The sequence below is a fragment of the Triturus cristatus genome, chromosome 2_1 (assembly GCF_964204655.1).
Source record: "Triturus cristatus chromosome 2_1, aTriCri1.1, whole genome shotgun sequence".
In the NCBI taxonomy this organism is placed as follows: domain Eukaryota; kingdom Metazoa; phylum Chordata; class Amphibia; order Caudata; family Salamandridae; genus Triturus; species Triturus cristatus.
The window spans coordinates 82,502,179-82,574,267 of NC_140581.1; the positions used below are offsets into that span (position 1 = coordinate 82,502,179).

Sequence of the window (72,089 nt, forward strand, 5' to 3'; positions counted from 1 at the left end):
TATAGTGTTAGGAGGATCTGGATTTTATTAAAGACACAGGGCTAGCATTATGTGTGCAGCCTTTTATTTGCCTCTGCCTGCAGAACTTAGACATTTATATGACATCATCAAACACTAGAAACAGAACATCAAGCCAGCATACGTCATCTTTCCAACCCTTTGTCTTTTGGGAGTGATCCAAGACATCCATCTTCATCCCCTTCTTTACTTCTTCGTACAGTTAAAATCTTCCTCTAAGTACTAATTAGATCTATCTGGAAAAAATAATACTGCTTTAAAAGATTCACAAAGTCACAAAAAATGCAAAGTAACCAGCCCCTCCAAATGTGGCTTGGGAGAGATAATGCAATAACCCAGATTCGTTTAAAATTATCCCTTGGAGAATCTACATTTTAATGCAAAACCTGAGGCGATCATTGGGAATTTTTAAATCTTTGTAAATACTGTACATGCAACATATTCAAATGGTCTCAAATAGAATTTCCCAAATGCACCTGCAGCCGACCAATTTGTCGCTCTCAAAATGTCTTCCAAACACGCTCCTAAGTTCGCTTGCCAAAGATCATCTAGTGGAAAACACCACAAGTCACCTAGGTACACACCTGTTCATTCACAGCCCAAAATATCCATCTAGCAATTGCAGCTGGAACTAACCGGCCTATGAGAATACACGCTCGACTAGAGTAATTGTTGGACACCAACTGCCCAAAATGCAATCATTTTCCTTTCAGACTTTCAACACTCAACCACACAAAACTTAGGCCTCACTTCAAAGCAGGGATACAAGATAGAGGAACCCATAGTCTTAGTACTGAATGAAAGAGAAAAAATACATTTATCATTTATATCCAAAACACAACTATCTGAAGCTGAAAAAGAGATGACGCTCAACCATGCAGCACACGCCTTCTCCCCTGCTTTTAAAACGCGCTCCTGGCCCCTACCTTGCACCATAATCTGGAATCACCACCGCTGTTTGGCGGGTCCGGGTTACCGGGAGGTTGTGGGTTTCACTGGGTTCAGCGCCATCTTGCATTGGGGAGGAAGCGCGAGCGCCATCTTTGAGCGTCCAGGTCACCTGGGACGCCGAGACGACGCTATTTAATGCTCGCTGGTCTCGCGCAGCGGTAACGCGCAGCGGAGCGCCTTCCCTGCGCCTGAGTCGTGCCAGAGTCCTGCCCGTCTGCGCTCGTCAGCGTCTCGGAGGCGGACGAGGTCGGACTCTGGCTTACGGCTCCTGCTGTCTGCTGGATCAGAGGTGACTACTTGCAGCCACGGGATGATTACGTACAGCGCTGCTTCCATGTGTGCTTTGCGCCCCACTCGCTCGGCCTGTTTGTCTCTTTTCCCCGGCGGTCGCCGTTTGGGTAAGGGCTGCCCCGTGTGTAATTGGCTCCCCACATCATCATCATCATCTACTCATAGTCCATCTACCCCTCCTCAATACTGTCATTGCGCGTTGCTTAACACTAGGTCCCTGCCTCGTCATACTTCGGATATTTGGGATCTTCTCGCGCACTCCAAGATCTCTTGCTTATTTTTAACTGAGACTTGGCTGGGAGTGGGTTCTGAACCCGACATTGCCTGTGCTGTCCCGCCTAACTATTCCATCTTACGGAGGGATAGAACTGAGGGAAGAGGCGGTGGGGTGGCTCTGATAGTGGACAAGGTCTTTGACTGCTCCTCCTTTGTGGTGGACAACATTGCCGGATGTGAAGCATTAGGTTTCACACTCCATCTATCGGCGTCCCAGACCTGTACTGGAATTCTCCTCTATAGACCCCCTGGACCCATTGGGTCCTTTTTTGAGGACCTACAGTCGGCCCTATCAGTACCCTGTATGCGTTCGGCGCACTGCTTGTTATTAGGCGACTTGAATTTGCACATGGACTGCCTTACCGATGTTGAGGCTACCAAACTCCGTGAGATTACAGAGATGTTAGGGCTAGCCCCTTTTATCCATAGCCCCACTCACGAGAAAGGCCACACATTAGATGTGATCTTTTCCTCCAAGCCTATTGAGGTGTCCCCTCCACTCCCGGTCCTCTGGTCAGATCATTATCTGATAAACTTTGTCTTAGTGCTTGAATATAAGCTTAGTCAAAGGGCTCGGGAGGAAGGCCCCCGGCAATTTAGAGCCTACCACCTAGTGACAGCAGATATGCTTTCCGAGGCTCTCTGCCAATATCCGTGTCTATTGACAGGGGTTCTGGAAACCGACCTCATCCTGGTCCAGAACTGGATGCAGGCAAGATTCGAGGAGCTGGCCCCTTTGAAGCCTGCTAGAACAGCACCTCATCTCAATTCTGCTCCTTGGTTCTCTTCCACTTTACGTACAATGCGACAAGACTGCAAAAAGTTGGAAAGGCGGTGGCGGCGCAAGTACGATCTTGTGGAGCGAATGAACTACCGAGACGCGATAAAATCTTATTATAAGCAGATTGCCGCAGCCAAAAAGAATTATCTGGAGCAGAGAATTGATAAAGCCGATAATACGAGCCGGGAACTCTTTAGGATTGTGAAGGAGTTTGTCAACCCGGTAGCAGGGACCCCGGTCCATTCTCATTCGGAAGAATGGATCAAACAGCTCGCCGACTTTTTTGTGACTAAAATCTCAAAGATTCAGGCCACTTTTCCAACGGTGGATTCCCAAACGGCTGACGTTGTGTTAGGGGACAAGTTGACCTATTTAGCTCCCTTTCAGGCTGAATCTGGGCCCTCACTATCTGTTTTTCCCCAGTTGTCCTGTGAGACTTCGCTTGAGCTGTTATCCAGGCTGCAATCTGGTTCGCCTTTGGATGTTTGTCCGGCGAAATGCTTGGGCAAGGTGGCCTCGGCGTTGAACAGTTTGCTGAACCCCCTGCTTAATCTTTCATTGAGTTCAGGGGTGGTTCCACGCCAATGGAAACACGCACTCATTCTGCCGCTGATTAAGAAGCCTCTGCTCGACCCCCTGCAATGCGCTAACTATAGACCAATCTCCCTCCTCCCTGCTCTGGCGAAGGTGTTGGAGAAACATGTTCAGCATACTCTGACCACCTTTATTGAGAACAACAAACTGCTGCATGATTCCCAGTCCGGCTTTCGTGCGAATTACAGCACGGAGACGGCTCTGGTAGAGGTTACCGACGCCATCAGGGAGACGCTCGACCATGGGGGAAAGGCTATGTTAGTTATGTTGGACCTATCGGCGGCATTCGACACCGTCCCACACGCAGGTCTTCTCTCAAGACTTAGGGAGATCGGTCTGCGAGGGACGGTGCTGGATTGGTTTCAATCCTTTCTTGCCGACCGCCGACAGGTGATCTGGGCTCCGCCGTTCTCGGCCGAAATGCTTTCGCTGGAGGTGGGGGTGCCTCAGGGTTCTATCCTGAGCCCCACCATTTTCAACATATATAGGGCCCCTCTTGCGGAGGTAGCAGAGGCGTTTGGGGCCCGGGTCATCTCATACGCTGATGACACCCAGCTCTTGTTCACCTGCAGGAAGGGAGAGGCTTTCAGCGGCGGCAGAATCAAGGACTGTCTGAGTGCAGTCTTTGCGTGGTTTCAGCGGCACAGCCTGAAATGCAACTCAGACAAATCTGAGCTGCTCTTTTTCGGCTGTGCCCCTGATCCGGGCTGGAAGACATGGTGGCCCCAGGACATGTCCCCCCCAGAGAAGCCATCTTCTCAGGTAAAAAATCTCGGAGTGGTGTTTGACGATGATCTATCTTTTCGTCCACACATTCTGGGATTAGCAGGGAAATGTTTCAGCATCCTCAAGATGCTCAGGAAATTTCTTCCTCTACTCTCGCGGCAGTACCGTAGGAAGGTAGTCCAGGCGCTTGTGGGCTCCCACCTGGACTATGCGAATGCACTCTTTGCAGGCCTACCTAAGTATCTGTTATCCAGACTGCAGAGTGTTCAGAATTCGGCGGCCAGAGCTATCTATGGGCTGCCCAGGAGAGCTAGTGCCTCTGCGCTTTTGGCTAGGCTGCACTGGCTCCCAATTTCGGGGAGAATTAGATTTAAGCTCCTCACTCTGGCATTTAAAGCCCTTCATGCAATTGGCCCTAACTATTTGAGGAAGCGTATTGTTTTCTATGTGCCGCGGAGGCTGCTGAGGTCGGCGGACCGGGCTAAAATGGAGGTGCCTGTGGTCAAACGTGTTCGGATGGGAGGTCGTTCCTTCCAATACGTGACAGCCTGCTTGTGGAACGAGCTCCCACTCTCCCTGCGGAAAGCGAACAACCTCCTGGCTTTCAGGAAGGAGTTGAAAACTCTGTTTTTTACTAAGTAACCCGCTGTGACGGTAGTAGGTTTTTTTGCCTTTGGTTTCTTGTTTCTCTGGGCCTCTTTGCCAAAGCGCCGGGACACCCTTCTGGGGTAGCCGTGCGCTCAAAAAGTGCGGCTTAACATAACATAACACCTAACATAACACGTGCAACTCAACTGATGTGGAGACAACAACAAATTCTCCACCCACCTTCCAAACAGCATAAAAATGCAGTTTACAACTCAGAGTTTTACTTCACAAGAGAAGATCTCCTTAACCTTGTAGGAGAAGAACCGTACCCCAATATTTAGGCTACCCCAAGAGTACCCAAATGTTTACCTTGGACAGTTCTCCTCCAGGTTGATCTTGCAGGAAAAGAAACAGTCCCCAACATCAATTTAGCAGACAAGTACTCATAAGTAACTTGGACTACTAAATCATTGCATTCTAGAGCAGAGAAAAGTTAAAGTGTTCTATTACAAATGCCTCAGTAGTAAAGCGATACAGAATGAATGCCATGAAGCTCAAATGTGGAATCCTACAGAATAGTAAAAAATCAGACATTGCTCTCAGTCCCAAATGAGCAGCAAATTCATGAAGGAATTGGACAGTGTCTCTATTAGAACAGGAAAATCTCCTAAAAACCTGGCTCACCCCCCAGAATCAAGGGGTTTCTAGTCACAATTCTTGCATAACAAATTAGAGAAAAAGCTGAATTATAGTGGCATGATCACAAGTAGCCATTCTTTTGGCAAATCAGGAGCTTATACTTCACTATCTAAGAATATAGGCAGTTCCCTATTTTAAGAAAGCGTCCGGCATCTCCCATGTTATTGCTATCCGGAGGTGCCTAGGCCCAGCTCCACTTACCTGGGACTGACCAGTCAAGGCCCTTTTGGGCCCAGCTCTCTCGGCTGCATCTCTCCTCTCACACTCTCCCAAGTGCTTCTCCCTGCTCCTCTGCCCTCTCTAGTTAGGGCCTCTCTCTCTCTTCACCTCTTTTTCACCCATGGGCGGGCGTCTCTTAGGTCTCTTGTGGGCTTTACCTATTTTCACACTTTTCAGCCTCTTTCTGTTTGCCCTCTCTGCCTGTGAGGTAGCCGGAATCCACACGATTGAGCTTCTCCACCTCCTATTCACTTGAAAGTAGAGCAGCCTCACTAAACGCGGCCACCAAATCTATTGACATTACCAGTTCCAGTGGTCCATCCTCGCTTTCAGCCCTCCCACAACGGGTGATTTCAGAAACCTCCTAAAGGCACCTTATAGTGGCACAACCTCCCGCACGCACTACATCGACCGCCATGGCACCAGGGCTTAGCGTGCACCGCTTCTGACAACACAAACTAATATAGCAACATGAGCTACTACAGTTTCTTGAGTGGTGCATGGGCGTCTCGATTAGAGAAACTACTTTAGAAAAGTATAATGAGCATATTCAGTGGCCTTACCAGCAAACTCAAGTAAGCTGTCTCTAATATGAAACAACAGACTATGTGACTATGTGTTCCTCCAAACATGAAACCCTAGTGGTACTCTTTCCTTTTTGTTTCTAAACCACAGCAAAACAAAATTAAGGGACAAATTTATGAAGGTTTTGCGTCACCCTTGTGCCATGCTAGGGGGTCAAGGGCGAGGGCAAACCCTAGGTCAGATTTGTCAAGCCCCGCAGGGCCACCTTGCGTGGTGCTTGGCTTGAAAAATCCAGAGTAACGCAATGCAGCGTGTTGCATTTCTCTGCCCCAGAGAAGTGTTCCATAGGTCGAGCTTTGGTATTCCCACGCATCCACCTATGGATTTGGCGCATTCCCAGATTTACCAACACTGGTAAATCTAGGAATGCATCACAATGTTACGGCTCCCCAAGGGAGGCGTAATAAGGAGAAATATCTTTAATTCTTTATTTCTCCTCGTTTTTCCCTCTTTCAATGTGAGCTGCATTCTGCAGACACACCGAAAAAGAAAAAAGCCTCAGAGGATTATTTCTGTGCAGGAAGTTGTCCCAAGGCGCCAGTGCAAGGAAAGGAGAGGAATGCGTTGTAATATGTTAAATACGGCACATTCCTATCCTTTCTCTGTCACGCAGTGCAGCAAGGTGACCTGCTGTGCTGCGTGAAAGTTTCATAAAGTTACCCCTAAACCTTTAGGGGAAAAAAACAAACTGACCATCACAAACCTTAACCCTCAATCCAGCACTTGAAACTTTAAAGAGTGAAATGGTGAAGTGTACTGAGCTGTCAGAAACAGCATACAAAAGAGGAAAGTGTAGAATATTGGAAGAGGTGATAGATGCTGGTTTGAGGCTCTGGTGCTAGGTTTTGATGATGCCGTGTAGGCTTCTAAGCGCTGCAGGGAGTGACACATATAATATTGCATGAGTCATGCCGGCCTCCGGTCTGCCCCAGTCGGGTTCAGTTTATGTAGGTGCTGGACATTCAGTTAGGAATGAGCTTGAAGCTGGTTCTAGGTTGTTTTACATTCTGATAAAAGTTTGCGTTGTGTTGTGTGTAATCAACATAACAGTTCTGCAGCACAGCTGTGTTTCCGGTACCACCTGGCCATATTCCTTCACTGGCACCAGATGTATAGTTTACCATAAGACATGAGGCAGGAAACACCACCTCCCCAGGGCTCCTTCCTTCATCTCCCCCTATGTGCATCTCAGGTCCAGGGAGCTCCACACTAAAAACTCCACACTACAAACCATATGGCCGCACACCACACAGAGCTGCCAGTTTACAGCATTCTGTTCGTCATTGCTTCTATGAGGTTTCCCTTTAATTTGGAATTGCTCCCTGAGGTCTACCCTCCTTTCTGAGTAACCTACACTTTACTTATTGCCTCCTGAGGTTTCCTTTCCACTTTCTGTTTGCCTATTGCTCCTCTCCATCACAGCACCCCCCTCTCATCTTTTTTTTTTTGCACAAAAAGTTCTTGATTTTATGTGGGTGTACAAAGCTTTGAATAGCAGATTGTCATCCAATAGGTGCATGACCTACAGACACACCTCTCTTCCCCCTACCGCTCAGGTGCAGTGTCTTTTCAAGCCTGAGCAAAACATACAGAAGTCCACCCGATTGCTGGAGGGGGAACAGACACACATGCAAACTACCCAATGGTACTTCATTCTGGAGAAGGCAGGTGGCACAGTGTGTCCACCTGATTCCCACCCGCTCTGTTGAGACAAACAGAAGTCCAGCCCAATGCTGGAGGGGGAGGGGGAACAGACAAACGTGCTAACTACCCAATGTTACTTCATAATGGAGAAGGCAGGTGGCACAGTGTGTCCACCTGATTCCCACCCGCTCTGTTGAGATAACCAGAAGTCCATCCCAATGCTGGAGGGGGAGGGGAACAGACAAACGTGCTAACTACCCAATGGTACTTCATTCTGGAGAAGGAAGGTGGCACAGTGTGTCCACCTGATTCCCACCCGCTCTGTTGAGACAAACAGAAGTCCATCCCAATGCTGGAGGGGGAGGGGAACAGACAAACGTGCTAACTACCCAATGGTACTTCATTCTGGAGAAGGAAGGTGGCACAGTGTGTCCACCTGATTCCCACCCGCTCTGTTGAGACAAACAGAAGTCCAGCCCAATGCTGGAGGGGGAGGGGGAACAGACAAACGTGCTAACTACCCAATGGTACTTCATAATGGAGAAGGCAGGTGGCACAGTGTGTCCACCTGATTCCCACCCGCTCTGTTGAGACAACCAGAAGTCCATCCCAATGCTGGAGGGGGAGGGGAACAGACAAACGTGCTAACTACCCAATGGTACTTCATTCTGGAGAAGGAAGGTGGCACAGTGTGTCCACCTGATTCCCACCCGCTCTGTTGAGACAAACAGAAGTCCATCCCAATGCTGGAGGGGGAGGGGGAACAGACAAACGTGCTAACCACCCAATGGTACTTCATAATGGAGAAGGCAGGTGGCACAGTGTGTCCACCTGATTCCCACCCGCTCTGTTGAGACAAACAGAAGTCCATCCCAATGCTGGAGGGGGAGGGGAACAGACAAACGTGCTAACTACCCAATGGTACTTCATTCTGGAGAAGGAAGGTGGCACAGTGTGTCCACCTGATTCCCACCCGCTCTGTTGAGACAAACAGAAGTCCATCCCAATGCTGGAGGGGGAGGGGGAACAGACAAACGTGCTAACTACCCAATGGTACTTCATAATGGAGAAGGCAGGTGGCACAGTGTGTCCACCTGATTCCAACCACCCTGTCGAGACAAATCAACCTTGGAAAGCGCAGACCTATGTATATGAGCAGCACAAACGTACAATAAGAAATGTACTGCCGTGGCGTAGGAACTCCTTGCCCCAGAGATGCTTTCCACATTTAGGTCTGGCTACTGAGAGGTTTAGCTTTGTCGCTGAGTTATCGCATCGTTCCATGCAACATTTTGACACAAGCTGTCGTTAGCCAATTTTTAACTGCAAGAATCATGCATGATGTTTGGACTTTTGATGGTGTACTACTGCCCCAGCTTTGGTCCCAGCCTCTCACGCTAAACCCAGCTCAGTGCTACCCACAAAGATTTTAACAAACGTGTCAATTTATAGCTTAATTCCCCGGACACTGCTGTCCCTTGTTCTACAGTCTCCCCATAAACATGTGGCCGGCCAGCGGTGCTTGTTCTTTTGTATTGTATTGTAATTGCATTTATATAGCACTAACTACCCCTAACGAGGCGTCAAACCACTTTTTCGGAGAGTAGCATGCTACTCTGGAACCAATAAAGGATTAGTGATGAATTACTATAGTGAAAATATGAAAGTAATTTCAGTGGTGGATATGTTAGTCAGTTATTTGGATTGAGAAGGATAGTGGAGGGATAGAGAAGGGAAAAAAGGTTTGCCTTCATATAGCGCTTGCTACACCTGATGGGGTGTTGAAGTGCTTTTTCGGCGAGTAGCACACTACTCTGGAACCCATACAGTGTTAGTGGTGAATTAGTATTGTGAAATATGAAAGTAATTTGAGAGGTGGATATGTTAGTCAGTTATTTGGATTGAGAAGGATAGCGAAGGGGTTGAAGAGGTAAAAGGTTTTGCATTAACATAGCGCTTGCTACACCTGATGAGGTGTTGAAGTGCTTTTTCGTTGTGTAGCATAAAGGATTAGTGGTGAATTAGTATAGTGAAATATGAAATTTATTTGAGTGGTGGACATGTTAGTCTGCTATTTGAATGGAAAAGGATAATGGGGTGACAGAAGAGGGAAGGATTTAGAAATTTCTTTGTTTTGGAGCTCATTGCAGTAAGAGGAGGCTTGGGATGAGTAAAATGGAGGTGAAGGGGTAAGAAGCAGAGGGAGGGTTTAAAAAGTCTTGTTTTGGGGTATTGGAATAGTAAAAGGTATGAATGAGATGATGCAGGGAGGGGTGGAGTAGGAAAAAGTATTGAAAGGGTTATTTTGGGGATCATAGTAGTCGTATGGGGTTTGGGATGAATGAGAGAGTGGAGGTAGAAAATATATTGATAGAGGTATAGGGAGAGAAATAGGGTAGTGCATTGGAAAGAGTGGTAGAAAGAGGTTTCAGATGAGTACGAGAGTTGAGCTAGAGGATATATTGAGAGGAGTTTGGGGTGAAAATAGGGTAGTGCATTGGATATGCTGAGTTAGAAGAAAAGTAATAAATAATTCAAAGTAATAAATATACAGATCCAAAAGTAATAAATATAAAAAGCCATAAGTACATGGAAGGTAGTGTATGCAGATTAAAGATGCATTAAATTAAGTTTGGCTTTCAACTATTGTTGAACCTTAAATTAATTATATATATATATATATATATATATATATATATATATATATATATATATATATATATATATATATATATATATATATATCGTCCAAAGAGTTTGCCACACATTGAGGACGCACACAATAGAAGGCAAATCCAGCCTCATAGCAGAATCCTTTTATTCAGCAGAACTGGCAACATCGCTGAAAATTTGTGTGGCCTTGCCCTACGTGTTTCGGAGCTCCTGCTCCTTGATCACGTGCCAGCGCGTTGATGGGCAGATGCAAAAAGACACAGTCCCGCAATTAGCTGTTTTATCGCCCTCTGGTGGGCTGTGTATAGCGAATAGCTACCTGGGACTTGTAGTCCTGTTGCTAAAATATTATCCATAATGAATTCTGCCTTACAACAGTATACTTCAGATTCACTCTAAATAGAGCCTTCGGTTCCGTCGTCAGTTCAAATCCATGCTGCCTTTCATTCCGCCATACGATTGCAGTACATTTGTAACCAGCGGTCCACATTACATACTCGTGGCGGTGCTGTCCACCCGACCTGGGCTGGCCGGTACATTTCGTCCAAAGAGTTTGCCACACATTGAGGACGCACACACTAATAGGCGAATCCAGCCTCATCGCAGAATCCTTTTATTCAGCAGAACTGGCAACATCGCTGAAAATTTGTGTGGCCTTGCCCTACGTGTTTCGGAGCTCCTGCTCCTTGATCACGGGCCAGCGCGTTGATGGACAGATGTAAAAAGACACAGTCCCGCAATTAGCTGTTTTATCGCCCTCTGGTGGGCTGTGTATATCGAATAGCTACCTGGGACTTGTGGTATTGTAGATCAATAGTGATGCAATTGTAAATAAATAGTTATGATAAAAAGATTTACTTATTTATGCAGTCACTTATATACATGTTAAAAACACAGAATAATGTAGCTAGCAGTCATATGTACATTTGTTAAGCAGAACTAATGAATATCTATATATGTTATGTTATTGCAATTTATGTAGTGCGCTTATACCCTTGGGTGTCTTGGTGCTTACCGGCTCAACATACTATGCCAGGAAGCTAGTTTCTAAAAAGCCACGTCTCGAGTTGTTTTCTAAAGTCGAGAAGGGTGGGAGACATCCTGCGATGTGATGGAAGGAAGTTCCACTGCTTGATGGTGATGTAGCTGAAACTCCTACCAGCCCAGTTCGACTTCTTGTGGTGGTCATCAGGCTGGCTTTAGCTGATCGCAGAGGTCTATTTGGAGAATACCAGCTAAAACTGTTCCAGAGACATTTCTGACCTTCTCTATGCAGTGCCTTGAATGCAATGCAGAGAGCTTTAAATTTGACACGTTGGCAGACAGGAAGCCAATGCAGGTCCTAGATACCTGTCCTGATTGACTGATGTTTAGGAATATCCAGGATTAATCTAGCTGCAGCATTTTGTATCGCCTGCAGCCTCCTGAGTAGGCTGGCTTGAAGGTTGATATCTAGACCATTGCAATAGTCTAATTTAGATAACACTAACAAAATCACAACCGTCTTTCTGATATTTCTTTTTTGGTATTTTTATAATTTTTATATTATAATTGTATATTTTTTTTTAAACAAATATTCTACACATTTATACAAAGCAATACACATTTATAGGTACATATTTATAGTACAAATAAATGCGTATATACAGAGATATATGCTGTATATTTCTATCTGTTTGGTTATGTTGGTTATGTGGGGAAGAGCCAATTCTTGAGTAGTTTTCTAAAGATAAGGTGGTTATTCGTGGATCTTATGTTGGGGGTAAAGAGTTCCATAGTTTGGCTGCTTGATCAGAGAAGCATGTGCCATTGTTTTTTTTCATCTATCGTGGTATTTTGAGGCGAGGTGCCAATCTAGAGTGTATGTTCCTTTGTTGAATGTGTTTGCTGATTTTTTTCCTGATGAGGAGCGGTCCCGTTCCATGTATCACTTTGTGGGTGATACAAAGCAGCTTGAACTTGGATCTTCTGGCAACCGGTAACCAATGCAGGGTTTTCAAGGCAGAGGAGATGTGGTCTTGCGGTTTTATATGTAAGATTAGTCTGGCAGCCGAGTTCTGAATCCACAGTAGTCTTTTCATGGTCATTAAAGGTGATCCGTGGTAGAGGCTATTGGTGTAATCGACTTTTGACAAAACAAGGGAGAAGGTAGGCTGGACCTTGTGTGGCAATCCCAAATGGGGAAAGATTTGTCGCAGAGTTTTTATAGTAACAAATCTTGATCTTGCTAATTTTTCCACTTGCACGTTCATAGATAGATTGGATTCCATAGTCATTCTGCGGTTTCTTACTTCCTTCGATATTTTAGGCAGTGTTCCTAGATCATCAGGCCATGTGGCGTGCGGGTCATAATGTTTCCAATTGCCACACATGAGTATTTTCGTTTTGGAAGCATTCAGTTTGAGATGGCTCCACGACATCCATTGCTCCACGGCTCTGAGACAACTGAAAATTGACTGGTTTCCAATGTCTTTATAGCATTGTAGCTGAAGGAGCATTTGCGTGTCATCTGCATAGTTATAGCATGTGAGGTGAAATTGATTGATAAGTGCCGGTAATGACTTCATGTAGATGTTGAAAAGCATGGGCGAGATAATAGAGCCTTGAGGGACTCCTGCTTTTGTGAAGTATGGGTTGGACGAGAAAGGTGGGGTATGTTGTGAAGGTAGGATGCAATCCAGTCTAGAGCAGTCCCCTCTATGCAGGCTTCGTAGAGTCTTTGTATCAGAGTGTCATGGTCAACCCTGTCAAAGGCAACCGAGAGGTCCAAGAGAAGTAGCGCAGCAACCCAGTTGCAGTTATCTGTGTTCCTCAGGCCATCACAGATGGCAAGGAGAGCAGATTCTGTGCCTCTTCCTGGACGGAATCCCGTTTGGAAGTCTGAAAGTATGGCATTCTCTTCAATGAATTGTGACATCTGGGCGAAAGCTGCTCTTTCTATCAGTTTGCCCAGGAAAGGTCCATTTGAAACCAGTCTGTAGTTGTCAGGGTTCAGCTGGTCCAAGTTTGTTTTCTTCAGTAAAGAGTGTATACATCACGTTTTGAGGAGTTGTTGATGATTCTTCTTACCGGAGTGGCAGAAGAGTTTGTTAGAAGAATTGTCTGCAAGGTTTGCGGTGGACACGGGTCAGACGGGCTGCCGGCAGGCCAGCTTGCTTTGACCAGGTCCATAAATTCATTGTGTGAAATGTGTTGGAAGGAAGGAAGAGACTGGAGTAGAGTATTCTTGGATTGTAGCTTTGTAAAAGAGTTAGTGCTGATGCTTTGTCTTTGTTGTAAATATAAGTCCAACGCATCTGCTTTGTCTGTGTAATGATTTGCCAGTTTGTCTTTTAACTCTTGAGTAACAGGATGAGCTGCCTCTAGGCAATTTGGTTTACAAAATTCATTGAGAATTTTATAGAAATCTTCATTTGAACATTTAGCAATTTTTCTTTGCTTTTTTGATAGCTGACTTGTATAATCTGTTAATTTTCAGTAGTCGAAGTTTGCCTTGGTTGGTGTTTGTTTTGAGCCAGGCACATTGCAGCTTTCTAATTTGTTGTTTTATCTCTTTTATCTCCTTTTCTCCACACTGCTTGTTTTCTTTTGTACTGTTGTGTGGTTTTTAGTGGTATCAGGATATCAAAAGCTTCCTGTAGCCACTCATATAGTTTTTTAACAGAATTTATTGTTTCTAAGATCCCTACTGGATGTTAGTTGTGTTTATATGTGTTCCAAATTGAGTTTGTTCCACAGCCGATAGGTGGATGCATTTAAGGTGTTTTTAGGTGCGTAGCTTAGTGTTGTTTTATGTTGGAAGGCAAGCAAATGGTGGTCCGACCATATGACCAGAGTCATCGTTTGAAAGGTAACTAGTTCTGTATTAGTTAGAATGACATCTAGGATGTGTCCAGTGAGGTGTGTGGGGGTTTGTGGACGATCTAATGCAGGTTCATTACTTCTAGGCTAGAGATGATTGTTTTTGGATAGGGCATATTGGGTTTGTCAAACCAAATTTTGAGGTCGACCAGAACGCATAGGTTAGAGTGTAGTGTTATCAGGTTTGAAACCGTGTCTAGAAGTATGTCTGGGAATGTTGCCTTGCTAGGTGGAGGTCTATAAAGGAGCAGGAAGTTACAGGAGGAAGATGGTGTAGGATTGCATCTGGTGAAAAGGGCCTCACAATTTGTTATGGAGATGTCTTCAATTTTAGTGATATCTAATGTTTGTCTGAACACAACAGCTAGATCACCTCCTTTTTTGCCTATACGATTTGGGGTGATTGTTTGATAGCCTAGAGGAACGGCTTCATGCACGACTGGAGCCATATCATCTACCAACCATGATTCAGTTATGAATACTTTGTCTGGATTTGCGTCAGTGAGAACGTTGTGGATGCGATGTTTGCTTTTAGGGAGCGATCAAGCATTTATTAGTAGACAGTTTAGAGAATGTGCGTTGTAGATAATGTTACTTTGTTTTGTAGAGGAGTGAGCAGCATTTTGTGGGCTTGCAGCTAGTGTGTCCTTAGTGTTGGTATAAGAAATATGAGGATAGCAATCTGTAGCACTGAAGCAAAGGTGCAAGCAAAACAATACAGTGAAACTGAGAAGTTTTCTTTTCTTTAAGCTTTCTTTTATTATTCTGAAAACAATAGTATACGTGGAGTAAAGATTCTCTTCTCCATTCTTTGAGGGTCTCCAGTGCCGTCTCTCGTATGTCTGGTCACCACCACCGCCCCTCGAAAGAAGAAGAGATGCCTCAGGAAAGTTCCTTTCTATCCTTCCTCTTTCTTTAATGACCTGAAGGACTGGGAGTGAGGGGGAAGACTCTAGACACCCAACCGTCACCAGTGACTCCCCAGTCCTTGTTACGTTTGCCCCAATAACCCATCCAAGCCCCCCTCCACTCTCCCACATTGTCAGACTTTTTTTAGCGTCTGGGTTTACTTTATTTACTAAGCCCTGAAAACTGCGATGCACCTGAGAGAGCCACGTCCCTCCGGGAATGTGGCGGGGCACTTCTCGATGTTACTGACTTCTTTGGTCCTCATTGTCCTCTGAGGTCATCATAAAAGACTGCTGGCACTCGATCCGTCCCATAGTCTCCCTCGTTTCCTCTTTCCTCTCAGTCTTCTGAGTTCCACCCTGCTCTGGCGTTTGGAAAGCGCGTCGCCACTTCCACCTCCGGCTGTGTTCTTAAAGAGCCTCCATCCAATGAAGTGTGTTCCCGCAAAGTCTTCCCGTCAGCAGGTCTGGCTCCTAACAAATCGGCTTCGTTAAGGGGCCGTTATTTTTTTCAATCGCGTTAGCGCCGGCGGTGTTGGTAATTGTTGTGGGCTGCAAGGAGAGGAAAGGAGAAATGTAAAGGGTAAGCGTGTCAGTTTCCTCTTCCCTCTCTTCTGTCGTTTCACTGCATATGGGTACTTCGTGACACAATTATGTAGCTTTTTGGTATTGTGCTCTTCATCCAGCAGGCTAAGAAGGCATTTTGATTGGTCTGCATGCTTAGGTGATGGAAAAGGTGTTTGAGAGTGAGTTGGTGTGCTGTGTTGTTTTTGTAGTGTAACTTTGTTGTGCAGTCAAAATGGAGAAGTGAAGTTGTGAGGTGTGGCACGTTGCTTATTTTGTTTGTGTCTGTTCATGGCGGAAGGTGTATGAGCAGTGGTGGCTCCTCCACTAAGGCGGAGGAGCATCTCCCCACTGAACAAAAGGAAAAATAGCATGATAATAACAATAGTTATTATCATGTTATTTTTCTCATATCTGTCAGTGGCTCTCGGGCGGGGCAAGAAAGGGCTGGCCAGAGCAGAGGAGGAGTGCACAGCACTTCCAAAGTGTGCCTGAAGTCTTTAGCCGGCCCTCTTGGGCCGACCAGACAGCCCATGCGCACTTTGCATGTTCCTACCAGGCTGCATTATATAGCCTGGTCAGGAACCTGCACAGGCTCCCTTTTGCAGTCTGAGCACCGATCCACAGTACTCAGACCACTCCCAACACTGCAATGCACAGGGAAGCCTGTCTGCCGGGTGCTTCCTGTTGCCGTGAGTTTGCAGGAAGTTGACTTGGAGGACGCAGGAGAAGCGGCAGGCGGCAGGCCGGCGGGTCGGCGGTTCAACGTAAGTGTTTATTTTTTGTTCCGTCCTTCGTCCCCCCCGTCCCTAGCCTCACTACCCGGGACAGGTCACAGCCGCTACTGCATATGAGTTAGAAGTGGCGGTGCAGCATATGGGTCATGTGGTAAGGTTCTAAATTGTCCAATGGATGAGACACGGTTAAAAGAGAGTTGCTGTGATGCTGTATATGTGTTGGGTGTGGTGGAAGAGAGAAAGCTTGGTATTCGAGTTTGTTCATTTGAAAGGTGGGTATATGTTTGTATGTTGTGATGGTAGGTATTATGAGGTGTTGTGCTTGAGAGATTTTGTTGTGCTGGTGTGTGTGATCTATTTTGTTTTTGAGGAGTAGTGAAAGAATATGCTGATTTATTTGTTTTATGAGATGGATTTGTTAGTATAGTATTGTTTATGAGTGAAAGTTGTAAGGTAAAGGGGGTGGTGATGTGTTTGTGAGTAGTGTGTATGTTGTGTGTAAGAGGGGATGAACTAGAGTTGTGAGTGTTTGTCTTAGATTTGTTTACTGCAAGAGGTAATATGTGTGCTACAGTGGGGTATAAGTGTTGTATAGTTGTCTCATTGTGGTCAAAAGAAGAGGAGGGTGTTGTTTGGAGAAATGATGGAAAGCTGAGTATAGGTTTGTCAGTGACAAAAAGGGGTCTGTTAGGTATAATTAGAGCGGGGATTGTGTGTCTGGTTGGGATATAGTTCAGTGAGGTGTGGAATAGGGTTGTGTTAGTCATGAGTGGATTGAGTAGTGGTATAGGATAGAGTTGTGTACAGTTTGTAGATAATGGTGCAAATGTGTGGTTTTGTAGTGGGTGCTAACACATAGAATTTCGTATAAGTTTTTTTGTAGTAATTGAGTAGAGTACATGTGCTGTGAGTATGTTACTCTGGTTGTGGATGTGGGTGGTGTAAGATGTGTGCTGATGCCTGTATATGTGGGCACCATTTCTGGCCTAGTTCTGACCAGTCTTGAACAGGCTCAAACAGGCACTCACCCTTGTCTTCTGCACTCTTAGCCTCGACGTCCGGGCTGAGATGCCCTAAGCCCTGGCCTTATATAGCCCAGGTAACCAGGTGACCCCTTCAGCCAATGGGAACCCTAACCAATTACAACACTAGCCCTAAATGATCAATAACTATTTGTCCGTATTAGAAACCTTTTGGTGACCAGATCATTCGCAGAGTTCTCAGATTACTTTTGACAAGATGTTTATGTGTTGTATCGAGCATCAGTATTTTCTATGCAAAGTGTTAATCATAAAAACGGAGAACATGTACCAATATATTTATATATAAAAACTATAATGATATTTAAACACTTTGAGTATTTATAATTTTTATTTCATATCAAGTCTCTTAACTAAATATTGTATGGGACATTGTGTGTTACAGAGGGCTTGGTTTGTCTTGTATAAAGTAAAAACAGAGCGAATTGTGGTCAACTGAAACATGCTTCATAATAACAAGTGCCTCTGACAACCAAGGGGCCCTGACAAGTCAACATCCTGTGTCTTTCTAAGTACTTTTACCATAAATAAAAACCCACTAACTTCTCTCTTTCACTTGCTGTCACAGAAGTTTTCTAATTGCCATCCTTCCTGTTGAGAAGCAGGGTTTGGTTACTGATTGAACCCTGATAAGCAGCAGGAACTAGAGGTGTATAAGTACCACGGACGGTGCCAATGCAAAGGTTGTATGCGAATTTCTGCCCTTGAGAAGAGGTCGGAGGCTGCACAAGGTTTGGGTGAGTATCACTCTCTGTGTTACAAGAAGGAGATTACTAGTGCCTAGTGATGTGACCTGTGATGCATGCTATCTATGTTTAACACTCCTTTCCTGACTCGCTTACTCACTCACTCACTCACTCACTCATTCCCTGACTCACTCACACACACACACATTCACTCACTCACTCACTTTAGAAACACACAGAAGGGTTATAATTCCATTCATTGTGTAGAGAAACAGGGCTGGGTTACTCATTGAACCCAATAATCATCAGGAACTAGAGATGCAAAAGTGTCGTGGATAGTGCCATGGCAAATGTTGTATGTGAATTTTTGTTCTTGAGAAGAGGTCGGAGTCTGCACAAGGTTTGGGTGAGTATCACTCTATGTAATACGAGAACTATATAACTAGTCCCTAGTGATCTTTGACCTGTGATTTTTCCTATTTAATTTTAAGACTTACTTGGACACGCGTTCACTCACTCACTCACTGATAAAACTAGGAGGAGAATCTTGATTTGAAAGTCACACCATAGTACAGCAATATCTCTTAACCTTTCACCAATGCTATATTGTGATATCCATCACAATCCCAGGGTGCATTGAATTTAAGGATTTAATGCTGCTGTGTAATTTCAAATGTATGCTTTTGACTGCCCACTACCAATACAATTGTGGAATAGTTGATTAACACACGTTTGATAGAGGTTGGGAAAATGGGCCCTAACTTTATCTTTGCAAAAAACTTTGCAAAGTGGTATTTCCATAAAAACATTCATAATTCTAATTGTCAAAACATATTTGGACCTTGAGGCGGTTGTTTATTAGCTCCCTCCCACCTTTATTATCAAGGTGGATAAGAAAAACTAGGGGCAGATTTATCATGCCTGCTGCGCTGCGTCAAATGGAGAGGACAGGAGTGCGCCGTATTTGCCATAATATGGCTCATTCCTGCTCTCATAAATAAGCCCCTATGTGCTGCCTACCATCAATGCAGCCTCCCCTGCAGCTTAGTGTAAGGGTGGTTGTGTTGCATATCGGATTGTTTAGGTGTATGAAGGGACACCTTCTTGCACAAAAACAAACCTTGAAAGCTCTTTCCTCTTTCCAAGTGCCTGCAGAATGCAGAACACTTAGAAGAAACAACTAGGAGAAATAAAGATATTTCTCCTTCTTGAACGTTCCCTGAGAAGACATGGCTTTTTGATGCATTCCAAAGTTTGCCAGTCTTGGCACATCTGGTAATGCACCAAAATCCATGGGCGAATGTGTGGTAACGCCCACGTTCCACCCATGGAACACCTTCCAAGGGAAGAGTAATATAAGGCAGCGACTCACACTGCCTTGCGTTACTCCTGATTTACCAAGCAACACAGGGCCATGCTAGGTGACCTTGTGTTGCTGGGTGAATCTGACTTAAGGATTGCGTTGTCCTTGCAACACACGACGTGAGGAAAGGGCAACGCAATACTATGATAACTCTAGTCCTAGGTATTCTGACACACAGCCATCCTGTGGTATATCCCTTGTCTCATGGCTTCCTGCTATCTCTTTCTGATTGCCTCTGTTTGTTGAATTACGTCCTGTATCTGTTATCTGCCTTCTGTGCTTGTCTTTCTAATTTCCTTATTTAGTCCCAATGGCGTCCGGGTCTCTTTGTTTTATTGCCTCTCTTACCCACTTTCTGACTATCTGAATCTGTCCTCTCTTTTGATTATCTCCCACTTTCTTTTTTTAACTTCTGCCCCGCTCTCCTTTCTACCTGCATCCCTTTTCCGGATTGGATTCTGTATCCACAGGCTCTTGATAATTGCCTCTGTCTCTTACTCTTTGCCTTGCCTCTTGCCCCTGTCTTCATTTATGTGCTGTTTCCTGACACTCACTTTCACTACTGGTCTGTCCACCTGATGGCCTCCTGAATTCTCACCCTCTTTGCCTAATTGCCTTACTTTCTTACTGACTCGGTCTGTGTGCATCACAGTCCTGATATCCTCTTTCCGAGTAACTATTGGCTTATCGATCAGTTTCTCTCCTGAGTTCCCGCCCTCTGAGTGCCTTCTCCTTCCCCTTTTATGAAAGAACCCCAAGACAGGCCTTCTATAGCTCTGCCTCTAGAATCTTGGGTAATGCTCCCATCAGGTCTCCCGACCCACTTGGTAGTGGAAAGGCTTCTGAGACTCGCCCCTTCAGAAACATGATGCCTATACATGGTACGATCCATGATCCTTGAACTCTCCAACTCCAGGAAACCTTCCCACCTCCCTGAGCTAGAGCCCAGCGCAGAGCTCCAGGGCTCTCTAGGGAGGTTCACGCTCTACAAATACCACATACACTTGCACACATGCGCAACTGCCTCCTGAGTCCCGCCACTTCTTTTCTGATTATCTCCTCTTGTCTCTCAAGATTCCCTCTGGAGTCCTCTCTCTCTCGGTCCACCTCCTCTCCTTGACTCTGATGGCCTCCTGACCCTCTATTCCCTCATGAGGGTTGTTCCTCTCTTTATGATTGCCTCTTGCTGTCTCTTTACTGACTTTCTCTTGAGTAATGTGTGTCTGTTACATTTTCTCTCTCTCTATTTGTTACATTTACTCACTTTGTTTATTACATTGTATCTCTCTGTTACATTGTCTCTTTCTGTTTGTTACATTGTCTCTATCTCTATTTGTTACATTTACTCTCTCTAGTTTTTTACATTGTCTCTCTCTCTCTCTCTCTCCCTCTCTCGCTCTCTCTGTTACATTGCTTCTTTCTGTTTGTTACATTGTCTCTGTCTGTGACCTTGTCTCTCTCTGGTTCTTGCATTGCCTCTCCCTCTTTGCTCCCTGAGTCCTCTCACTCTTTGTCTGATTGTCTTCTTCTGATGAACTTTGTTCCCTCTGTTCATGATTATCCCCCAATTTTTGTTTCTTTTCTTTCAACTGGCTCTTGACATCATGTTTATTCTATTTGCATTTTGATACACTCCTTAGTAGCTGTGTATTTAATTGAATCTCTTTCTCCCCCTTGGCAATTCTGAGTGATCAGGAGGGGAAGAGAAGCTCCTGGATTTGCTCTTAAGTCCAAATAACCAGAGATAAAAGAATCCGTGTTGATGAGGGACAGAGGATCTGATCTGAAGGAGTCTCTCGGCACAAATATGATTAAAGAAAAGATGCTCGAGGCTGCAGGTTATCCGATAAGCGACCAGTCACCGCACTAACTGAGGAGAATGTTGTTGCATCCCTGGTGGTTCTTGAATCATTGAGGGCATACTTCGCATCTACAGGGGTGTCCGTACATCATGAGGGTGGTATTGTACTGAATGATGTGTTTTCCTGCAGTTGTTCTCTGTGGCAGGGGTCAGAGGGGGGCATTTTTACCTGCAGGCCAAACCTAGATGAGGGTTAGGTGTTTTTAGGGTTGTCCCTGCTAATGAATCACTGATCGCAGTGTGTGTCTGTGGGTTCTTTGATTCCTTGCCTAGCCCGTGTTCATTGTGTAAGTTAGTCTATCTGCTTGGGGTCTTGGTAGTTCTTATGCTGTATGGGACACACCTGCTCTATCCTAGGTGTTAGTGGAGAGACCTTGTGTGGGTCAGTGTGTAGGGTGGGTGGTATTGACTGGATTGTTAGGAGTGCTTACAAGTGTTCGAATGACTGCTGCTGGGCTGGTGATCTGTGTTATTCTAGATTAAGTGTTGAAATGTGTGTCGAGCTCCCGCAGTGGTTGTGATGTATTCAGGGCGGCATCATCCTGGTAATCTAACTCACCCATACCTCCTGTTCCCTTGTACATGTGTCATTATCTTGTTATCCTGAGTCTTCCTTCTCAATGACATGTGGGTGTCCCAACATTTATTTATGAATGAAGAAGAAGGTGTTGGGGTGCTTTGCAGTGAAACAGCGCTGAGCTCCACAGTTATAGTTTGAGTCATTCAGGCCATCACTAGTTTGGGAATTGCTGGAAGAGATGGTCTTTGAACTGTTCCTTGAAAGCAGGGTTCATTTTCTTAGAATAGAGGGAAGAGAGTTCCAAGTGTGGCAATGACCCTGAGAAAGATTTGATTGAGTGTGATAGAGATTTTGAACTTGGGGGCTTCTAGGAGCAATGTGTCTCTGCCTCTCAGTACTCTCCATCCTCTAGAGTAAGGAGGTCTGCTTTGTATGGTGGTTTCATTATATGTGAACTTGTGAACTAGACAATATATCTCAAAATCAGTTCTTGCTGGGGTTGGGGTCCAGAGTAGGTCAGAAATTATGAGGGTGATATGATAATACTTGCTGGCACTGTGTACAAGCCTGACCTCCAAATGGGAGACAGCTTTGATTGGGGTTAGGGCCAAAGGGGTGCACAATAACATTGACCCTGTGCAGCGCTCCTCTGCCTTCTGGCCAGGTTTGCACTATGGAAACACCACATACATACATCTATACTCACATAATGAGTGCTGTTTGCAAAGTCCAGTTTACATAGGACTAGTAAGTGTACAGCTGTTTTGAGATGGTCAGGAGGAACCTGGCAGCACATTTTTTTCAGAGCATGTCTATGAAAGCCACTTTGATGATGTGCGAGAGAAGTGTGAAAGCTTAATCTAGAGATAACCCCAGGATTTAGCAGATCTAGTGGGTGGGGAGAAGAAGCCCTTATGATAAGGCAATTCCAGTACTGATTAGACAAGCTTTCTCTTGAGGGATGCTGATATGAAGAGAAATGCAGTTTTCTCTGGATTTAGGTATAGGATGTGGACCCCCATCCATGATCACAGTTGGGAAAGACAGTTTCTTAGGTTTACGATGTCTTCTATTTCTGAGGGGTTTGTAGGTACTGTTGGGTGTTGTGAACATATTGATGCATGGTGAAGTCAGAAGTTTCAAGAATTAAATCTAATCACTCCAGGGACAATTCACAGAACTAACTTAAGACAAAATCCTAAACTTACTACATTTGGTATTCACAGAAGTTAGGATTTCGTCTTAAGTTTGTCATAAGAAAAACTTGACAAAATCCTAACTTCTGTGAATCGGGCCCTCCATGTTGGTTAGCAGGCCTTCCTTGATGATTAAGGCACACCGTTAGTTGGTCATGGTGTTTCCAATTAGTTTTTCCCAGTTAAGGCAGGGAGGAGACTGGCCAGAAGATAACTTGTTGGGCGTTGTCTATAACGGCATTTTGAATACTAGTTATTAGCGAGCCTGGATTCAATCCTCGGTTTAGGGAGCTTTGGTAGAGATACTAGGGTGTCCATCGCAGAGTGAAGCACATTATGAAGGAAATTGTGGTGAACACCTGCAAAGTCGTTACTTTGCGACTTTTCCAAACCCTTTAACATAACGTCTCCACTCTAGCTGCCCTCCCAAATTTACATCTAGGAATCATAAGTGTAACTGGTGCAAGTGCTCTGGTCTGGTCCAGATACCCAAACACCACTTTCGGTTGGTGTAGGGCGACAAATTTAGGCCGGTGCATGGCGAGCGATCGAACTAATATCTTAAAAGCTGCAGAAGTTGCATATCCTGACATACATCTGACACTTAACTCTATTTAGGAAAATGAACTCTGCACAAATTGTCGTCTCCTTCAGGAATTTAAATAATTTTATCTGAAACTGAATCAGGCGCTGTATACTTTGAATGCTTGCAGCACTTTATAAAACAGCCAATCACAATGCATGGGTGGAACAAACCTGGGTACCAACTAATGAGCAGATGCAGGATAGGTGTTACAAAGCGTGTGTTTCTAGTCCTGTAATTCTGTAGAAAACATATGTTTAGCAGACTGTGATGGATGCGGGGCATTGTGCCAGTAACGTCTGAGTACACTGGACACAAATGCGACCCAAAGGTAACGGTGCGCTTTGTATGAGCAGTAGATACCTTAAACAGGAACACATTCATTCACTTGGCACTACTGACTTTAATGGTTTACTTAAAAGCTTTTATTTCGCAACTTTGTATCTGTACCTTATAGCATATATGTATATGGTTCAATTAATTGAGGACATCTGAAGCAGCCTGCTGGGGCCTCACTGCTTACACTACAGCTGACAGGTTTCCCAAAGGCTCATATCCACATTTTTTTAGAGGTCCATCCTTTTGTGCTATGCTATATGGCTGTGTACAATACCCGCTGCCTCCTCTTGGACGTGATCAACACGTCAATGGTTTGACCTGAAAACAGGTTGAACAATGTGTGCTGTGAAGCAAAGGAGACAGTAGCTTGACTTTAGATACTTGGCCAATGAAGGCATGCTCTGAGCAAGTGAGGGGGACGACCAGAGGATGAAGAGTGTGATTAGTGGTGAATAAAGCAAATTAATAAACCAAAAGGTAACCATTTCTGTAGGTGGTCTCTGTAATTAATTGATCAACGCCACATGCTTCAAGGTTTACAATAAAATCCTCAATAAAATCTCTAAAAAATGAATCCTTGAAATCATTAATATGGTGGTTAAAGGCACCAAGCATCAGTGAAATGAGAACATATATATATATATTACCTACTAGCAGTCGCCAGTAGGTAGTTATAGGTAGGACCTTGTGTTTTTTATTCAAAAAAAGTTGTTTCTTTTGCCTATATCTTTGGCACAGTTCTAAGAATCTTCGTGAAATTTTGAAAACTAATGGGGTGGTCAGGTCAGCTGCTGTGTTGAAAGTTTCGGGGTGATTTGTCAATTGGGGGCAGAAAAAAAGGGGGGTCCCAAAACGTGTTTTCTCCATGTTAATTTAAATAGGAAACATTAGACACGGCTACAGCCTGAACTGCTGAACGGAATTACTCCAAATTTGGCAAAAAGGTAGCTTTTGGTGCAGAAAGCACTCTTTCTGTTAAATGGTGTTTACTAGTTGCTGAGAAATGTAAATATTTCTCAGATATACAAATATGGCTGTGGAGGATCCGCAAATCCTCCCTATCTAGTGACTGCAATCTGATTGACTTCTAACAGTTCCAACCAGGAAGTGTTGGCAGCCATCTTGTGACTTGGTTGAACCGAGTCACAAGAAAAAAGGTTAAAAAGCGATAGAAAAACAAGAAAGGAAGACAGGGCTGAAACACTCTGACCCCCTAGGCCTGCTCAGGGGTTCCCTACCCAAAAAACATCAATAAAAACAACCTTTCACTGTGTGAATCCGGTAAAAAATTAAAAATAAATCAAAGCTTGGTCTCCAGCGCTTCATTCCTTTTAAGCCCCCAGATGGGCCAGGTCCTGGGGGTAAGATACGCGGGGCCCCCGCCACCTCCCCGGGGCTAGGTTCATGAAATGTGGGGGGGACACACGCCCTCCCAGCACCTGGGACTGCCACTTCCCTGGGGCTTTTTTGTTAAAAAAAAAAAAAGCGGGGGTGGTCTCTTGCCCCCTCATCCAGCCCAGGAGACTGCCACCTCCCCTGGACTTTATTTTTTTAGAAATCCGTGGGGGGCTCCTGCCACCCCCACGCAGCCCCGGGGAGGACCACCTCCCTGGGGCATACATTAAGTGAATGCTGAGGTCTGTTGTGAACCCCCCGCCACGGGGACCACCACCTCTACATGTAGATGGGAGGGGGGACGTGCGGCCTCCCCTCCTGGAGCCCTCCATGACCCTGGTGACAGCCACCTCCCCAGAACTAGCTCCTGCAATGTCCTGTGGTGTCCACCGCTGGGACATTGCGGTTTACTATGGCATGATGGGAGCACTGCTCCCGCCATGCCATAGTAAATTCTGCTTCGCTTCATGGAAGCAAGAGCAGAAAAGATGCTCTCGCTTCCATGAAGCAAAACAGAATTGCTTTTGGGCTGGCAGGTACTGCAGGGGCATTGGGGCTCCCCCGTGGTCCCCAACCTTGTAGCCAAGCCCCGGGGGACGGGGTCCAAGGGCCGAAAATGGCCTAGGAGAGGGGGGCCACGCGGCCCTCCTCCCTTTTCAATGTAATTTAAAAAAAAATGAGCCAGGCCTCAAAGGGTGAAAGGGAAGGGGGGGGGTCACACAGTCCCCGTCCTAAAATACAAAAACCGAAGCCGGCAACTCGCCGGAGAGCCTGCCCCCTTCTCCACTACTCTTCAAATGCGGCTCCAGGTGCGCTCTTAGTTGGGGACTGAAGTCCCCGTCGCTGCTGAGGGTCCTTAGGGGCCATCTAGCCCTCCAGGTACCTCCAGCAAGCCCCACAAAGTGGGATTGCTGAGAGGTAGTCGAAGGCCATGCCCCTTTTTACAACCCTATGCAAATCCGCCCCTTGGTGGACTGCTGGTGGGGGGATGAGGTTCCTTTGTGTCCTGAGGGCCTCAAGTGGCCTTCATCCTGTTCTAATATATATATATTGATAATCTGTGAATCACAGCCTGCAAGACAAAAAGCAAGATAAGATTGTGCGTCATGCGCCCATCAAAGAGGAGAGAGAGAGAAAGAGTGAGAGAGAGAGAAAGAGAGAGAGGAAGAGAGAATGAGAGAAAGAGTGAGGGAGAGAGGAAGAGAGAGAGAAAGAGTGTGAGAGAGAGAAAGAGAAAGAGAGAAAGAGTGCGTGAGAGAGAAAGGAAGAGATGGAGAGGGAGGGTGAATGCTGGCACTGCGGATAAAACCCTCACAGCTTACCTTTCCGCCACAGGTGTGTCTGCAACCACATGCCGGGAAATACTGCAGCCCTCAAGCTCACTCATCTGAAACATAGTATAGAATCAGTAATGGCAGAGTACATACAACTGCATACGTGTTTATCGCTGTCCCGCCCCTGCGCACCCAGGCTGATGCACCCCATCCACTCCCGCCACCCAAAGTTGTCTGCCTGCCCCTGTGCACCCAGTTTGCTGCACACCATCCACTCCCACCGCCTAGAGGTGTCTGCCCGCCCCTGAGCACCCAGACTGCAGCACACAATCCACTCCCACCGCCCAGAGGTGTCTGCCCACCCCTGTGCACCCAGGCTGCTGCACACCATTTACTCCAACCGCCCAAAGGTGTCTACCCGCCCCTGCGCACCCAGGCTGCTGCACACCATCCACTCCCTCTGCCCAGAGGTGTCTGCACGTCCCTGCGCACCCAGGCTGCTGCACACCATCCACTCCCAATGCTCAGAGGTGACTGTTCGCCCCTGCGCACCCAGGCCTCACTGCTCACCTTTCTGCCACTGGTGTGTCTCCAACCACTTGCCGGGACATACTGCAGCCTTCAAACTCACTCATCTGAAACATAGTATAGATACGGTAATGGCAGAGCACATACAACTGCACACACCTTCATCGCTGTCCCACCTCTGTGCACCCAGGCTGCTGCACACCATCCACTCCCACCGCCCAGAGGTGTCTGCCTGCCCCTGCGCACCCAGGTCTCACTGCTCACCCTCCGCCACCTGCATGTAGAAAAGAGGGCCCACCACGTGCCGCTGCAAGCCCCGAGCCCAGGGCCCGCGGACAGGGCACCCTCCACATCATGCAGCCCCGCTGCGCAGGCCACCAGGTCTCACATTTGGTGCTGTGTCTTGATTTCACCATAGAGAGGACATACCAGCGCACCCGTCATCATTGCAGGCTGCACACCCGCTCAGCCCTTGCGGTGCCACTAACTCTGTGACCAGCGAGGCCATGCCATGTGGCGGTAGGTCCCTGCTGTCTGATGGCTCAGGCCTACACTGTGGTCCAATAGGGCACACAAAACCTGAGCTGGTCGGGCCGCCGGGACGGGGTATCATCATAGGCTGCACACCCGCTCAGCACTTACGGTGTCCCTAAAGTCACCGTCCCGTGGCGGTGTGCCTGTGCCAGCCGCAGTGCATCTGGTGCCATCAAGTCTGTGCCCCAAAAGTCATGGACCCTCTATGATTGGGTAATGTGGTGCGGACACCATCATGTCACCTCCGGGCCGGCGGAATGTGATGTCTCAGGCCCCTGGGCCCCCATGCCCACATGCACACCACACGAATACACCCCGAGAAAGGTCATAAATGGCATCGAGCACGCGCACCCAGACCTTTTTAATGGCAGGGTCATGTGTCCTGTGACGCATGTGCTTGATGGGTGAGGTGCGGGTGTAAACCAGCCGTGAGGGAGTTGCTGTGGTATACTGAAAACTAGACCTGTGACTAGCAGATCACTACAATGAAAACCTGGGCCTTGTAGCGTTGTCGTCCCTCCCTGTAAGCGTAAGCGGAGTGGGCTGGCCTGGCGTATGCCAGTCCTGCGTGAGGCTGTGAACAATGACTCCGGAGCTCTGGGCATGGTTCCGTCCTGGGCTGCATGAGAAATCAACTGATGTGGGTGTCCCTGTTGTAGTGCTGCCGCCACCCGGGTCACAAGCGCCAATGTGTCACCCTGTGACCCAAGTCCCACAACATGGCCAACATGGAAGGTAGGGGGAATTACTGACCCTATATTCAACCATACTTCCACACATGAAAGATCGTGGACATAACACGTCTGTGTGGATATGAATGTTTATTGCACGTTCAGTGGAGTGTTGCAGCTGTAGCAATACAGGGCCATGCAAAGCCCAAATTTCAGTTTTTGGCACATGGAGGGCAGCCAATTAGAGCCAAGTACGTGCTCGGGGGTTAGGCTCTGCCAACATACGACTTATGCAATCACTCCGCCAATCCCCAAGCACTTATAAATTTACTATACACTCTCCTTGCAGTACTCTAATGATCCAGTCTATACCCATATACTTATACAATGATCCAGACAAAGTTACATAACCGAAGTCTTCCCCACTGCCAGAGGTAACATGGTTGCGTATACAGTCCACAGCACAATGTAATGTGGTAGGGCCCAGGGGCATCATGCATAGATAATGAACACACCGACACAGTTAGATAGATAGTGGAACTGGGTACGGGCACGCTCGCCCCTTTTTATTACCAGGGTCACATGTCCAGTGACGTCTGTGCTGGATGTGTGTGGGGTGAGTGTAAGACAGCACTCAGGGAATGACTGGTGCTGGCAACAAGTACAACAGTAATCATCGGGTCTCACACAGAGATTCAATCATAAAGGGTCCATGACTTGTGCTGTACTAAAGTAGGGGCAACAAATGTGAAATAACACACAAAATGTTCTATCGTAAAAGGTCCATGACTAGCGGTGCACTGAGGTAGGAGCAGCAGATCTAAAATCATACACAAAAGATGCTATTGTTAAGGGTCCATGAATTGTGGTGCACTGAGGTAGGAGGCAGCATTTCTGAAATCATACACAAAAGATTCTATCATAAAGGGTCCATGAGTTGTGGTGCACTGAGGTAGGGGCATCAGAAGCATTCAGCGTGTGCACAGCCAGCGATGATGCGTGGTGCGGGCGGGCCACACTGGGAGCAATGTCTAACTATGTGCAGGCAAAAGTGGACCACCGGGCCTGTGCACTAATGTTGTCGCAAACTTCTCAGGCAGTGTGCATGATTCCTACATCTTTCGCAAGCATCCTAGCCCTAGTCCCCAGACCAGTCCGCCGCCCAGCAATGATTGCCCGACCCTGCGCACCCAGACCTCAATGCTCACCAGCTGCCACCGGCGTGTCTCCAAGAGGGCACACCACATGCCGGAACAACCTCCTTAGCCGTCGCTGGATTCCGCGGAACAGGTCCCCAGTGCATTCTGCTGCACCGCGCTGAGGAGTCATCTCTGTGTGGCGTACACGCAGTCCAGCTGAGCTCACAATTCAGATCGCGTCTTGATTGCCCGGATAGTGTATCGGGGCCTATGCAGCTCTGGTGGCACTAACTCAGTGGAACTCAAGTCATGTGAGAGAATGAAAAGGGCCTCCAGCACATGCGCCTGGCCCCTTTTATTGGCAGGGTGACATGTCCTGTGACGCCTATGCTGTATGGGTGTGGTGTGGGTGTAAACCAGCTGTGAGGAAGTGGCAGTGGCATGCTGACAACTAGACCTGTGATCAGCAGATCACTACAGGGAAGACCTGGGACATGTAGCGTTGTTGTTCCTTCCCTGTAAGCATAAGCGGAGTGGGCTGGCTGAAACACGCATCCTTCACAACTTCACCAATATGGTGGACTGAATCCGCGCACCCACCGAGACAGGTACACGATGGGTGCGTGACTCCACGTTTTTCTACAAAAAAAAAATATATATTTTAGTATTTAATAGAAAAGAAGACATATATATTTTTAATAATAAACACAAATAATTACAAAAACTATTTTTAGGATATTAAAGTTACAAAATATCACTAAGAAAAAATTCAAAATTACTGAAAAAACCATAGGTTTAATGAACATTATAATTAGAGATTAGCATTTAAAAAACCTTTCAAATTCACAAAAAAAATCATAGGGTTCAGGGACGTTATAGTTAGAAATTAGCATTTAAAAACCTTCGAAATCACACAAAAAAAACGTAGGTTTCAGGGACGTTATAGTTGGTTGGACATTTCACTTGTACAAAACCAGAGAAATTCGGCCGTTATAGTTAGTAGAGCTAACTATAACTCGCGCCCCCGCAATGCACTGCTGATGACATCACATATTACATCACTCATGACATGGTCAGTGACATCACTGATGACATCACTGATGACATCACTCATGACATCTCAAATGACATCACTGATGACATCATGCATGTGATAATTTTATGCATCTCCTCACACTCTAATATAAGCTTTGATACACCCACTCTAAAATACAGACTACCATTTTTGAAACCATAGAAAAACCAATAGCAGTTAACTACATACCCACTGACTGATTCCTAGGTATACACACACATCCATTAATTCACCCATACAGCCACCCATACATGCAGTCACTCATCAATACAGCACTATCATATGCACTCATGCACCTATACAGACACTCACACACTGCCACTCATCCACAGAGTTATTCACACACCTAGTCAGTCATGTAAAGAATCAATAACACTGCCATTTACGCTCCTATACAGTTATACATTCACTACCTCACCTATTCATACAGATACTAACATATACTTACTCTCTTATACAATCACTGACACAAGCACACACTCATTCATACAGCCACTCTCACAATCACTCACTCTCACATACAGCCATTTATATACTCCAACACTCACACATACTGCCTTTCACATATGTAGTTACTCACACATATACCACTGAGACATCCATTAACTCACCAACACACCCATACACATACTCAGACACCCATACAGCTATTTCCACATGCTATCTTGAACCCATACACTCAGTGAAACACCCACTCACACATCTATGCACAAACTCACACACCCCCCACCCGCCCACACAAACACTCAGGCACCCATACAGATACTCGTGCAACCAATGAATAACCCATATAGACACTCATGTAGGTACTCACCAACCCATGCAGCAGCTTACACAACAACAGACAGACTGATACAGATATTCACACAGTTTAGTTATTAACCCATGCATTCAGTAAGACACATGTAATCACTCACTTATACAGTCAGTCACACACCTATTAAATCCTCCACCCAGACACTTATACACCCACTCATTCTTCAGTACACCTTGGCATATATATAAAACATATTTATACTTTATAGAAACACACAGTCACTGGATGATGTCATCAGTGATGTCATTTGAGATGTCATGAGTGATGTCACTGACCATGTCATGAGTGATGTAATATGTGATGTCATCAGCAGTGCATTGCGGGGGCGCGAGTTATAGTTAGCTCTACTATATATATATACAACAACGACTTGTGGGGCCACTGGGCTTGGTATCGTTCTGAGCCCCTAATGTGAAAACAGCAGTAAAAGCAGCGAAAATTGCAAATTGACTGTGCGGATGTCTTCTGAGGCCCACTAGAGGGCTTAGCAAAACAAAAAGAAAAATGAATTAAAATAATGGCATGGAGCAGTACCCACTTGAGGGTAAGAATCTTATCACAAGCACCACAAGTCCCAGCATGCTATGTACTGTATTACTCGCTTGTGAGGCCCACTGGAGGGCAGTATAACTAATTAATAAAGCATGCGCAGGTGCTTGTGACTGAGCTGCCAGTCTCATTCAAACCTGTGAACAAGGAGCGAGGGGAGCTCCAAAACGCGTCAGGGAAAGGCTAATAATCAGACTGCGGATGCCAGTTGCTTTGAATCTAAAGGAAATAAATGGTTTGTGAAAAATCTACTGCTGGGGAGTGCATCTTCAGCTTAAGGGCAATTCTCCAATTGGAACATATATATTTATGTTGTGCCTTTGAAGTCAGGGTGATGTGAAAGAAGAGTCTTTGAAATGCACTAAAGTCCTTTCTTCACAGCCATGGCTCCAGACTATCTGTTGGTGGTAATCAGCCCTTTGTGTGGGAACAGGACTCTCCCCATTCAAGTGTAAGTGTCAGCTCCTCCCTCCCATCCTGCCCAGGATGAGCCATCAGAATGCAGATGGACACTCTTCCTGTGTTTGTGGCTGTCTAGAGGGAATGCATAAAGTGAAGCTATCAACCACCCCAGATGTGTATTTTAGGTTTGTATGATGGAACCCCACATGCATTTACCCCACATGCCTTTACAACACAGACACTACCCGCCTGCGACGTTACAATACTATACTTTAGCATAGAAGTCATTACAATGACTTGCTTTAGGAGGCACTGGACTTTGGAACAGTATAAATCACTATTCCAACTCCAGTGTACGCAACAGTAGGGAAGGTGTTGGACTCAAAAATCCAACACCAGTCTAACAAGTTGTCCCCTACAGCAAGTTGTTGTAGCAGCTTGCGTGGTAAAGTAACACGTGGTAATGTCGCAGGCTGGGTAGTGATTTCATTGTAACGGCTGGTTATTGTAAAGACTGCGGGGTAAAGGATGTTTCCCGTATTGAAGACAGGCTGCAGAGAAATATCCAATTTCTAAAAGTGGCATTTCTAAAATAGCAAAGTTAAATCTAACTTTACTAGTATAGAGGATTTACCATTATCATTCAAAAGATATGAAACATGACAGAGAGAGCTACTCCTTCCTAATCAGGAATTACAGCTTAAAATTGTATTAAGGAATTCCCAATGTTAACCTATGTGAGGGGAGGAGCAGACCTCACAGCAGTGAAAAACGAGTTTGGGACTTTTCACTACCAGGACATTCAAAACTTAAAAGTGCATGTACTACCCTTTACTTACACAGCACTCGGATCTATGGGGTACCTAGGACCTACCTTAGGGGTGACTTATGTGTCAGAAAACAAGAGTGTAAGACTTGGTAAAGGGCTTTAAATGTCAAGTTGAAGTGGGAGTGAAATTGCACACACAGGCTCTGCAGTAGCAGGCCTGAGACATGTTTAAAGGGCTACTTGTGTGTGTGGCACAATCACTGCTTCAGGCCCACTACTGGCATTTAATTTACAGTCCCTAGGTATATGGTATACCACTTTACAAGGAACTTACATGTTAATTAAATATGACAATTGTGTACACACCAATGTTTAGGGGAGAGGCACATGCACTTTGGCACTGGTCAGCAGTGGTAAAGTCCTCATAGTCTTAAGGCCAACAAACAAATCAGCAAAAAGAGGAGGTAAGTAGTCAAAACGGCTGGGTGAAGACCACCCTAAGGCTGATAGGTCCAACACTGACTTTCCAGCTAATATCTTTGAATGCTGGGCTAGATACTCCGTGCCAGAGTTCTCACAGTTTTGCATTGCCCTTGCGTACGGCAAGGTATCGCAACAATAAAGTCAGATTTACCAAACAATGCAAGGCCACCTTGCGTTGCCCTGTGGTGCTTGGTGAATCTGGAGTAATGTAAGGCAGTGCAGGTCACTGCCTTGCGTTACTCAGCTTCAAGGAGGTGTTCCATGTGTGCAGCGTCAGTGCTCCCACGCAGCCACCCATGGAATTTCATGCATTCTTGGATTTACAGTGAGTGGTAAATATGTTTAATTCTACTCATTGTTTCCTCCTTCTACATGGCTGCATCGCGCAGCACACTTAGAAAGAGGAAAAGGACAAAAACAATCCTACCGGCCCCGCAGGCACCCTTGCACCACGGTGCAAGGCTGCATGTGTTGGTGCATGGCAGTACATTGTGCGCCGGCCCAAGAAGAGGACCGGACTGCTCCATATGCTTGTAAATATGTTGTATTCCTTCCCTCTCCCTTTCAAGCAGTGCAGTGCACCAAGGTGTATTGCTGTACTGCGTTGCGTAAAAGGTTGATAAATCTGGGCCTTTTTCTTTTGTACTGTAAGTTTGTGTCTCAATGGAAAAATCTAAGATTCGATGACGAAAACTTTAGGAAAATTGAGTATTATGCAGCGAGGCTGGTTGGGTTTCACTATGCAATACTCTCACAATGCCCCAAACTGATGCCTTTTGATTCACAATAATACATCCCTAGCTCAGTCCTGGTAGTGTGGCACAGATCAGTCAGGCTTTCTAGAGGAACATGTGTTAAACAAGTCAGGGGCATATTCTCAAGGATCTATCGCCGAGTTTTCGGCACTTTATCGCAGCCAAAGTGGTGTTAAATTCATTGCACCATTCACAAGCTGGTGCTAACAGCCGACATCACCAGTTTCCCTGCGATAGCAGACGCAAAAAACCTCGCCACGGATGACATCGGCAACTAACGCTATTGAGATGCAGAGTAGGCGTTCCCGTGCAAAAAGCAGCAAAAACACCACTTTGCAACATTCTCAACTACCAGCAAGATCGGCAATAAGACCACAAAACATGCGATAAGGCACGTTAGCTGCAGGAAATTAACACCTGCTCTGACCTGGTGCAAAGTCGGACAACAACCGGCACCAGACAAGGAAGACCAGCCCAGAGCCACACCTGAAGACCAACAGATGCCATGGAGCCAATGATCATGCAGCACGGAGCACCAACAGGGCCACAACACCCACTGTCACCACCCCAGGACCGCCACCCACCATCACCCCCTGTCCCCCCATCCCTGTTCGTTACTCACTCTGTTGATGTTGTGTCAGGTCATGTCGAGCTGTGTCCGGACTCCGACTCCTTGCACCATCTCCACACTGATGACTGTGGCCGCAATTTGCTTCAGCTCCCCCTGTGGCGCAGGTCTCCCACCTCCATTCACTGTTGCTGCATTCCTGTTGGCATCGGGTTTCTGCTTGGTTTGGCTTTTCACATCATGCCAGCGCATCTTGGCCTCCCCGAAACCCTGACTGCATTCACAATAGGATGCCATTTTTCCGTCTGTGTTGCCAATGACACGGCGGAGGTGACAGACAGTTGTCATTAGTGTTCTGTCACCTCCATGCCGACGATTGGGGTTCTCATGAGGACTGTACCCCGTCTTCCTCTTCTCCTTGTCCTTCCCTGAGCCCGAGGTTCCTTGCTGGTGGTCTGTGGGGCTCATGTTGACCTGGGCACTGGGTACGGGTGCATCTATGTTGCTACGCGGTTTATCTTGTTATCGGTGTGTTTTTCTTGTTCTGCTTATATGGTCATTTTCCTACATGACGCGTGGGAATTGCAGGCCACTCGCTGATTTTCGCTGGTTTTTGTATCGCTATTGGCCTCATTGCAGCTTTTTCTGCGTTCGTGTTTTGCATTTTTGCGGCGTCGCGTTGACTTTATCGCGATCATTTGGCGGGTTATCGTGGGGCTATCGCATGGTACCGCAGGGTTGTGAATACCACGTTGACACAGAGTTATTTTCCCACGATAGACTGCGATGTGAAGAGTTGCGTTAAGCTAAATTAACGATGATTATCACATGTTCTTGAGAATATCCCCCTCAGAGTACCAACATGGACAACAAGCAATTAACATGACTCAAAAGAAATCCAACATCAATTTATAAAAAATAGAGCAGATTTTCATATAAATTAAGGCACCAAAATGATCACAATCAGATATGTATAACTGGAGTTATGGATTTTAGAATAAAGAATAAATCAGTGCACAGTACTAGCATCAAACTTTAATATTGCGATCAATGGAGAAAACAGCTGGTGACAATCGGTCACCTGGTGCTGAAAACAGGACCCACGGCTGCTAGAAAAACGCACTTGTGACACTCAGTCACTTGCAGGTTGAGTTCTGGGGAACCCACAGGAGGTTAAGCTGGTGTGGGTCCCTGGACCAATGTTCACCAGGCAGTACAACTATACCTGGCTCATGCGGCCCGGGTGCACAGTGATCCTGGCTGAACTTGGCACTGAACTTGGGAACTGAGGATGCTGGACTTACCACTTGGACTTGGCTCACCAACGGAGCCACTGAGGTGGGTGGTTGAAGGTGTTGCAGGATTCCCTCGAGGTGCAGCTTTGAGCAAAGTTGGTTATAGCCTTGCTGGCCACCAACAAACCTTGGCATCGGCAAACAGCGTTCGGTTACTTTGATGTGCTGGAGTCCGGAGGAAAACTGTAGCAGCCTCAAACTTACTGGAGGTCAGGACTATGGTTCCCACAATGCACTGGACCATTTACTTTTGGGAGATCCCTTGGCGGGACTCATGGCGAGTGGTTCTTTGGTTTCTGAGCGTGCTGGTTCCTGCGGACTGCAGGAGACTAGTACCTCTTGTTGCATATAATGTAATATATAGATATGATTAGGCAGGTAACTTGTAGCCTTGCAACTGTTGCTAGGTTGTGACATATATGTAGAATGTAGATTGTTAAAGTGGTTTGGACTTATTGTACTGGCAATTGCTAACTGGATCTTGCCAGGGTTGGTAACACCCTTTAACAGCAACTTAATTAAACCACAATTAAGTAAATTGATGCATTGGGGTTCTTTTCACCTGTAGTCCAAGGAAGTTGCGTTGGTGCTCAGAGAAGTTCCTCCTGCCTTTGGAACCAGTCTCTGGTCCAGGATGAGTCACAGTTGTGCAGTTGCAAAATGGTTGCCAGAGGTGCTGAGATTTGCACCTTTGCTTTGTGCAGGTCTCTTCTTTATCCTTGGATGTAAGTTGATGACGGGGGTGCCTCCTAAATCCTAGATTAAGGGGCACTATAGATGGCCGGTGGCCACATTGCCTGTCGCCTTGTGACGCCAAACGAAACGCATGACCCCTTCTCCTGCTGTCACTGCTGTTGGTGGAGAGGTTTTGCTGAGGAAGGTGGTGAGATGTCCTTTGGTGACCATGTTCAGCTGAGGATACTGCCTCAGCTGTATCCTACTCAACACTCACTCCCTCCACCAATACGCCGTAGAGATCTGAAACCTACTCAACCCCGTCTCCCCCGACAATGCCTTCCTCACGGAAACCTGGATGAACCCCAGTTCAGCCCCGGACATCGCCATCGTCATCCCGGAGGGCTACAAGAAAATTTGCAAGGATCGCACCAACGAACCAGGGGGAGGCTTTGCCATCATTTACAAAATCACCCTCCGCCTGACCAGCCACTCAGACAACCCAACGATCAGCATGGAGCTCCTCCACTTCCAGATCTAGACTAACCCAAACACCACCTTCTGTGGCACCCTCATCTATGGACTCTGGCTTCCCTTAAGAATGCCCTCGCAAGCAACAGTCCAAGAAAGCAAGCTGGTTCACTCCCGCCCTTCAAGATTCTAGGTGCACCTGCCGATGGCTCGAAAAGAGAAGGAGGAGCAACGAAAACCCTGGAAACCCATGGAGCCTTCAAATTTGCCATCACCGCAAACCACATCCCCCCCAAAATAACAAAGAAAACGGCCCTTCAAGAAAAATGAATGCCAACGCAAACAACAGCAAAGAACTCTTTGCTGTAGTCAAGGAGTTTGCCAAGCCAACACCAAGACTACAGACTCCCCACCCTTCCAAGAACTCTGCATCAAGCTTGGCACCATCTTTTACCACAAGATCAAGCAGATCTACAACAGCTTCGACATCCAAAACACCAACCACACTGCCCACCACCACACCCAACGACGCCGCAACCCACCAGATCCTGCTTAACTGGACCCCCCTCACTGTGGATGACACCCTCAAGATCCTGTTGAGCATCAAGTCTGGAGCCGCCTCGTACCTCTGCCCGCACCACATCTTCCGCAGAGTCCCCACCTCCATCACCGAGCCATTAACTGCTCCATCAAGACCATCACCTTCCCTGAAGACTGGAAACACGTCAAGATCAACCCCCTGCAGAGGAAGCCCTCCGCTGACCAGATGGACCTCAAGAACTTCAGACCCACCTCCCTGCTCCCCTTCCCAGCCAAAGCCATTTAGAAAGCCATCAATGTCCAACTCTCCGAGTTCATAGAAGCCAACCACGTCCTGGACCTCTCCCAATCCAGCTTCCAGAACAACCACAGCACTGAGACCTCCCTCCTCGCCGCTACAGACTATATCTGCTCCCTCCTCGACCGTGGCGAAACAGCAGCCCCCATCCTCTTGGACCTCTCAGTCTCCCACTGCACCCTCGCGCACAAGACTCCATGGCGCCAGCATCCGCAACAAGACCCTGGAATGGATCTGGTCGAACACTGAGAGTAAGACTACTACCATTCCTCTCTGAACCCATAGAGATCAGCTGCTGAGTGCCACACGGCTCTTCCCTGAGCCCCACTCTCTTCAACGTCTACATGGCCATGCTTGCAGCCTTCGTCAGGAACCACAGACTCAACATCGTCTCCTACACAGATGACACCCAGCTGATCCTCTCCCTCACCAACAAACCAACAGTCCTCAGGAGCAACTTCCACGACAGGATGAAGACTGTTGCCACCTGGATGAGAGGCAGCTGCCTCAAGCTAAACTCAGACAAAACTGCCTGGGCCCCACCCCCTCTGCTTGGGACATTTCCTCGTGGCTCACCGCACTAGGAGATTCCCCACACCCACGCACCCCGCACAAAACCTCAGCATCATTCTGGAATCCTCACTCACCATGAACCACCAGATCAATGTCGTCTCCTCAGGATGCTTTCTCACACTTCACCTGCTTCATAAAATTTTCAGGTGGATCTCCACCGAGTCCAGAATGACCATCATCCATGCGCTCATCAGCAACAGACTCAACTACGGCAAAGCACTCTATGCTGGCGTCATGCTAAAAATCCTCAAGAAACTGCAGAACATTCAAAACGCAATAGCCACACTCGTCCTCAAGATCCCACGTCACAGCCACATCACTGAACACCTGAGAAAACTCCACTTCCTCCCAGTCAACAAAAGGGTCACCTTCAAGCTCCTCACACAAGCCTACAAAACCTTCCACGAAGTGGGACCTGCTTACCTCAAACACCCTCTCTCATTCCACGCACCCACCAGACACCTCTGTCCTGCCCAACAGGCTCTTGCTCCCATTCCATGGATCCATAAATCTAGGGCCAGTGGAAGATCCTTCTCCTACCTTGCCGCCAAGATCTGGAACACCCTGCCTCTCCACCTCAGGCAATCACCATCGTTGCCCCAAATCAGAAAGGATCTCAAGACCTGGCTCTTTGACTGAATCACAGGGCCTGGATTGATCAGCAGCCCCTCCCCCCACCAACTCTGCACCTTGAGACTCTTACGGGTGAGTAGCTGCGCCTTACAAGCATCTAATTGATTGAGTAACTGGAATGCGTCATATTTACAAGACTACGACACATTCATGTCCTTGTCCCTGCACTGGTGCCATTTTAGCTGCCTAGCGCCAACGCAGGCTCACTTGCGCCATGGTGCAATGGTGCCTACGTTGGTGGCAGGATGCTTTTTCTGTAGGAAGGGACACCTCCCTGCATGAAGACAGTTCCCTGAGGCTTTTTTCCTCTTTCTATGTGTGCTGCAGAATACAGAACACATAGAGGAAAATTCAAGGGGAAATAAAGATATTTCTCCTTGTTCTGCCTCCGCTGGGGAGGCGTATCTTTTTGGCACATTCCCAGGTTTACCAGGTCTGGTAAATCTGGAAATGCATCAAAAACCTTGGGGGTTGCATGTGAACATCCACGCAACACCCATAGAATGCCTTCCTTGCGCAGAGTAAGGCAATGAAGCGATTTGCCCTGCGTTGCCTTACTCCAGATTTATGGAGACACTCTAGGCTACGCAAACTGGCCCCACGAGTCTTCATAAATCTGACTTAAGGTTTGTTCGCATCGCTCTTGCGCCACGTTGCGTGGCGCAAGAGCGAAGCAAACCTGCTCGTAAATAGACCCCATGGTATTTATTATTAATTAATAATTAGGTGTTGTGCTCCTTTACAGTGAAACAATGGTGAGTTCCAGAGAAGGAGTTTAACTCACTCAGGCCATCCCTAGTTTAAGAATTCTTTGAAAAAATGAGCCTTGAACTGTTTGTTGAAAGCAGGGTTAATGTTCTTAAATCAGAGGGAAGAGAGTTTGAAGTGAGGCAGCAGACCTTGAGAGAAATCATTTTAGTGATACTGAGGTTTGGAACTTCTAGGAGTAATGTGTCTCTGCGTCCAGCACTCTCAGTCCATGAGAGTAAGTAGGCCTGCTCCATGTGGTGGGTTGTTCTTAGGAATGGCCTTCTAAATTAGACAATATATCTCAAATTCAATTATGGTTGAGATGAATGATGTTTTTTTTTTTTTTGAGTGTTCATAAAAAGCAAAAAAGAGCCTCGCTCCATCACCCACGCCTAGTTAAGGGGATCAATAGAGTGATTTACAGAATGTGTTCGGTTGGTCGCTGCATGGAAGAAGCCCGGGATTGCATTCTGGACTCTCTTCCTTGGTCTTACCACAACACTCCACACTCAGCCATCCGGGTTACCCTTTCCTAACACTTCACTATTTTTAAGTTATGACCCACAGTGATTAAAGCATGGGTTGTCAGAGAACTGGATATGACTCAGATAAGTCTGCTTCTAGAAATATACCAGCTAAGAAAGAGAAACCAAAATGTTGCCAACACAGACAAGGTCAACAGGGCCATGGTTCGGAAATTCAGTGTTGGTGCCAGAGTGCAGTTTCAGCATCTGAGACATGATGAAAATGATGTCTTAGGCCGAACCGCCTCTGGTTGTAGAACGAATAAGTGGACAGTCTGCCAAAGTCAAAGGGAGTTGGTAAAAAGTTATTAAGATTTTACAGTGTGGTGGTTGTGCAGGCCAGTCCCAAGCCTGGGATTGGGCTGCCATACAGTTCCCTTTCTATGAATGCTTTGGCCAATAGGGGTAACAGTTGTAGAAATGTAAACTAACTTAGAGAACAGACATGTAGGTAAATCTTTTTGTGGAGTGAGTCAGATTAATTTGCTTGTCTTTATCATTTTAGTATTCCAAATTTATTTTAGGAACTTATCTTTCTCCTATATCCAGTTTAGGTATCATATTCCCTTATTACTTTCACTACTATATAGCATACACTCCATGTATTACCTTGGAACACATCTGAGACTCGGGTGCAGGTGCCATCCAATAGTCCAATTTATTTGGATATGGACCAAACGCACTTTGGTTTGTCCGCGCGAGCCTTCTTACCAGATGATCACCCTTTCAGTTTTTCCCTGAAATGTGCAATCTGTACATAAAACACAATCCATTTAGCATGTTATACATTTGTTCATATTCCATATTTTAGGATCATGTGGGACTTCACGCTTGGATTTATGTGGACTATGTTACATGCTATGTTTGCATCATTTGTGGGAGAAAAACTCCACCGGTTTTTCTCCCAGCCAAGTTTTCTTTTCACTTCTGGGGTCAAAATGACTTCTCACCAAATCATCTCTCCAACTTTTGCTTTTACCTTAAGTTATTTTGGACCTGCTCAAATTATTGCCCTGATTTATTTATTTTTTTAAATTCCATCTTCTTGGTCAAGATCTTTCTAAGCTTCTCTGACCGACTGTTGTCGCAGTGATTGTCCTAATTGTGTCCTGGCTACTTTGCTGGTTTGAAGAACTGTAGTGAAAGAGTGAAGCCCACCTGATGATCTAGGGTTTGTTTTCAACCTGCTGTTCTCTCTTCACTCAGCTGCTACAGTGGAGTGCGTGCTGTCCAGTCTATGTGACCCGACCACTGTGCACTTTAACTCGGTGCGACTGCACTTTAATAGTTACAGAATAATCATTCTTTTTACCTGTCAACTAGTCAATGGTCTTGTTTTGATCTTTTGCCCACAGCTGCATTTAAGGGAGTCACCGCAGTGAGTATTAGTCTGGTTTTTGTTAAGAGGATGGCACGTGCTCTCTTGTCACAGTACAGATGTAGTAGTGAGACTTTATTTCACACTCAGCACTTTGGCCTTCTGCTTGGGATCTATCTTCACTCATTCCATTGATTTTTTTTGTTTTTCTGTTTGGTGGACTCCCACCGTGGGATCATTACATTGAGTAAAACAGGGGGTTTGCTGATACAGCCAAGAGTTCAGCATTGGTTGTGACTATGCACTCCCTTGTGAATTGATTATGCGGCTGGATGTGTTTTATTTCCTGTACTCTTTGGATTGAATCCCCTGAAGAAGGGCCTCTGTCCCAAATGCATTGGGCAGGAAGTACACTCCGGAGTTTTGTTGGAGACATTCTTTGTTGTGATTACTAAACATGAATGTTGAATATTAAAGTGAATATTAGTTTTAAGAAACAGCCTATTCTGTGATTGTTGTAACCAGTGAATAACGATACAGATATTGTTGCAAGTTGACAGGTAAAAAGAATGGTTATTATGTCAATATTACAGTGCAGTTGCACCGAGTTAAAGTGCACAGTGGTCGGGTCACATAGACTTGAAAATAGGGTACTTTCCTGGTTTCCCAATCCTAAGGGGTTTTTGCATCCCCCTATCTATGTATGCATATAATACACATTAATGGGTCTCTTCACCCAATGCTTTTGTTTGACACCATCAGACATTTGCAAATCATCACCGCCTGCACCAGAAGCGCGATTGTTTCTTTTGTTAGACCCTCGCCCACTCTAGTAGTGGCATGCATCACCATCAGGTGTCATCTTGGGCCCTAAAATCCAGGATGGGCTCAAACATATTCCATGGAGCACTTATGATATTTAGTAGTAGAAGGGCTCTTTAAGAATAAAAATGCCTTGAGGAACCCGGGTATCCCCCTTGTTAGTGGTTGCTCAGATATGGTTAAAAAATGAAAAGCTGGGTCCACCCATAGTGGGCTGTTTCACACCAATTGGCTCGGAGCCGTGAAACTGAGAGGGCTGTCTTGGTTACTGAGTGGGTGTGAGAAATAAAGACTTCATGCCTTCTCTATGTATGTGTCATGTTTTATTAGGGGGTTCACATTTGGGAATGGATTGCACACCTTAGATTATGTGTAACTTCCTCCTTATTTGTCGTAGAAATCACTGTGGCGTGCATTTTCACTGGTGACGTGCTTAGCCCAAACTGCACGTTGAAACATAACCACACCATATCAGGGCGACTTCCCACCCCGTGTCCAGTGGCACTGCCAGTACTGCGTTAAGCGTTATCTTGTATATTAGTTCAAACTTTACTCCTGTTTACTCCAAAAACACTCTTCATTCTTTGACTCTTGGAACTCGTCAAAACCTTCATGCAAGGAAAGCATTATCCTTAAGTTTCTCATGTTCAAAATGGGCCATCCGAACCTCTAATTCAGAACACGTACAAGCGCTGTATTTCATCAGAAGCAGTTTATTAACCCAATGCATTTCGGGCCTCGATGGGCCCTTCGTCAGGGGAAACTGAAATTAACAATAAGACAGACATTACAAATTTATCCTGCATGATGTATTGGAGTTATCTCATTTAAAAACAATCTTAGTCTTATAAAATGTCATTCATTTCTCCATAGTTGCCACATGCAATGGTAACGAAAACCTCTTTCACAATGTCTTAATCCCCTGTAGTACCGGGAAACACTCTTACTCCTTTCACCCGTTTAAAATCACATGCATTAAACTGTTGAGATTGCAGCACCCACCACAGGACTTCTTTCTTTCCCTTCATTTTGTAACCCTTGTGCCTCGTATTCACATTACTACTCTCTATTCTCTATTAGGGGGTTCACCACAATAGCGTTTGGCCATAATGGCACTTCTGGGCACAACCATTAATGAAAAACAATAACTATAGATCATATTGGCATCTTTTGAATTGATCAGCTGACACTTGTTCCATTCTCTTTCAGGGATACGATTGTTACCAGTTTCATCATGTTCCACATCGCACTGCTCCCGCTAGCGCTGAGCTGCTACGCTCTGGCGGATGCTAAAGTATTACTCGGGAATGGATTTACAAAAAGAGATTGTGCTGGTTTCTTCTACAAAGACACAGAGCCAACTGGCATCATACCACACGGTGGAGCAAGGATTTGCCAGCGGTTTGAGAAAAAGTATCGGTTTGCCACAATGTATGACAGATTGAGACGCATTCCAACGTATTCCGCATATATCTACGAAGCTGCGAAGAGTGTCAGAACTGAATGGATGATAGAGCCCCAGGTGAGGACCTTCTATAATCCACATTGAGGCATTTCATGAGTCTTCATGATATGGCCTGAGCCAAAGGCTTCTACACAGTTTTAAACTAGGCTAGAGCTACCTCAATAATAAACACTTGACCTAAGTAGGACTGCTCTATACCTATTTTACTCACCTGACGCCTTGTGCACTACCCAGCCCTCACACCCGCACGCACCCTACGGCTTCTTCAAAAGATCCCCGACAAAGAGCCCCGGTTCCGGGAGCCCGTCAGGCATTGCAGCGCCGGCTTGACGAGGGGCAAATGCCCAAATGATGAAGCATGACATCCCTTGGGGTGTGTGAGGGCATTTCGAAGAAAGACCTGTCTTCCCCTTTCCCTTCCTCCCCTTCCCCCATAGTCTTAGCTAATTAGGAACTGCTCAACTTCTTTACACTGAGCCAGAGGAGGGCCATCCCAGGAAAGGAGCCAAGAGGCAGTATTCTTACCTGCCCTCTTCTCTTTTCTACTGCCCCCATTTTAAGTATCACAAAATAGATTGATTCCTGTGCATTCGTGTGTGCCTTACAGATGGGAACACTTATCTTTGAAGACCCGGTGACGAAAGATATAGTGTCAGATGGGCCCTCCTCTTTTAGCACAGCTTAGATGATGTCACTTCCTCTACAGGACCACCACTGAAACCTTGGCAGATCCTCTGCCCACCTGAAGAGGAAAACAAACTCCAGGAGGAGGAGGGGAGGAGATATGGCTCAAGGCTACAGGTGCCCACCTTGAAACTGGGGAACCAGGCTTAAGTCCCCGGCATGTTTCAGCATCCTGTGGTCTTGGGCAAACAAAGGAATGTCCCTGTGCTCCACAAAACTGTTATGTAATCTAGTGATTTGATTGATTTGATTTTATATGTATAAAGCCCAAAGTAAGAAAAGAACACATTTTCTAAGCATTTTTAGTGTATAAAAAGTAACGGCATTAACTTGATGTTTGAAGGACAGGGATGTGTCAAAGATTACTCCTCGAGTCTTAGCTTTTATTGATGGTCAAGAAAGATTCACAAGTTCTTGAGGCCACCAATTAGGTGACCAGAAGGACAGGTTGGATCCCAAAAACTTGCTGATCTGTTGCATACAATTGTGAAATCTTGATGCTGTGTCGTGAATGTCACTAGCAACTGAGATGATAATTTGAGTGTCATCAACATACAACACCATGGCAAAACCAAAGGATTTAATTAGTTGTGCCAGGGGAGTGACATACAAATTGAAAAGTGAAGGGCTAAGAGTAGAGACCTGTGGCACACCACATGGTACTCGAAAAGAGGCAGATACCAAATTGCCTATTTCCACTCCTTGCTCTCTATCCACCAGAAACTAATTAAGAAGAGATAGAGCTACATGCTCACATAAAGCTCTCTAATGCCCATGGGCCCAGTTCTGCACTACATAAAACCATGAAAAAATGAGAACATGTGGAAGATAAACATGAATAAGAGATATTTAATTAAGGGGAACTGGACTGGAGAGGGAGGAGGAGATAACACTGGAAGAAATATGTCCAGAACAAATTAAATGAAACAGATGCAATGAGACCTCTATCTAAAACCTTTAATGCTAATGCTTCACAATGATCAGTTTTAAGAGTGCAGGATCCCAGTCCATTAATACCCATAGACTGTGGAGTAAAGCAGCATTCAAGCTCTTGAAGGCCCCTTGAAGTCTATAATGTCCTGTGCATCCAATCGCTCTGGCTCTGACCAGCTGCATCAGTCACTGCGGAAGCCCAGGCAGATCCTCATTGTTTGTACTGAGCTGCCATTCCTTGCTAGTTCTCCATCATTCATGGTTGTTAACTCAACAAAATTCCTGGGGTAACAGAACTGACATCACAAGTTCCTTGCCCCCCCACCCTCGATGACATCACAGGGTTGACTCTTTGTACCACCCCGACCCAGCCATAGCCTCCTAATTTCTACAGTGGAGGTTGGACAAAGGTAGTGTTGGACGTGGCCCTTTTTCCCTGAATTTTTTCGTTTTTGCAGTGTTAAGGTGCAGGTGCTCCCTTCTCCCAAGATGGCTGCCACAGGCCCCTGCTACTGCAGAGTGGTCTTTATTAGTAGCACCCTAGCTGCCAGGAGCTGGCTGGAACCCCACAACAATGTTGCGACTCCAGCCCGCCTTTTTGTCCCATAGGTAGAGTGGGGAAGCTCCTGGAATGTGCTGGAACCTTCTAGAAGGGAGGTGTGGTTTTTCTTTTGCCGCCTTGGCCAGAGGTCACCTGACCTAGGGCTACTTAAGTGAGGGAGGGAGCTTTTTGTGGTGAGTTGGCCATTGGGGTGAAGCAGAGCTGGAAGAATCCACCAGGAGTGTAGGCGGTAGGGCCTAGCCAGGGACTTATGCCTCTGAGAGTGACAGGATTTAGGTGCTGCCTCTTAAGTGAGTGAGGGACCCTGTGAAACCCACTGATCTTGCCCAGCAGTAGGAGGACCCAGAGACTCGCTGCCCAGCCTGACTAGGAAGGATCTAGTCGCCCTCTCCATCCCTACCCCCCTGTAACAGAACCCCTGTAAGGGCGCCAGATACATCTGCGCCAACAAGCCTTTATCTAACATCTGAGAACAGAACTTATATGCCAAGCACTGAGACTGCGTGTCCAGATTGAACTCTCAACCTCATATGCCAAGCACTGAGACTGCGTGTCCAGATTGAACTCTTAAACTTATATGCCAAGCACTGAGACTGCGTGTCCAGACTGACCCCTGAAGCCGTATGCAAAGCAGATTGAAGAGCCACCGGGGATCGACCAGGTATTAGCGCTGTGACCCCTGCGCTCCCTGACCTGGGACCCCCGGCAGCGTGCTCCGCTGAGCGCGGAGTCCTCAACCTTAACTTGAGCCCCCCCTGTGACGTGGAAGCCAGCGCGCTCACCGCTGCGGCCCGGAGGCCGGAAGAAGTGCCCTGCAAAGTGGCGAGGCCCGTGAGAAGCCCGGGGCCCCGCCGCTGCCGTCGCAGCTGTGAGAGAAGGTGCGCGAGGCCTGGGGCCGAGTTTCCCCCATCGACGCTGGAGCGGACGCCGGCTGACGCCGAGAACGAGGTAAGCCCGGTGGCTGGGATTGCCCCTGGTGCGCCCCCTACTGAGTGGGGCCTGACATTAGTGTCGTATGCCGACGAAACACAGCTGGCCATCCCTCTTTCAGAAGGTCCTTCTAACTCTTCCTCTAGCTTCAAAAACGGCCTCTCCGCGGTTGCCCAATGGATGACAATGAACTGTCTACAACTCAACGCTGGTAAAACAGAGGTGCTACTCCTTGGCAAAAACACCAGCCTCTGGAATGAGCACTGGTGGCCGTCCTCCCTAGGCACCATCCCCTCTCCCAAATCCCTAGTGAAAAATCTAGGCGTTTGGATGGATGCCTCACTCAACTTTCAGGCCCACACCAAAAAAGTTGCTGGCACCTGTATTGGCCTGCTGAGGAGCCTCAGCCACATACTAGGCTTTTTCGACGCCAAAACTCGCCAACTTATTATTCAAGCCACCATCCTCTCGCGTCTTGACTACGCCAATGTACTCCTTCTTGGTGCCAACAAAAGTGAGGTAGCACGACTCCAACGCGTGCAAAACTCTGCGGCTAGAACTCTGGTCGGCCTCCCCCGCAGGTGCTCAGCCAGAGCTACCATCAAAAAACTACACTGGCTACCCGTTGATTCCAGAATCAAATTCAAGACCCTCATCATGACCTTCAAAATCCTCAAACTCGATACCCCCCCTCTGCTACGACCACTTCTCACTCCCTATGCGCCGTCACGGAACCTAAGATCTTCTAACCAAAACCTTCTATGCGTCCCGCGCATAAAACTTTGCCGCATGGGCGGCCGCTCCTTCAGGTTTCTTGGAGCCAAACTTTGGAATGAGCTGCCGCAACACATCCGCACCATAGAAAGCCTACCAGCGTTCCGGAAAGCAGTAAAAACTTATCTATTCCCTCTCCCGTAATGTCCCTTTTCCGCTCAGGCCAGGATCTTGGTTCTTAGCGCCGGGACGCCTCATTGCTGGGGCAGCTGTTTGCGCTCTACCAAAACTATAGAATAGAATAGAATAGAACCGCACCGCACCCTCATCCCGGGTCCCCTCTCCGTGGGAGTTTCCCCCCTGCCGGCGCGACGGAGAGACCCCGCCGAGGGATCCTCTCCTTGTGCCCCCGTGACTGCTCTGGAGCGAGGTGCCCTGCGAACGGCACCGGAGCCGAGAGACTCGCTCCTACCGTCCCGGGCGCTTCCCGCTAAAAGCTCCGTGAGGCGCATTGACTGTCCTACCCCACATTGAAGTACTCAGCGCCCACAATTACAAGTAGCGCTCTGATATTCCTGTGCCGGATTGAAGTGCTCAATGTCCATAATTACAAGTAGCGCTCTGTTATTCAGGTGCCATATCGAAGAGCTACATGCTAGTGATTATGAGTAGCGCTCTGTTATCCATGTGCCCTATTGAAGTGCTACGTGTTGGTGATTACGAGTAGCGCTCTATTATCCATGTGCCCTATTGAAGTGCTACGTGTTGGTGATTACGAGTAGCGCTCTGTCATTCATGTGCCATATTGAAGTGCTACGTGTTGGTGATTACGAGTAGCGCTCTGTTATTCATGTGCCATATTGAAGTGCTACGTGTTGGTGATTACGAGTAGCGCTCTGTTATTCATGTTCCATATTGAAGTACCACGTGCTATTGATTACGAGTAGCGCGCTGTTATTTACGCCCATGTTGAAGTGCTACGTGCTATTGATTACGAGTAGCGCGCTGTTATTCATGTTCCATAATGAAATGCTAAATGACATCTATTACGAGTAGCCCTATGCTAGATGCCCCGTTCTGAGGTCGTCACCAGTTAGCGCGCCTAGCGCCATCGTCACCTCCCTAAGGCGCTACAGGAAAGTGAAGCGCGCGTGTACCTCTAGGTGAAGGGTAATTGTACCTCAGGCAGTACTGAAATATAATGAATGTCATTTGTGGTATTACTAGCTTATGAAATGTACTGCTACCTCATGAACTGCATCTAACGTGATCTGCTTGGATAAACTTGAGTATTTACTTAACTCCTACCGTGTGGCGTCACTTATTGTGTGTGTTCCTTGTCCCATGTGAGGTGCGTGTTGTATGGTTGCTTTACACACAGACCTTTGGTGGCCCGACCGCTCGTCCTACAGGTAGCAAGAAGGGTACCAAGATAAATCCCTAATTGATGCCCATTCCATCTTGCTCTTAGTCTCAAATCTCCTTGCTGAACCAGCACTTTAAAGGAATGGTTCTTTTTTCAGAAGGAATATTTGTAGCTGATGAAAGATTCCGAGGCCCCTAGTAACAACTTTTCTAACTTTTCTATTCTACAGCTTGTCGACCCGTCATACCCTGAAACAATGGAAGAGGAGCGATTTACACAAATCAATAGAACGCTGCTTCAAATGAACCAGGCGGTAAATGCTGATTACGAATCTGCCTCAAACATGTTTGACCGAGGGCACATCAACCCAAGCCTGCACCATAACAGCATGTTCGACTCAAAGGCCACCTTCACCTTGACCAATGTTGTGCCACAGAACAGAGCACTCAACCAGGGGGCATGGAGAGGATATGAAGAGGACACAATAAGACACCGAGCTCAAGGCTGCACCAGAACATACGCAATTGTGGGGGCGATCCCTGGGAACAACGACATAGCCGAAAAAAGAGTCAATGTGCCCAGCTATATCTGGGCTGCTGCCTGTTGCACTATGGTAAACCGTACAGTGAAAGCCTGGGCTGTCATTGCTGAGAACAGTAGTCAAAATAAAGTTGGCAATATCACCATAGAAAACCTTGAGTCACAGATAAGCAAAGCAACAGGAAGAAATGTCCGTCTCTTCCATGATGATTGCCCCAGAAAGTTTCTAATCCCCGACTCCTCTTAAGAGTTCAAATTGCTTTCTTTGCTATTCTTGGCACCCATTTCTCTTTTGCAAATGATATCGCTTCTGGCAGATCAATAAATGAATGCTTGATTTACAGATCATATTAATCCTAACAAAGTGGGTTCTAATCAATCAATGACCAATATCATCCTGGGGAACCACTGATCCCAGTAGGACAGTTGGACAGTGATACCTGGGCTGCCATGTGTTCTATATCACATGCTAGTCAGTGTCTATCACAGTTCAGAATCCTATTGGAAGCCACTTCTCTCCACTGAAAGTGCCACAGACCCACCAGCTATGGGGATATAGACTGTTTAAGCTCCTCCCTGATGTACAGCTCACCCTGTAGGCACATGCATTCAAGGCCAAAACTAATACAATGGAGAACTAACATAGAAGAAATACATCTACCACTGCTCCTTGCCTTGAAATAGTTAAATGTATTTAAAAAATGAGATGACCGCTATCAAAGATACTGATTGGAAACACAGTGAGTTTGTTTTGGATATAGTATCCTCCCCCAAACCCATCACACCTTACTGGTGATGCTGAATCTGCAATAAACATAACCCAAACCCAACAAGAAGACTCACACACCACTCCTAGGAAATAGTGCATGGAATGCACAGTCCATCTCCCTCTCCTCTCAAATAATGCCGCCAAAGCCCTGTGCGATGAGAGGATATGTGACACCTAAGCCCTATATGGAGAGAGCAACTATGAGGCCAAAGCCCTATGCAGATCTGAGGATATGTGACGCCAAAGCCATGTACAGAGAGAGGAACTATGACACTAAAGCCCTATGCAGATCAGAGGATATGTAACACCAAAGCCCTATACAGAGAGAGGAACTATGGCACTAAATACCTTTGCAGATGAGAGTGTATGTGATGCCTAAGCTCAATACAGAGACAGGAACTATGACGACTAAGCCCTATGCAGATGAGAGGATACATGACATCTAAGCCCTGTACATAGAGTGAAACTATGATGCCAAAACCCTATACAGATGAGAGGATATGTGACGCCAAACCTCTATACAGAGAAAGGAGCTATGACGCCAAGGCCCTATCAGATGAGAGGATATGTGGCGCCAAAGCCCTATACAGAGAGAGGAACCATGACGCCAAAGCTCTATGCAGAAAGGATATGTGATGCCAAAGCCATATACAGAGAGAGGAACTATGAGGCAAAAGCCCTATGCAGATCAGAGGATATGTGATGCCAAAGCCAAGTACAGAGAGAGGAACTATGACACCAAAGCCCTATGCAGATCAGAGGATATGTGACATCAAAGCCCGATACAGAGAGAGGAACTATGGCACTAAATACCTATACAGATGAGAGTATATGTGATGCCTAAGCCCTATAAAGAGACAGGAACTATGATGATAAAGCCCTATGCAGATGAGAGGATATGTGATGCCAAACCTCTATACAGAGAGAGGAACTCTGATGCAAAGCCCTATGCAGATGAGAGGATATGTTGTGCCAAAGCCCTATACATGGAGAGGAACTATGATAAAAAAGCCCTATGCAGATGAGAGGATGTGTGATGCCAAAGCTCTCTACAGGGAGCAGAACTATGACATGAAAGCCCCGTGTAGATCAGAGGATACGTGACATCTAAGCTCTGTACAGAGAAAGGACCTAAGACACCAAAACCCTATACTGAAGAGAGGATATGTGATGCCAAAGCCCTATACAGAGAGAGGAACTATGACACGACAGCCCTGTGCAGATGAGAGGATATGTGACACCAAAGCCCTATACAGAGAGAGGAACTATGACGACAAAGCCATATGCAGATGAGAGGCTGTGTGAAGTAAAAGCCCTATACAGAGAGAGGAACTATGATGCTAAAGCCCTTTGCATATCAGACGATAAGTGGTGCCTAAGCCCTATACAAAGAGAGGAACTATGACGCTAAAGCCTTATGCAGATCAGAGGATATGTGACGCCTAAGCCCTAACCAGAGAGAGGAACTATGACGCAAAATCCCTATGTAGATCAGAGAATATGTGATGCCTAAGCCCTATACAGAGAGAAGAACTATAATGCCAAAGCCCTATGCAGATGAGACGATATGTGGTGCCTAAGGCCTATACAGAGAGATGAACTATGACGCATAAGCCCTATGCAGATCAGAGGATATGTGATGCCAAAGCCATGGTCAGAGAGAGGAACTATAACACCAAAGCCCTATGCAGATCAGTGGATATGTGACATCAAAGCCCGATACAGAGAGAGGAACTATGGCACTAAATACCTATGCAGATGAGAGTATATGTGATGCCTAAGCCATATACAGAGACAGGAACTATGACAACTAAGCCCTATGCAGATGAGATGATACATGACATCTAAGCCCTGTACAGAGACAGGAACTATGACACCAAAACCCTATACATTTGAGAGAATATGTGACGCCAAACCTCTATGCAGAGAGAGGAACTATGACACCAAAGCCCTATCAGATGAGAGGATATGCAACGCCAAAACCATATACAGAGAGAGGAACCATGACGCCAAAGCTCTATGCAGAGAGGATATGTGATGCCTAAGCCTATACAGAGAGAGGAACCATGACGCAAAAGCCCTATGCAGATGAGCGGATACATGGCATCTAAGCCCAATACAGAGAGAGGAACTATGATGCAAAGTCCTGTGCAGATGAGAGGATATGTGACGCCAAAGCCTTATACAGAGAGAGGAACTATGATGCAAAGCCCTATGCAGATGAGAGGATATGTGGTGCCAAAGCCCTATACATGGAGAGGAACTATGACAAAAAAGCCCTATGCAAATGAGAGGATGTGTGATGCCAAAGCCCTCCACAGGGAGAAGAACTATGACATGAAAGCCCTATGTAGATCAGAGGATACGTGACATCTAAGCCCTATACAGAGAGAGGACCTAAGACGCCAAAACCCTATACTCAAGAGAGGATATGTGATGCTAAAGCCCTATACAGAGAGAGGAACTATGACACGAAAGCCCTATGCAGATGAGAGGATATGTGACACCTAACCCCAGACAGAGTGATGAACTATGTCACCAAAGCCCTATGCAGATGAGAGGATATGTGACACCAAAGCCCTATACAAAGAGAGGAACTATGACGACAAAGCCATATGCAGATGAGAGGCTGTGTGAAGTCAATGACCTATACAGAAATAGGAACAATGATGCTAAAGCCCTATGCAGATCAGACGATATGTGATGCCTAAGCCCTAAACAGAGAGAGGAACTATGACGCAAAAGCCCTATGTAGATTAGAGAATATGTGATGCCTACGCCCTATACAGAGAGAACTATAATGCCGAAGCCCTATGCAGATGAGACGATACATGGTGCCTAAGGCCTATACAGAGAGATGAGCTATGATGCCAAAGCCATATGCAGATCAGAGGATATGTGATGCCTAAGCCTTATACAGAGAGATGAACTATGACACATAAGCCCTTTGCAGATGATACGATACGTGGTGCCTAAGCCCTATACAGAGAGAGGAACTGTGACGCCAAAGCCTTATGCAGATCAGAGGATATGTGAGGCCTAAGCCTTTTACAGAGAGATGAACTATGACGCCAAAGCCCTATGCAGATGAGATCATCTGTGGTGCCTACGCCCTATACAGAGAGAGGAACTATGACTCCAAAGCCCACGCAGATCAGTGTATATGTGACATTTAAACCCTATACAGAGAGAGGAACTATGATGCCAAAACCCTATAAAGATGAGAGGATATGTGAGACGTAACCCCATACAAAGAGATGAACTATGACGCCTATGCCCTACGCAGATGATAAGATACGTGACGCCAAAGCCCTATACAGAGAGAGGAACCATGACATGAAAGCCCTATGCAGATCAGAGGATATGTGATGCCTAAGCCTTATACAGAGAGATGAACTATGACGCATAAGCCCTATGCAGATGAGACGATACCTGGTGCCTAAGGCCTATACAGAGAGAGGAACTATGACACCAAAACCCTATGCAGATCAGTGGATATGTGACATCAAAGCCCGATACAGAGAGAAGAACTATGGCACTAAATACCTATGCAGATGAGAGTATATGTGATGCCTAAGCCATATACAGAGACAGGAACTATGACAACTAAGCCCTATGCAGATGAGATGATACATGACATCTAAGCCCTGTACAGAGAGAGGAACTATGACACCAAAACCCTATACATTTGAGAGGATATGTGACGCCAAACCTCTATGCAGAGAGAGGAACTATGACACCAAAGCCCTATCAGATGAGAGGATATGCAACGCCAAAACCATTTACAGAGAGAGGAACCATGACGCCAAAGCTCTATGCAGAGAGGATATGTGATGCCTAAGCCTATACAGAGAGAGGAACCATGACGCAAAAGCCCTATGCAGATGAGCGGATACATGGCATCTAAGCCCAATACAGAGAGAGGAACTATGATGCAAAGTCCTATGCAGATGAGAGGATATGTGACGCCAAAGCCTTATACAGAGAGAGGAACTATGATGCAAAGCCCTATGCAGATGAGAGGATATGTGATGCCAAAGCCCTATACATGGAGAGGAACTATGACAAAAAAGCCCTATGCAAATGAGAGGATGTGTGATGCCAAAGCCCTCCACAGGGAGAAGAACTATGACATGAAAACCCCTATGTAGATCAGAGGATACGTGACATCTAAGCCCTATACAGAGAGAGGACCTAGCACGCCAAAACCCTATACTCAAGAGAGGATATGTGATGCTAAAGCCCTATACAGAGAGAGGAACTATGACACGAAAGCCCTATGCAGATGAGAGGATATGTGACACCTAACGCCAGACAGAGTGATGAACTATGTCGCCAAAGCCCTATGCAGATGAGAGGATATGTGACACCAAAGCCCTATACAAAGAGAGGAACAATGACGACAAAGCCATATGCAGATGAGAGGCTGTGTGAAGTCAATGACCTATACAGAAATAGGAACTATGATGCTAAAGCCCTATGCAGATCAGACGATAAGTGGTGCCTAAGCCCTATACAGAGAGAAGAACTATGACACCAAAGCCTTATGCAGATCAGAGGATATGTGACGCCTAAGCCCTAAACAGAGAGAGGAACTATGACGCAAAAGCCGTATGTAGATTAGAGAATATGTGATGCCTACGCCCTATACAGAGAGAAGAACTATAATGCCGAAGCCCTATGCAGATGAGACGATACATGGTGCCTAAGGCCTATACAGAGAGATGAGCTATGATGCCAAAGCCATATGCAGATCAGAGGATATGTGATGCCTAAGCCTTATACAGAGAGATGAACTATGACGCATAAGCCCTATGCAGATGATACGATACATGGTGCCTAAGCCCTTTACAGAGAGAGGAACTGTGACACCAAAGCCCAATGCAGATCAGAGATTATATGATGCCTAAGCCTTATACAGAGAGATGAACTATGAAGCATACGCCCTTTGCAGATGATACGATACGTGGTGCCTAAGCCCTATACAGAGAGAGGAACTGTGACGTCAAAGCCTTATGCAGATCAGAGGATATGTGATGCCTAAGCCTTATACAGAGAGATGAACTATGACGCCAAAGCCCTATGCAGATGAGATGATCTGTGGTGCCTACGCCCTATACAGAGAGAGGAACTATGACTCCAAAGCCCACGCAGATCAGTGTATATGTGACATTTAAACCCTATACAGAGAGAGGAACTATGATGCCAAAACCCTATACAGAGGAGAGGATATGTGAGACGTAACCCCATACAAAGAGATGAACTATGACGCCTATGCCCTATGCAGATGATAAGATACGTGACGCCAAATCCCTATACAGAGAGAGGAACCATGACATGAAAGCCCTATGCAGATCAGAGGATATGTGATGCCAAAGCCTTATACTGAGAGAGGAGATCTGACACCTAAGCTCTGTAGAGAGACAAGTGATATACAAAGGAGACCCTGCAACCTGAAGGCTGGAAAGGAACACAAAAAAGTGACGGGGGATGCTTCAACTAATATCATAACCTGGTAATTACTCAGGGCCACATCCTAGTTCGTCTGTCTTTGCCCACCATTTGACACAGACAGAAACCAGCCATATGCTAATCAGCTTTGGTTCTGCTCTGTTAAGAACAGTCCACTCCAGTTCGCGTTTAAAATGGAACACAAGCAGCACAGATCGGTCTCGCCTGTATTGACTTTTTCAGTCAGGTGCAACTTCGCTCCAGTGGGGCATTGAGCAGGGGATCCAGATCTGGGCATACCCGTCACGCTTTGTGCATCGCATGGAGGAATACAAAAAAGTGATGGAAGTTATGCTTAAATTAATCTTAGCCAGGGCTTTAAGTGGGCAGGGGCCTGCCGGTGCTAAGCCAGTCAGATCTAAACAGCAGGTGCTGAAATGGGTTTCTATCGGGCTCTCCATATTTGCCCTCACCCTGAGGATGAAAAATAAATCTTAACTCTGCAGCACTGCCAAACTTCACTGCCTCTGAGGCACCTTCATATACACTGGTTATAGTTCTTTCACAGTCTCATTTCTTGTGTTCAAAATATTTTATTAGGATTTTTTGTAAACATGACAAACAAAAAAAGAGACAATGTTGGTATGTGTATTGCAATAGTACTAACATTGAAATATTATCTTAACAATATCCATAAACCTAAAAAATTACCATGGTCATATAAACAGTGAAATTATAAAAGTTAGAAAAAGGAACAAACAAGGCTACTCCTCAAAACAGAAATTATACAAAACTGTTAACCGAAGCAAATAGTGTTATAAAATATTTTATAAATATGTTTTAATATATTCAGATTTGCGGCTCCCTGACCATAGCCCACCAGAAGCGCAGGTGATGATGGGATTTCTGGGAAGGGGGGGTATCTCCCGTATTTACCGGGCCCTGGTCAATAACACCCCAGTGGACAGGGAGGACACAAAATTGCGCTGGAAGGCCTGGGTGGAACCACTGGATGAGGTTGATTGGAGGGACGCCCTTATGGCACCTAGGATGATCATCTCCTCGGCCAGGCTGCGGCTCATCCAGCTGTATTATGTGCACACCGCCTATTTGACTCCGGAGCGCCTCCACCGTGCGGGTCTCTCTCCTGACGCTTCATGTGCACGTTGTGGGGCGGATCCATCGGATTTTTACCACATGGTGTGGACCTTCCCGCGGCTGGAAGCCTACTGGGGCGAGATTGAGGCTGAGCTAACTAAGACACTGGGGTGGGAGGTTCCCATGATCCCAGAATGGCCCTGTTGGGGATAACGGACGGTCTGGACGGTTCCCGTCATGAGAAATTCTTCCTAAATACAGCTTTGGTAGTAGCGAAACGAGATATTGCCGCCGCATGGAAGCGGTCTGACCCACCCAAATGTGCTACATGGAGAAGGGGGGTGGACTGGTGTGCAACACAGGAGCCCATGGTGTATTCGGTGCGGGGCTGTCCTAAGAAATTACACAGGGTGTGGGGGAAGTGGCCAGGGGGTATGATTTAGGGGTGTCGAAGCGGGTGGAGGGAGTGCAATGGTCAGGGAGGGGGTGGGAGGTTTTGCTGTTGAAGGTCAATGATTGTATAAGATATCTTTTGATGCCAGTTCGCTTGGACGGTTGTCCAAATAATTTTGTATGCCTATTTGCCAAAATAAAAATTTGCTTATCAAATATGTTTTAATATATTCCTCAATTGATTTCCATAACTGTTGAAAAGACGATGTATTTTTAAATGGTCCCCTGTAAGATAATTGAGTACCAGATCTAATAAAAATAACATATGACCACCATGAATGAATTGATATTGTTTCCGATGATTTCCAATTGGAAGTAATGGGTTTAATAGTAATAGAGATAAGGAGATTAAAAAATTTAGACTGGGGCTCCACTAGGATAGATGATAGTAAGTAAGATTTACCAATAAGTATGTTGTAAGTGAGAGACTCAGAAATATGAAGTATTTTACCAATGATATCCCAAACATTTTTCCAGAATCAAGCTATTATATTACGTTAAAAAAGCATATGTTTCAAAGTGCCATCATAACATTTGCAGTTCCAACAGAGTGGTGAATGAATAAGTTTAGCCTTAAATAATTTATAGGGAGTCCACAGACAATTGAACAAAATAAAGGTGTTGGTTTGGGATAATGATACAGGAAACCATCCTGAAATATTGATGGCCCATATTTGTCTCCACTCTTAATGAAATATTCAGGGAAAATTCAGCATTCCAAAAAGTGTATAAAAAGTACAATGAAATTGTTTATAAAATTTAGAGACAGTATGGGATCTATTTTAATAGCGGGTCTATCGTCACCGCCCGTATGGCGGTAGCGATCCGCCCGCCATGCCTCCCCGCTCGCCTACCATTTCCCCCCGCCCTATTACGATGGCGGGTGGTACACCGGCGGACGGAAAGATCGTCGAGGTATAATATGGTGGCGGTGTCTGAAAGACACCGCCATCCATATTAGAATCCAGGCAAGGATGTGCCTTTCCATGGCGGCGTTGCCACCATGGATAGGCATACGGTGTCTGCATGTGGGGGCCTGTTGCGGGCCCCCAGGTTGTTGGGGGGTGCACATGGGGGGTACCCCCCTGCATTTGCGTGCACACCGATCCAGGATGCGCCCCCCTGTGTGGCTGGCGCATCCTAATCTGCATCACAGGACCGCCGCACATATGGCAGGCGGTCTCTCGCCCGCCATCGTAACAGACTCCTTAGTTGGAAAGCAGAAAAAGCTTGAATATAACTTACCGAATCTGGAGTCTGAATTTGGGGAAGCACATTTGGAAAGGTGTTCAGCAGTGTGTTACAAAGAAGTTCATATTTGATGGCTTCGGTATTGGGTAACATGAATCTGGCCTGTAGTGCAGAAAAGGATAATAAAGCTGTAGCTTCATAAATATTCTGGAGAAAGAAAATGCCAGCCGAAATCCATAATTTCCAGAATGTGATTGTACGATTACATTTTAATGCAGGATTATACCAAAGGGAGAGCATCGTAGAACCTGAAATACGTGATGAAAAGGATAATAATCAGTTTAGTGGATGCAACAATGGGGGAGGATAAAATAAATATATATTTGAATTAGACATGGACAAAAGTGATGGAAGAGAAAATGGTGATACTAAATTGCGCTCAATCATTAACCATTTAGGGGAAGAGTTAGGGTCCACACATGAGAACCAGAGTGAAACTTGTTTTAAAATAAATACTTTATGATATTTGAAAAAACCAGGCAAACCAAATTCTCCATTCAGTTTAGGTTTAGTGTAAGCAATAGAGGAGGTTTGCGATTCCATATGAGTTTAGAAATAAGCATATACATTTTTTTGTAAACTTAGAGGGGCAACTGTATAGGGTTCATGGACAAGGTACAGAAAATAATTGGGGCTAATACCATTTTAACGGTTTCAAGTTTCCCCCACCATGTATAGTGTAAGGTGGACCATTGATGAATGTTTTCTGTAATTTTGGTAAATAAAGAGTCACAGTTCAGAGTAACAGAGTGCTATAAAGGAAGTGAAAAAAGTATAACTAAAAAATGTTTTCTTCTCTTTTTGCCAAATAATTTCAGTATTGTCCAGTATCGAGGGTGTACAGTACACGTTCAGGGGAAAAAATGTTTTCTGAGTATTCAAGGTATAACCAGAAACAGTAGAATATTTGCATATGACATCTTAAAAAGCCGGCTGAGATGTGGCCGGAATGCTAACAGCCTCATTTCAAAACTGAAGCATTTTCAATATTCTATACAAGGAAGCCATAGTTGTTGCTTATTTATCTTATGCAGCTAACAACCGCTGACAAGGCCAATAGCCCTGGCTTGTTGTAGGTGCACTGTTACTTTTTGTATTATATATCTGGATACAATGACAGAAGCACACTATGGTAAGCACAGATTTCTAGCTTACTTTTCAGGCCACACCCTAATTACCTCGTCCCCGTCCTTTAGAGAGACCCCCCCAGTTTTGTTTATCCCACTTAAAGCCCTGATCTCAACCCCAGGTAATCACTCAGAGCTGCATCCCAGACCATCATTTTCTTTTTGACGCATCCCAGACAAGCATTTTATTTTTGCCCACTCCGTCATCTCAGACATGAACCAGCCACATGCAAATCAGCCTTTGTCCTGCTTCAATAGGAAAGGTTTAGGCACCAGGCAGGTTAGGAGTGCTGATGACCGCCAGCTAGCTACTGTGGAAGCTGCTCAAAATACAGACCAGGTTGCCAAGTGGATGTCTCATATACCATTGGAAATATCCAAGATCTACAAATTTAAAGAATGGTGAACTGGTGAGAAGAAAAGTAACACATGGGGCTATGGCATGACACATCATGTACTCAAAACACACGTTCCTCTGGAGGAGGTATTCACTTAGCCAGGTCTGATGCCCAAGACTATACTGACACAGACCGGTGAATTATCTCAATCCTGACTCATGTCCTGCTAGGAGTAAACTCTGGGATCACAGCCCTCAGGTAACCGGGCTATTGGCCTAAAGAGATGTGTATGTGAGAGCTGCCACCTTGAAATGTACTAGGGATTCGATTGGCTGTTAGGAAATCCCTTGTGTGCTCTTTTACACTGTTCTGTTTCTAAACACCATACATTGTATGATATTAGAGGCCTTTTTCAGAATAACTGATTCTAAATGTTCTTTTTACAACCTCACCAGGACGATTTTTACCAAAATCGAGCATGTTTATAACATGATAATGGGATTAACACTTTAAACATAATGGGGCCGATTCCGATGTGGGTCGGAAGGGCACCGAACGCGATCCAGCCGGAAAAACTACGAGCCGTACGCGTGTTTTCCAGCTGACTCGTACAGCTGTACGAGCGAGCAAGTACGATGCGAGATGCATGAAATTCATCGACCGAGTCGTTTCCGGGTCCGAACCGCTCCGTACGTCTCGGTCGTAAGCTAACCGTGGCGTGCAATGGATGCGATTCACGACCGAGCCAGTACGATGCACGCGTCGGACAGCCTATGTGAGCCGGAGTGCCCGGCTAGCAAATTGTCCGGGTGGTTGCATTTGGGAGTCCGCGTCGGACCACCTGTCACCGGCAGCCCTACGACTCGGACACAGGGGGAGACCCATGGGTCTCCCCAACACAGGCATGTATGGTGCAGATGGCACCGACGCGTACCCACTGTAGGGGGCGCACTTGTCCGCGACGTACCCATTCAGTCAATGGGAGCCCATATACGCGTCGTATGACCGGCTCCCATTGACTTCTATGGGAGTCCGACCGAACCGAGTCCGGCAGCATACGGCCGCATCGTACTCGGTCGGACTGCAGGACTACGGCTCGGTCGGAAAACACTCCAGATCCGGCTCGGTCGGAGTGCTTTCCAACCCAGATCGGAATCGGCACCAATATGTTAATATGAATCTAGTCACTTATTTCCCATGTATAGTCTGTCTAAAAGTGGTAACAATCTTTTGATGCTAGATAGGCAAAACATACAGTGAAATTGCGATTCTCCTATTACCATGACCAGAGAATCTGGATTTATTTAAAGACACGGAGGCTAACATTATGCATTATTCTTTTAATGAAACTTCAAGCAGCCATTTTAAAGTTACATCACAAAGCAAAGCTCTAGAATGTACACATGTTTCGATGGCAACGGGAACACACAAATCTGCCTCTTTTAAATGCAAGGAGAAACAAGGTAAAGTTCTTCTAAAGGAAAACGAAATCCAAGAGACAGAATCGTGATGGCAAAGGCTTCTCCTTAAGGCAATGAAGAATTCCAAGTAGAAAGCAGGCGTGATGTTGAGACTTGCTTGAACGGCATCTTGGTGAGGAGCCAATCAAGTTGAATTATCTAAAAAAGGACAAACTATTATGAATTGAACTTAACGTCCTAAGTAAAGGGGAGAAGAGAACTGGTGATAAAAATAGTGCATAATAAAGGCAAAATACAATGAAAAACTGAGTTAAGTTCTTAACAAAACATTAACATAATATAAAACTCTAAGAACGAGACAAATGCAATAAATTGAAAAGATGTTAAAATCCACTCCCGGGAGGGAGGGCTGGGCTAATGTTTCCGTGTCTTTAATGAAATCCAGATTCTCTGGTCATGGTAATAGGAGAATCACAATTTCATTACAAGACCAGAGGCTACCATTATGCATGTTGGTATTCTAGTAAAACTACATCAGACATGTGCTCGACAGGTTTGCAGTAATGTTTGGCAAAGGTAAAGGAAATGGACCAGTCTGCTGCCTTAAAAATTTCATCTTACTTACCTCCTTTCCAAAAGGACTGGCTAGCCATAGCACCTCTTAAAGAATGTGCCTGAAATCTTTGGAGATCAATGCCTACCAATTGCATAGCCAGTTTAACCCATCTAGCTATGGACGAAGACTTTAACAAAGGAAATAAGAAGTAGGTTCACACCAGCAGTGCGATGTTGGTTCATCCTTTAATCATACTCCTTTATACAATCCACCGCACACATAATTTTTTACACGCATCGAACCTTGGTTAAAAATCATATCAGACATTGTTTTAGTTCTCTTGATAATTTTAAATCTGACACCGAAGGAGTCATAAGACCTGTTAGATATTTCAAGTGCTTTAACATCCGAAACCCTACGGAAGGATATTAGACATAAGAGAAAAGCTAGCTTAATAGAGAGTCTTTTATTATCTAGCAAGTTATTATTAGGCCAGTTAGAAAAAAGGTAAAGTAATAATTTAACCTCTCCTAGGGTAGCATATTTAGGTTTAGGAGATTTTTTAAGTCTGATGCTTTTCATAACTCTACATATTATTTAATTCTTGCCGACAGATCTACTATTTAAAAGGGCGTGACCTGCAGAAATTGCTAATCTATAACAGTTAATTGACATATAGGAAAGACCTCTTTCAAATTGTTCAACAAGAAAATTGCCTACATGCAAAATAAGAACCTCCATGGAATTCAGGTTCCTTTGCAAGCACCAACAAAACCATCTTTTCCAGATGCCGTTGTATCTATAGTGTTTACCAGGGGCCCATGATTCTTGGGGGAGAGAAGAAGCCTGCGCTGAAAGCCCAGAGATTTCATTGGCTTGCCTGACACTTTCCAGGCAAGAAGATTCTAAGTCCCATTCTGAAGAAGGGGATGTTCCAAACTGTCTATGTCTCTTAGTAGGCCTGGTGAAGCTGGAAGTAGAAAGGGTATTTCGTACGCTAATTCCAAGATCGTTGGAAACCAGGCTTGGGACATCCGAAAGGGTGTTATTAGGACTATTGAAGATTGTTCCATCCTCAACTTCTGAAGGACGCTCTGGATCAATGCAAAGGGGGGAAACGCATATCCTCGAATTCCTTTCCAAGGTTGAAGAAAGGCGTTCACTGCCAGAGCACCCGGGTCTGAAATCCAGATGAAGTATCTGGGAAGTTGGAACGTGAGGTAAACAGTCTAAATATCGAATTTAAAATATCGATATGACAAAATATCGAGTTTTAAATATCAAGAGGACAGAATATCGACTGTCAAAAATATAGTGGTACAGAATATCGATATGTAGGTAAGAAATATTGTTTGTCATAATATCGAAGTCAGTAATATTGTCAGTCATAATATCGTTGTTAAAAATATCGATTTTATTTTTTAGTGTTTTATATGTTAGTAAATGTGTTAAAAGTATATATTATTTTTGTAATGTATGTTTGAATTTTTTAAAAGTAATGAATTTTATGTTAAATTATTTTTGCGTATTTTAGTCCTGTAGCGGGTTGTGGGTTCATAGGGGAATAGGGTGGGAAGTAATTTAATTATAATATATCAATTAAGATTTTTTTTAATTAATTAATCATATGTTAATTTTTGCATAATTTTATTCCATAGCGGGTTGTGGGTTTATAGGGGATTAGGGTGGAAAGTAATTAAATTTACATTTATTAATTAATAAATAAATACATTAATTGATATTTTTCTATTTAATAATTTATATTGGTAATTGTGTTAAGTTTGAATTAATTATAAATTGATTAATAATAATAAAAAAAATGTGTTGGTAAATTTGTTAATTGTGTAAAACAAAGGTATAAATTAGTTATTAATTTGATATTAATTAAACATTAATTTAATATGTTAATTCTGTACTTTTTTTAGGAGTGCGTTGAGGGTTGATGGGGAGTAGGGTGGGAAGTAATTTTAACATTTTTACTATTTTTTATATAATATTTTTGTACGTTATTTTATAGTGTTAATTGTGTGAATTAATTTATATTTGATGGTTATTAATTTTATCGTTAATTGTTAGTTAATTAATTGATAATTATTTATGTTAATTAAGTAATATTTTACAATATTGGTGTTGACGTTTATAGGGGAATATGGTAGGAGGTAATTTGTTTTATTTTGTATTAATTAATTGTTAATTAATGTTAATTATATTGCAGGAGTGGGAATACTACATTAATCCCCTACACTATCCAACACTTTCCCTACTGTTATACCTAGTGGAGTGGGAATAGTAAATTATTCCCACCCGCTATCCAACACTTTCCCTACTGTTGCACTCACTGGAGTGGGAATAGTAATTTTTACCCACCTGCTATTCAGCACTTTCCCTACTGTTACACTCACTGGAGTGGGAATAGTAATTTTTACCCACCTGCTATTCAACACTTTCCCTACTGTTGCACTCGTTGGAGTGGGAATAATAATTTTTACCCACCCGTTATCCAGCACTTTCCCTACTATTACACTCGTTGGAGTGGGAATAGCAATTTTCACCCTCCCACTATCCAACACTTTCCCTACTGCTGCACTCAGTGGAGTGGAAATAGTAATTTTTACACACCCACTCTCCAACACTTTCTCTACTGTTACACTTGGTGGAGTGGGAATAGTAATTTTTACCCACCCGTTATCCAACACTTTCCCTACTATTACACTCGTTGGAGTGGGAATAGTAATTTTTACCCTCCCACTATCCAACACTTTCCCTACTGTTTCTCTTGGTGGTGTGGGAATAGTAAATTATTCCCACTCACTATCCAACACTTTCCCTAATGTTACACTTGGTGGAGTGGGAATAGTAAATTTTTCCCACACGCTATCCAGCACTTTCCCTCCTGTTGCACTTGCTGGAGTGGGAATAGTAATTTTTGCCCACTCGCTATCCAACACTTTCCCTACTGTTGCACTCACTGGAACAAGAATAGTAATTGTTACCCTCCCGCTATGCAACACTTTCCCTACTTTTACATTTCTTGGAATCGGAATAGTAATTTTATACCCTAAGCTATGCAATGTTTTCCCTACTGTTATAATTAATGTAGTGTGAAATAATATTTAATTATCTGTATGTTTATATTACAGGTTTATTTAGATATATATGTGATTATAATTTAAGTTATGTTAACATTTTGGTGCCGATTCCGATCCGGTAAAAAAAAATCCCGTACGAATCGTACAAGTCCCGTACAAACGGGCAAGTACGATTCGTACATGGAAAATACATACGAATGACATCAGGAAAAGTCTACGACACGTCCCAGGACAATTTCACGTACGATTCGGAAAACTGAAGTCCAAGCGCACAAGTACGATCCGTACCGTCCGTCCGAATATACAAACGCATGGAAGACGCTCCGTCCGAATATACAACCGCATGTAAAAGGTCCCGTACGGAGCGAACTGTGTACCACCCCTACCCCGGGCACACCTGGGCGAGGGGTATGAGGCATACGGCTCCCCCCCAGCCTCCCACCCCTCCCACGTACATCCGCACCGTACCCCCAGCCCCCCATGTACGCACAGTACCCCAGCACCCATACGTGTACGCGCCATACCCCACCTCCGTACCACAGCCCCGTACCTGTACGCACCGTACCCCCACCCCCCCTGTATGTACGGTGCGTACCCCCACCCCCGTATGTACGTGCATACCCCCACCCCCCGTATGTACGGTGCGTACCCCCACCCCGTATGTATGGTGCGTACCCCCACCCCTCCCCGTATGTATGGTGCGTACCCCCATCCCCGTATGTATGGTGCATAACCCCACCCCCATATGTACGGTGCGTACCCCCGTATGTATGGTGCGTACCCCCCATTTGTACGGTGCGTACCCCCCATATGTACGGTGCGTACCTCCACCTCCGTATGTACCGTACATATGGAGGGTGGGGGTACGCACCGTACATACGGGGGTGGGGGTACGCACCGTACATACTGGGGGCTGGGGGTACAGGGCATACCTACGGGGGGCTGGGGGTACGGCACGTACCTACGGGGGGCTGGGGGTACGGCGCGTACCTACAGGGGGCAGGGGGTACGGCGCGGACGTGTAGGGATGGGGGTACGGCGCGTACCGGGCCCCCTTTTCCTCACGCATCGCGGCGTACTTAGCTTTTCCGGCACTTTTTGGGTCCCGTAAAAATATTGCCGTCCGGAGTGCTGTCGGCACGAATCGTATTTGCTGGTACGTAAAGACCAGCTGTCCCGGATCAGATTTGTATGTATTTTTTTAGTCGTACGGTGTTTTTTACGATTCGTACGGAAATGGTGTTTCTGTACGAATCGTACTTGCATGTTTGTAAGGTGTTTTTCCCGGGTACGAGTCGTACGGAGAAAACGCTCCGACCGACGATTCGTACCTGGGTTTTACAGGATCGGAATCGACACCTTTATAATTACATTTAATAATTATGTATTCATATTATTAAGTTAATATATATCAAAACATTTAATCATGCATGTTTATTATTTTTTTTACATTACATTTATTATTTATTAATTTTAACATTTTTAAAATAATTCTAACTATGTTTTATTTAATTATATTTTTTATATAATTAATTATATATAATTTTTGAGTCTTAAAAAAATCGATATTTTATACAACTATATTTTTAACAACGATATTTTGGTATCGATATTTTGGTACTTACCTTTATGGAGATAGGAAGTCCATATTTTGTCCATCGATATTTTGGACATGATATTCTGGTACCTCGATATTTTGACTGACGATTATCAGTGATCCAGAACGTGAGTCTGCTCGCAAGGAGGTCTACTTTTAAGGGACCCCAAAGATAGTCTAGACTCTTGAATGCGTTTGTGTTTAGTTTCCAGTCGGTGTAATCTATGAGGATTCTTGAATTCCAATCCGCACAAACATTGTTTTGACCCAGAAGGTATTCTGCTCTTAACGAAATTTTAAGAAAGAGCATAAGTGCACAATGCACTGGTTATGACCTCACATTTTACATCACTCATGACATGGTCTGTGACAGCATTGATGACATCTATGTCCCAAGAGACCCGAGTGCCCCCCCACGCATGCTCATAGTGGGAGTGTTCAACTACAGTGACCGTGATGCGATCTAGCAGGCTGTGTGCACACACACGGATCTACATTATGAAAATTCCATCATCCACTTCTTTCAGGGCTTCACCCTCCAGGTGCAGAGACAGCAACACAGCTTTAAGGCAGTTAAGAAAGCATTGAGGGACAAGGGCTTAAAAAACATGATGATGTAATGGGCCAAACTCTGAGTAGTGGCAGAAGGCAAAACATGGCATTTCAGTTCCCCGGCTGAGGCCTGGGACTGTCTGGAAGGATGGAAAGTGGCCGGCTGCAGAAAGGGTAAAGAGAGCAGAGTTCCTCCCTTAGACTCAGAGACAGCAGTTCACAACTCGACCAGTTCAGAACACTGAGCACCACAAGATCCCAGAACGAGTGTCAAAATGTTGTCTACAGATTCTGGTACCAAGACTCCATTATGGGAGATGGAGTAATACATAAATGACAGTTGTTTTGCATACTGCAATGCAACAGATCTCCTAGCAGGGGACACCTGAGCTATGAGGGGACTCCCAGCGATGAGGGTTATTCAGTCGTTGCTTACTGATTTATCTGCACTAGTCAAGGGGATGCAGTATTGAATTTCTTCATTCCGAGCAGGCTCATGTTCGTGGGCTCCATAACCTCGAAGTTAGATGCAACCCTTGGGGCAAGAGGCCCTCTGAAAGGTGGGATTGTGGGTGGTTCCAGACTCATGATGCAGGGGTGCAGGGAGGGGGGAATTGGGGGGGGGGGGTTTAAGTTATATTTTATTGTTCATTTTGCGGGCTCATTTTTAGACCTGGCCCTTTTTGCAGGTTCATCCCCAAACTTTTTGCCTTTTGCCTCCTGTTTTTCTGACCATGTTTTGTTGGCTATAGTACTCTGAGCACTTTAACACTGCTAATCAGTGCTAAAGTGCATATGCTCTCTGTGTAAATTGTGATTCGTTATCCATGACTGGCATATTTGATTTACTGGTAAGTCCCTAGTAAAGTGCACTAGATGTGCCAGGGCAGGTAAATCAAATGCTACTAGTGGGCTTGCAGCACTGGTTAAGCCACCCCCATGAGTAGCCCTGTAAATATGTCTCAGACCTGCCACTGCAGTGTCTGTGCACACAGCTTTAAACTGCCATGTCAACCTGGCAAGGGCACCCACATGCCAGGGCATAACCTTCACTTTTCTTACATGCAAGACACCCCTCAGGTAGGCCCAAGGTACTCCCATGGCAGGAGTCAGTTTATGTGAAAGGTAGGATATGTGCTGGTGTGTTTTACATGTACTGATAGTTAAATACTGTGTATTTCGGTTTTCACTGTCGAAAGCCTGTCTGTCCCATAGGTTACCATGGGAGCTGCCTTGTAAAATCTTACAAGTGTAACTTTCTATTGGGACAAGTTAGAGGAATGGAGTTTAGGCTTTTAGTGAAGGTGGTTTTTAAATTGTGTGTTTGAAAATACCGCCTTTAGAAAGTGGTAATTTTCTTGCTTTACCATTCTGTGTGCCTTTGGCCCTTTTGTGTATTCACCGTCTAGTTTTGGAGTGACAGAAGTTAGGGATGTGCATTCAGTCTAGACAGTCACAAGAGGGGTTGAGGTGTGTCCTGCCTTTCCTGGGTGACTCATAGGTAGGCTGGATAGACCTTTCTGCATTTAGAGTAGTGGGACGAGTTTTCGCTAGCACCCGAATAGGCTGTGTCTCCTTTGTACTATGCTGTTTCTACCCCCTGTCATCAAGCTGGACCAGGGAGGACAGAACTGGTTTGTACTGAGCTCAGGACTCTGAAACAAAGACTACAATGAGAAAATGGGGCATAAGTATTGAATCTAAAATCCCAGAATTTTAGATCACTTCTAGAAACAAGAGGGCCTGCAGAGAAGAAGAGCTGAGGAGCTGTGTGAGGAGCGCTACCCTTTTTGTTGTGTGAGGGGTGGGTTGGCCTGAAGTTGCTGCTTCTGTCTGTGGGCAGAGTAAAAGGACTGACTCTTGTTACCCTTCTGTTGTATCCTGCTTAAAAAGATCTCCAAGGGCTTGTCTGTGCTTACCTCCTGTTATGGAAGACACAGGGACAATAAAGTCTTTCCCGTGCTCAGCTTGAAGATTTACCAGGCCTGCTCTTCCCCCCTCCCACCGCACTGAGATAGTGTGTGCCATGTTTGGAATGAAGCCACTGCACCAGCATGTGTTGTGTTGTAAGTTGAGCCACAGCACCAGTGTGTGCCGTGTTTCAAGCATATTGTGAGCGTGGCCATGACAGATCTAAGAAACCTCGAGCGGGCTTTCCTGGTGTTGCCGAGTCACTGCCATGCAGGCTGAGAAGGGAGCCTACCTCAGAGCTGAAGAAGGTGTGCAGAGTCATTGTTTGGTTGTGGAATGATAATGGTCTAAGAAATAAAATTAAAGGAACGCTAGTGCTTGAGTACTTACGACGACATTCCCCAGACCTTATATTTCTCCAAAAGACGCATCTCCAAGGTAATTATTACAAAGCCATTGACCACTTTGGCTACACACCACCGGCCCATACGCGCTACACCACTGACTCTAGGGTTACCCATAAATTGATGGTATTCACCCCCTACAAACCTGGCATGGCACACAGGGCTGCTATTTGGCCGTCTTTGGAAGGTGGGAGGGCCTTACGATCATCCTTTATTCTCGCTACGTGCCACAGAGATTACTCTGCGGTTTTCTCATGGGCCAGTACTCTCTTCCTCAAGTTCCCTCTTGGCACACATACTGGGAGGAGATATGAACGCTGTATTTGACCCAAGGATGGACTAATTTAGTACTGCACCCACCCACAGGACCACGTGATCACCGCACATTAAAAAAAAAACTCAATAATGCCATCAAGGGGCCAATTTCGATTTTGGTCGCAAAACGTACCGACCGACACGGACCTAGACCGGAGACCGACCGACACAGACCAGCGCCGTACGACCTGCGCAGTACGATGCAATGCGAATAAAACCCAGACCGACTCACACGGAGCCCAAGCCGCATGACCGACACGCACAGAAAATCGGGCCCACAAGTAATAGAGATCTCTGCGACCGACGCGTATGAAACACAGAAGATAGTCAGCGTGAACGAGGCGGAAAAGCCCGCACGAGCCAACATCAGCGTCTGTCTCTGTCAGAAGAACATCTCCTTCATGCCTCGAAAACCCAAAGGAAAAAAGATAAAAAAAGGACCAAAACAAGCAATGACAAAGCCAATAAATATCACAAAAAAAAACCTGGGACAAAGACACACCCACAACTCCACCTATATAAAGGACATCAATCACTACCATGATCCTTTGCAAATAGGAGACACGGCCAGCAGCAAACACCATCACACAGCAACCACAGACACACTCACAAATCACCCATCACACAACTCACACACCATCAGTACCTCACCAAAAGCACTCACACATACAGCTAGCTAAACCAACACTAACCCACCCTCACTTGCACCCTCACACACACATTACTCACCACCCATCACCATGCCCCCAAAGAAGAATCCAAAGTTCACAGATAGTGAGTTAGAAGTGCTGGTAGACATGATCATCAGAGTAGAGCCACATTTGTTTGGGACATTGGTCCAAAGGACCCCCATGTCACAGAAAACCAAGATGTGGGCGAGGATTGTGGACAAGGTGAACGCACAGGCACCAGCAAAGCGCACAAAGGACGATATCCAGAACAGGTGGTATGATGTGTGCAGGAGGGTCAAAAAACTCATTGAGAAAGATCACGCCTTGAGTCAGTGCACCGGCGGTGGCCCTCCTGCCAAACCAGTCTACTTCAGGACCTGGGAGGAGAAGGTGCGGGACATCCTAACACCAGAGAGCGTCCATGGTCTAACAGACATAACAGAGCCTGGTGAGTACACAAACAACATACCCAATATTGTGTGGCAAGGGGACAGTGAAACCATGCACCGCAAGCAAAGCCACAGTAACCAATAGATAATCATCCCAAGATGTGTATGCTAGTCAGACAACCACAATACCTGCCATCTTATAGTGACTTGGAACTGTGTCATGACATGTACCACCCTACAAACAAATAGAGCAAGGCAGTGACACAAAGCCAAATAAACACTGCCAGACAGTTTGCCACCACAAACACACTACCTCACAGTGCAGCTGACTGACAGGAAGGAATAGTGGGCATGCAGGTGAAGTGAGTGTATCCAAAAGCATGATGGGGTTTGTAGTCACAGATAATGCTCCCCATCCAAATTGGCCCATCAAGACCGCTCTGAACCATGTCCACATCAGAGGGAGTGGAAAATGACTGACAAGATGGCTGACACTGGGTCCTGCTGTGGGGAGCACAAGGCCCTGGTAGGGGTTGTGTGCAAATCAGAAGCAGGACACCACTGACTGACATCCTGAAAGACAACTTGCACGCCCTCCAATGGAAGCACGTTTCATGGTGGGATGTCTGGCCGGGTGGGAAGGAGGACTGACAGCTCTGACCATACTTACCAGCATGTGGAGACACACCCCCCTCAACACAAACTCCACACAACTCACCGGGTCAAATGCATTGACCCACACCTGAAATATCAGCAAAAGATACCCCGTACTGGGTGCTGCTGTGTGAAGCACAGGGGCTCTCTTTGGACTTGTAGGCAAACAAACACCAGGATTTCACAGTCAGCCATCTTGCCATTGCTGTCACACTCCCTCACAGGGAAGCAGAGTCAAGAGGAAGGAAGTATAGGCATGCTGGGAAGGGGGGTGTAGCCAAGAGCGTG

General features: G+C 45.7%; 1 protein-coding gene across 1 annotated transcript; it reads left to right on the forward strand.

Moving 5' to 3' along the window:
- Window positions 1-17,709: 17,709 nt before the first annotated feature.
- On the forward strand, window positions 17,710-50,586 carry LOC146863790 (endonuclease domain-containing 1 protein-like). Its single transcript, XM_085628075.1, has 3 exons — window positions 17,710-17,892; window positions 43,771-44,083; window positions 49,445-50,586. The coding sequence occupies exons 2-3, from the start codon at window positions 43,796-43,798 to the stop codon at window positions 50,000-50,002; spliced, it is 846 nt and encodes a 281-aa protein (XP_085484201.1). The 5' UTR covers window positions 17,710-17,892; window positions 43,771-43,795; the 3' UTR covers window positions 50,003-50,586.
- Window positions 50,587-72,089: the final 21,503 nt, after the last annotated feature.

Bases quoted from the DNA above. Each gene is read 5' to 3' on its own strand.
- LOC146863790 (XM_085628075.1), top strand. From the start codon at position 43,796: ATGTTCCACATCGCACTGCTCCCGCTAGCGCTGAGCTGCTACGCTCTG. The intron at 44,084-49,444 runs GTGAGGACCTTC...TCTATTCTACAG, and splicing joins AATGGATGATAGAGCCCCAG to CTTGTCGACCCGTCATACCC.